Consider the following 71,596-nt stretch of genomic DNA (forward strand, 5'->3'; position numbering starts at 1 on the left):
CTCAATGTATGAGTGTGTGGGTGAGTAAAAACAGTAAAACTTCTTGTATAGAGAATAGAAAATACAGATTGTACCTGTTTCTATACATCAGCACCAGAATTTCAGAAAAGCCACCGGTTAAATGTATAGCCTTTAAAGCAACGTCATTTTAAGACAGCAGGGTTTGAATTGAGCTTTAGTCAGGCTAAAATAAAAACATGGAACACACCAAGTATCCTGGAGAGATGACAGCAACAAAATTGAAAGAGAGAGGGGAACACTGGCTGAGAGTTTCGGCGACATGATAGCCTTTCTTACGTGAATGGAAAGAAGACAGATGGCAGATAGGAAAGCTTGGATCAGAGAAGCAATTTGCTATTCACGTTATCTACAGTATAAGTCTTTCTTCCAGCACATTCAGCTGCTAACCTCGCCGCTGTGGTTTGTGGCTGATATTCTATCACTACCCACTCTCACAAATAAACGCTCTCTCAGACAAAAAGTGATGACTTACATATCAGTGGCTTTCACAGACAGAATGGCCCTTAATATTACAGCCTCACAGAGAAGAGATAGCTGGCTTCATTTTAGCTTCTTAGCGTATGCTATGCTGATAGATAATACGCTTTATTTTTAGATGAGTCTTAACAAGCTGTAAGCAGTTAGCTATGGAAGTGGATTTTAATGCACACAGTTACCTGAGGAGGAATACTTGTGGTCTGTTATTTCACCTGGAAACCAGCCTGTCGGAGGAGAAAATGCAATACCACATCCAGCCTTAGGTTCTCACAGAGTTACAAGTGTTTTCACAAAAAAGCAAGTGTTTTCCTATGAATATGATAAGCATGCTGCATTTTGCTATGAAATAAAGGTAATTAGTGGAGGGAAGCAACTATAAATATTGTTATTTTCTCTTTTACTTGTTCAACCAACTCAACTCAGTTTGTTCATATGGCGCCAATTCACAACAAATCTTATCTCAAGGCACTTTACAAACAAATCATTCTAATTCAGTACAAAACATTCCAGTTGATCCCATTTATCAAACTGTACAGTATGCTCAATTAATTATTCAAAGTAGATTAAAAAGCTTCTGTTTATGGAAACCCAGCAGATTGCATTGAGTTGCAGCATTCACTCCTCCTGGACCAGCATGTAGCGCTTGACTTTACACCAATCCCTGATACCAAGCATGCACGTCGCGACAGTGAAGAGGAAAACCTCAGGAAGAAACCTCCAGCAGAACCAGAACCTGGCTCAGTACAAGCGATCATCTGTGACGGCCGACTGGAGGTTAGAGAAGACAGAACAGAGCAGAAGGACTGATGTGGGATTATTTTCAATGTTCATGAAAGAAAACATTAATAGCAGGAGAGGAAGAACGATTAGTTGATGGCAGCATTATGTCAGTCCCTGCTGGTACATTTCTGGTACACAAGCGACATCTGAGACAACAGTAATGGGTGACAAACTTCTCTTGGCGCACTGGGGGTTAATTTCTGCTTCAAAAAATGATCCGATTGGATGCTGGAAAAGTCTGTTGTGTTCAAGTTGTGCTCAAAGGAGCTAACCTGTCAGAGAAAATACACAAGTCTAAAATATAATCTCAATGCTAAACATATACCAACATGCAACTTAAATAACAGATTAAAAACGATAAATATATTTGTTGTTGATCTCATATGTATTTTTATTCAATAATGTAGCAATGAATGGGGTTTGTGAATGAATATGTTGCTTATTTTGTTGATGTATAGTTTAATGAAAATGTGATTCAATGTGAGTAAATTCAAAACAGAAGACTCTCTTCAGACTCACTTCCATCATCCAATCACTGTGTCATGCGCTTCCACTGCAGCCTATCAGCATCAGACCTCACCTCATGACAGCCAATCACCCAGTAGCCCTCCATCCATGGATCCTCTCCAGCTCCAGCCTCGTCCTCCAGTCTTCCCTCCGTCTGGTCTCCACTCCTCCTCCACTGTCCTCCCAGGGGGGAAGACGTCTCTAATCCTCATCCTAAGCTGCTCATCCAAGCACCATTTATTTCATTCATGTCAAATAAAACTCTTAATCGCAGTTTTTTTTCTCTCTAGGTTGAAATGTGGTTAATTAATTACAGACCCTGTAATGAACTTGTCCCACCACTACTTTTATTCATAACTGTTACATTTTCCATGAAAAAATGTAAGTAGAATGTCACACTGTAAAAAGAAGTATTATTTTGCTTTTTTTTTTGCATGTATTTAGTCTTATCACAAACATCATGTGTTTTTTCTGTTACCTCATTGTATTTATTATCATAAAATAAAAAGGAAATATTTCATGTCTTTGTTTACCTGCTTTGTGGAGTCCATGTAGAATCCGGTAAAGTAATTTGAACTACATGGAGCTTTAATGGTTCCTTACACACTATAATGCCTTGAGTTACTGGTGTTCATGATTTTCAGATTATAACAATAAGCTTCCACTGGTTTTATGTCATAATTAGACTGGTTCCGTCACTGTTGCTCCTAGTTGATTTCTGCTCCCTCCATTTTTACAGGGCCTGTTGTTAAATGTGTGAGCAGGTGTCATTTATGGAGAAGCTTTGTCTGTCGGTATCATTACCTTTGAATGCTTTTAACACACTCAACAACAAGCTCATATTTATTATTTTTATGTGTCGGTGGGTCTGCCTACTAGTGATATGATTAATAGGCTTTTAAATGTGCAGAAGTGAATTCACTCTGGGTTGGTGAAACTGAACCTCTCTGTCCGTTCCCATCATGCCGTAACGGTAACAGCTGCATGAAGTGTCTAGTGTGTGACCTTTAACCTCACCGTGTGACTTCAGAAATCTATTGCATTGCTGAATTTGTGCTCACCAATATCACTGTTAGCATCCTGAAACACAGACTGATGACTAGAGCACAAAGAGACACAGAGACACTGTGGCTTCCTGTATGTAAATCAGCTCCATGCCTCCACATATCAGCAGTAGATGTCCCCAGGGAGATAATGGTAAAGTGACAGGTCAGGAGTCTGAGGGATGGGATAAAGAGTTAAGAGGTTCAGTGAGAGGACAGCACTCTGGCTGATTGGTTGTGGTCCCATGGGAGGGGGAGGGCACTGAGACATGACATCATCCCATCCCACAGGAGAGAAACGGACAAACTGAGAAAAAGGGAAGGGTAGAGGTCAGAGTGCAAATGCATGACAGCGACATCACTATCTGAGTAAGGGGAAAAATTGCCTATCATAAATGATCAGACAGAGTTAAATGTAGAATTCACAGCATAGATTCATTTGGTTTGTTACTATCATCAAATAAAAAAATCATGTGTTCAAAGAAAATTGATATTTTGAATTTGTAAAGACTTCGGCTGCAGTAGCTTCAGATAATAATTAGATGATGTGAATTAACTCATGCTGATAAAATAAAACTTGAGAGCCCATGTTAAATGAATTTAAATGCAGCCATAATAAAATCAAAAGTTTTTGTCTGCCTGAACTAAAGTCACCTGAAGGAATTAGACAAGTTGAATTTATTCAGGATCTGCATACAACTCTTTTCAGTTTTTTATTTGTAGAAAATGTTTGGGTTAGGGTATGCTGCAGGTCTTTACTTCGGCTTGGTTCACTTTGGCTCAGTTTAGCTTCAGACACATCAGCTAACACATAGAACAATCAAACAGTGTGATTGACACTCACATGATGTGCTTCATTTCTTCTCTAGACTCTGTCTGACTCGAGGCCTTCTGAACTGACGGACAGAACCAGGTCCTCCTGGTTGAGCATGAGTCAGGGTTTCTCTTGTGAATTTTAGAAACAACTCCTGTGGTTCGTGCTGCTCTAGCCAACGCTAGTTACTCGCTGACACAGATTGATTCAGGAGAGTAATATTTTTGCCTGGCTGTGGCTCAGCACTGTGCAGCTGCAGTCCTCTCTGCTGGACTTCACTGGCCAAACTGAAGGGACAATAATGCCAGGCTGTGTCTTTACTCTGTAGATTTAGTTCAAACCCGTCCACTGAAGGTTTCCCTGGAATGTCAGGACAGTGAGATACTTCAGGTCCGTCACTGAGGGCACCATGAGTGTTGACCGATCTCCCATGTTACTCTTCATCACAAATGCCAGCTCCAGGTGCAGGTTTTTTTTTTTTTTGTTTTTTTTTATGAGACAGTACTTCATGCTTCCTTCTTAGACATGCTGCATGACAGAAATGGCACTAGGTATGACTAGGTTTGTTTTGGTAGGCAGCTCTTCAGTTTGGATTTTGTCACAGTTTAAGCTGCCTTTTTCCCCCTTTGAGCTCTGAGGATGTCAAGAAGTGCCTCTCGACTGCTGCTGTTGTAATTGGACAACCAACTTCACTGACTTTAGGGTCCAGGACTCTTTCTACTGCAGGTAATTTCCACACATTTCTCCATATATTTCTGATCCTCACTCAGACTGTATTCTCCGGGTCCACTACAGAGCACACTGTGGAACATTATGCCTTCATTCCACCTTCGTCTTGCCAGGCTTGCCATTAGCAGGACATCTTCTTGACAATATGTGGTATCCTGTTGTCGGAGATTAAAACCAACAAGTATGATGTTGGTACTCTAACAGTCTGGTACTCTAACTGCCACCAAGCATTTGCAGTAATTAGTAATGAGGATTTCACATAACTTTGGAAGAGATTTGGCTCACTGCTCTTTGTAGAATTGCTTTGGTTCAGCTGTACTGAAGTGGTTTTCAAGCATAAACTGCCTTCCTGAAGTCAGACTAAAAAGAGCAGAAAACAGAGTTCATGATTCCATCGATTAGAAAACGTTGTCTGGGTTCTGAAACAGCAAGGCAGCCCTAGACCAGGGGTGGGCAACTCCAGGCCTCGAGGGCCGGCCTCCTGCAACTTTTAGATGTATCTCTACTTCAACACCCCTGGATCAAATAATGAGGTCATTAGCAGGACTCTGGAGAACTTGACTGCACTGAGGAGGTGATTCAGCTGTTGGATTCAATGTGTTGGACCAGGGAGATGTCTAAGAGTTGCAGGACACCGGCCCTCGAGGACCAGGATTGCCCACCCCTGATCTAGACCATCACTGTACCACTGTTAACTCAGGTAAGTGTGTGAGCTTTTTCTGAGAAACTGTTAGTAAAACACTTTCAAAACCAATCACTTTTGTTAGTTCTCAAAGTATTGAATTCAGGATCTACATAGTGTTGTAGAAACAACCTAAATGGACCACTCTTCAGTCTAAATCTCTAACCTATTTTATGTTGTCATGAAAAATATGCTGACATGTCTGAAAAAGCAGCTGCTTGGTGGAATTTGGCCATTTTAAAATGCAGCTTATTTGAGCAAAACCAACAGAAGGGAACAGAATAGACGGGAGGCAGGTTACACATGCTGGGAAATAATCACAATGATGATCATGACCTACTTATGAAATGTCCTTTATTAGGACACTCAAAGATGTTTCACAATGAAATCAGTCATACCCATTCACACACACATTCCCACGTTGATGAGGTCAAGCTACTGGATTGTAGCCACAGCTGCCCCGGGGCAATCTGACAGGAGTGAGGCGGCCATACCAGCTCCATTTGCCCTCTGAGCTCCACCAGCATGTGGATCTTAGTTAGGATTATTACTACTAACTAAGAACATCTATCATTACTGTTTTATTTAAGTTGTTTCTTACGTTTTACATACAGTGCAGTACATGTCTGACAGTGATCAGGCCTGCTTTGTCAAGTGAAATTAAACTAAAGTTTTGTTGTTGATCAGTCATTGTTGAATTCATGACTTCATGGATTATTTTTTTATATATAAGGCCAGGCTGGTTTGAATAACTTTTTTCCCTCCATAAAGGAAGACTTCTCTTTTTTTTCTCATTTTATCTTTATCTAAAGTCACAAATTGCTTGACAATTCTGAACGTGAACAAAAGCAAAAATTGATTTTCCAACACTTTTTATAGCACTGTATGGCAGCAATGAGAATAGAAAGTAATCCGAATGTCCCTTTCTATTTAAAGTGTCTTTACTCATTCAGTTATCCATCTTCCATCTCTGTCTGGAGTCGTTAAGCAGAAGGACTTTAAACATTGTGAGGTGATGAGGAGAGATAGCTGCCTTTTTCTTCACCGTCTTTTTATATCCCAGTAAATCACGGGGGGATTTCCCTCACGCTGTAGTAAAACTGCAGCAAACATTTCAGCTTTTATGACTAACTGCATGTTGGGGGTGACGTGTCTCATGTTCAGGAGCGCCACACTACCAGTGCTCGGCTTCAGATTTACAGCATAATGTAGGTCATAAACTATCAGACACACTCCTCCACTTCTTTAAGTGTGAGTAAAGTAGTTTTTAGCCTATGCAGAATTACTGATGCAATTACTTTATTGAAGCAAGAGCAATATAAAACTTCGGTGTCCTGTATTTTCACACCTCCCAACACAAGACAGGAGCTTGCTCTTTAATGTACAGCTTAGTTTTGTAGTATGTTGAGTTTGAAATGTTCATTGGTTAATATTTGTAAAGTCATGAGACTCTATGAAACTCTGTGTGTTCCTCTGGCATGTTTTAGATGAATATCAATATCAATTCTCAATGCACTGAAGAGTCAAGCAATAAAAATTAACAATACAAACTAAAGAAACACATTTGAAATGTGTCAATAACATGTTATGATTTTCCAGAGTTAAAACCTGGATCTTAATCTGGCTCAGATTGTTCAATTAGAACCGGCTGCAAGAAACACGTCAAACATCTCACAGCTACACAAGCATCTTACTTTCAGAGGGAAATCATGTTCGTATCTTTGTTGCTTGATTGCATCGTTCACATTCATACACTAAATAACACACTCACATAATAACACACACACGTAATGACACACTCACATCGGCTCCTGTGTTAAGGCAGACCTGGAACTGCATGAGCCTAGAGTTAACTCAGTGCAGGTGATCAAGGAAATAAAGTGTTAAGACTTAATTTAACATGAATTAACTGAAATAACATGCTAGATCCAGAGTGCCGTTAAAGTTGAATTATGGTTAATTTTAGAAGCACTTTACTTGGAAAAATTGCAGTTTACCATGTAGACAGGCTGACCACAGCAATTAAATCTGCAATCTTGAAGCTGATGGACAAGAGTTCTTCTGACTGAGGACATGATAATAATAATAATAATAATAATAATAATAATAATAATAATAATAATAATAATAATAATGAATAAATAAAAAACATCATAAAAATGACCAGCAGGGGTGGTTTGGCCCTCAGAATCAGAGGCAAAAATGCATGAAGGCTTGGCAAGAACTTAAAATATGATAAATGTACATGTGAAATGTTGCTAAAGGATCTTTTTTGGAGCCTTTCTCTGTCATGTGTAGCAGTTTGGCAAAAACCCATACATGCAGCTTGCATACTGGATGTTTCAAATGAAGGCAATGGAAGAGAAATGTTCTGGGTTACAGCCAGAGTAGCAGGACTGTACAGCATCTGGTGTCAGGCTTAATGCCAAGGCACATTATGACAACAGCAGCTCTGCAAATGAATTTGTACCTGAGGCTGTTGATGATATGCAATTAGTTTTTGTGGCATTCACAAGTTTGACTGATTAAAAGAAAAGCTGCAGAATGAGAATAAGGATTTCTACACTGGTGATATGTCCCACAGGCAGTACAAGTAAACTCAGAGATGTTTCTGTGTTTCAAACTGATAAGGCCTTTCATCCGAACCACATTTATCTGCAACTTATTTGAAAATAAAACTTTTTTTGACCAGTTTAGATTTAGAAGGTGTTATCATACCCAAAAAAACACTAAACACCAACTAAAACCTGCAAAGAGCAATAACTTTATTTTTATATAACGTTTCAGATGGAATATTTATTTATTTGATTCAATGTTTCTACTGTGTCACCTTTCCAAAATAATGTCTTAAATATTTTTTTTTGCCAAAAGACGACTTAGGTTAAAAAACAAACAAAAAAATCTCTTTCGGCAACAAATGACTTGGACCATGATTTGGGAAAGTAACGATTTGTAGCTTGGTTATATATTGGACAAAAAGTGAGAATCATTTGTTTCTGATGATCACAAAACTTTGAAGGTTTTAAGAGTCTTCATTTGGTGTCAAATAATTCAGTCCAAAGTAATCAGTGCATTTCAGCTCTAGTTGTTTTGCATAAAGCCCGGTTTGTTTGGGGAGGTGTGAATGTGAACTCTGACGCAGGTCAAAAGAAGACAACAAAACCTGGATCTTGGTTCTGTATAAGTGAACTCTTGTGCAGTTCTAATATACTGTAAATTTCTGGAGAAATTGAAGATCTACTGCACTGAAGCCCATTGAAAACCTCCTGGTTATTCCACTAAATATTCATTTCTGAACTCTTCCTGAGTTCAAACATTAGTATTGTTGTTTCTAAATGAATATAAAATTGTTTTCTTTGCATTATTTGAGGTCTGAAAGCACTGCATCTTTTTTGTTACGTTGACCATTTCTCATTTTCTGCTAATTAATACTAAATTTTTCATTGGAATTTCAGAGACAGTAGTTCATAGAATAAAAGAACAATGTTCATTTTACTCAAACATATATTTATAAAGTGTAAAATCTGAGAAACTGGTCCTTTTAAGTGGTCTATTAATGTTTTCCAGAGTTTCCAGAGAGGGGAAAAAATGTGTTTCAAAGAGTTTGGTTTGTTTGACACAGTGCAGTGTCAAAGATAATCACAGCAGCTGAACATGGAACAGAAGGTGACATTTTGGTCCTGAATCAAACTGAGTCTACTGGACTATCAGGTGTAAAAAACACTCTATATTAAGTGTTTTAAGTATATTAAAAGACTTAATATAGACACTATACAGTGTCTATATTAAGTCTTTCTTTTACATCTGAAAAGCATGAAGTATGAGTATTTAGTGCCATAATTATTTCCTAATCAAATTATTTGCAGGTTTCGCTCAAAAAAAAATTAACAAATGATTCTTATTTCAGTAAATCAACTTTGAAATAAAATTCACCTCACAGAGTGATATAGTATTGTTCCTGTTATTGTTATTGATGGGAACAGCTAAGGGAAACCCCCAAATCCAGATTCATACCAAGAAAAGCATTTTGGTTGCAGAATTGATATTCACAAACATTTATTTAAAAGTTATATTTTCTGTACTTCTTCAGTTTATCTTATGGTTTATGCAACAAGGCCTAATATAGTGCAGGTTTTACTCACAACCTTACATATCCTCTATTGCTGATCCAGTATGAGATCATTGCACAGTTTAAGGGGAACTGATTGTATCTGTTATACTGCACTGCAAGTCAATGGAGCTTAAATGAGCCTAAATGAAAGAGGAGAGAAGGTCTGCATTCAGGGTTTATGCAATCCAACCACTTATTCAACACTTTGTTCATCTTTGCTGCTCCACATTTAAATAATATCACAGGCTTCAAGATTGTGCTGTAGATTTGTGACTTTCTTTTCCCTCGCTCCAGCAATTTCCCCTCACCACTTTTCTGGTAAACTTATTTGCTTCGCGGGCCGTCTGACCAAGCAGCTCTCGAGTACACTCTGACAGTCATACTGCTTGTGAGTGCCAGGGGAAAAAATAACCAGCTCTGATGAGTGCAACAGCCCCAAGCTATGACACAAAACTGAACAGTGAAAGCCACACATCCACGTTCTCTCTCACCATCCTTGTCATGTCTGCATTCTCCTGCTTTATTTCCTCTAAAGCAATGTTTTCTACTCACATGTCTTATACAAGACTTCAAGAGCTGCTGTGGCATTATTTAACATAGAACAAGCTTCCAGATATGTAGTAAATGTATAGTATATATATATATACTACATATACGACATATAAAAAGACTTCTCTACAGAAGATGCAGTCAATGCTCCACTAAAGTCCATTGCTGTTAGTTCAGAATCCTTAGTCATGTTATGATTTTGTGATGATGCTGTCTGCTAAATAAGTTTTACAATCCTCAATAGGGGGCAGCATCCATTAACACATCCAAATTGTCAACCTTCTTCTTCTGCGCATTTGGGTCGCTTTGGGGTCATGAACAGTTCCATGGAAGTCTCCTTGCAGTCTCGTCTAATAAGTAGAACCTAACATTGGATTTTAGCAACTAAAAAGAATCTAAATTGAGCATCATGAGAATGTGTTGGTGTGAACGCTGCTGATCTTGTCTGGTGAACCATTTCATCCAATGGTGAAGCGAAGCAGATTTTACTTGTTTGTGATGATGAGACATAACAGATTATGCCTCCTAAATAGTTTGTTGGCATGTAGTTAGCATGTAGTTAGCACCATGTGTTTTTCATGGGGACTTGGTGATCCCAGTCTTAGCTGGAATCACCAACAGTAATCTTTGGATCTTTTTACATTCATAATTGACCTTCCTGTTGTCTGCTGCACTTGATATGAATTTATTTCATCTTTTTTTTTTTCAGTGATTTTGCTGCTTTAATAATCAATTAATTAATTTGGCTCTGGGTTGTTCTGTGCTTGTTGCAGGTTTGACAGTCTTCTGTTCACCTTCAGTTAGATCTTCAGGTTTTATTTGCAGTGAATGCTGAGCTCCTCCTTGGGCTGCCACCTTATCGTGGTGGAGGGGTTTGAGTGCCCCAATGATCCTAGGAGCTATGCTGTCTGGGGCTTCATGCCCCTGGTAGGGTCAACAAGGCAGACAGGTCCTAGGTGAGGGACCAGACAAAGTGCAGCCCGAAGACCCCAATGATGAAGGAAAACCTTGGACTTGGTGTTCCCTCGCCCGGACGCGGGTCACCGGGGCCCCACTCTGGAGCCAGGCCTGGAGGGGGGGCACGATGGCGAGCGTCTGGTGGCCGGGCTTTTACCCATGGAGCCCGGCCGGGCTCAGCCCGAAGAGAAAACATGGGCCCCCCCTCCCATGGGCCCACCACCCGTGGGAGGGGCCAAAGGGGTCGGGTGCACTGTGTGATGGGTGGCGGCCAAGGGAGGGGACCCTGGCGGTCCAATCCTCGGTTGCAGAAACTGGCTCTTGGGACGTGGAATGTCACCTCTCTGGTGGGGAAGGAGCCGGAGCTAGTGTGTGAGGTCGAGAGGTTCCGGCTAGAAATAGTCGGTCTCACCTCGGCACATGGCTCTGGTTCTGGAACCAGTCTCCTTGAGAGGGGCTGGACATACTTCCACTCTGGAGTTGCCCAGGGTGAGAGACGTCGGGCAGGAGTGGGCATACTTGTTGCTCCCCATCTCGGCGCCTGTACGTTGGGGTTTACCCCGGTGAACGAGAGGGTAGGATCCCTCCGCCTACGGGTGGGGGGACGGGTTCTGACTGTCGTTTGTGCTTACGGGCCGAACGACAGTTCAGATTACCCACCCTTTTTGGAGTCCTTAGAGGGGGTACTGGAGAGTGCTCCTCCTGGGGACTCCCTTGTTCTGCTGGGGGACTTCAACGCTCACGTGGGCAACGACAGTGAGACCTGGAGGGGCGTGGTTGGGAGGAACGGCCCGCCCGACCTGAACTCGAGCGGTGTTCTGTTGCTGGACTTCTGTGCTCGCCATGGCTTGTCCATAACGAACACCATGTTCAAGCATAAGGGTGTCCATATGTGCACTTGGCACCAGGACACCCTAGGCCGCAGTTCGATGATCGACTTTGTCGTCGTTTCATCGGATCTGCGGCCGTATGTCTTGGACACTCGGGTGAAAAGAGGTGCGGAGCTGTCCACTGACCACTACCTGGTGGTGAGTTGGTTCCGGTGGTGGGGGCGAAAGCCGGTCAGACCTGGCAGGCCCAAACGTGTTGTGAGGGTCTGCTGGGAACGTCTGGCGGAATCCCCTGTGAGACGGAGCTTTAACTCCCATCTCCGGCAAAACTTCGAACATGTCCCGGGGGAGGTGGGGGACATGGAGTCTGAGTGGACCATGTTCCGTGCCTCCATTGTCGAGGCGGCCGATCGGAGCTGTGGCCGCAAGGTTGTCGGTGCCTGTCGCGGCGGCAACCCTCGAACCCGTTGGTGGACACCTTCGGTGAGGGATGCCGTCAGGCTGAAGAAGGAGTCCTATCGGGCCTTTTTGGCCTGTGGGACTCCGGAAGCAGCTGATGGGTACCGGCGGGCGAAGCGGCATGCGGCTCGGGCGGTTGCTGAGGCAAAAACTCGGGCGTGGGAGGAGTTTGGAGAGGCCATGGAGAAAGACTTCCGTGCGGCTTCGAGGCGATTCTGGTCCACCATCCGGCGTCTCAGGAGGGGGAAGCAGTGCGGCACCAACACTGTTTATAGTGGGGATGGTGTGCTGCTGACCTCTACTCGGGACGTTGTGGGCTGGTGGGCAGAATACTTTGAAGACCTCCTCAATCCCACCAACATGCCTTCCACTGAGGAAGCGGAGCCTGGGGACTCTGGGTTGGGCTCTCCAATCTCTGGGGGCGAGGTCGCCGAGGTGGTTAAAAAGCTCCTCGGTGGCAAGGCCCCGGGGGTGGATGAGATCCGCCCGGAGTTCCTTAAGGCTCTGGATGTTGTAGGGTTGTGTTGGTTGACGCGACTCTGCAATATCGCATTGACATCGGGGGCAGTTCCCCTGGATTGGCAGACTGGGGTGGTGGTCCCCCTGTTCAAAAAGGGGGACAGGAGGGTGTGCTCCAATTATAGAGGGGTCACACTCTTAAGCCTCCCTGGCAAGGTCTATTCAGGGGTCCTGGAGAGGAGGGTCCGTCGGATAGTCAAACCTCGGATTCAGGAAGAGCAGTGTGGTTTTCGTCCTGGTCGTGGAACACTGGACCAGCTCTACACCCTCGGCAGGGTCCTGGAGGGTGCATGGGAGTTCGCCCAACCAGTCTACATGTGTTTTGTGGACTTGGAGAAGGCGTTCGACCGTGTCCCTCGGGGAGCCCTGTGGGGGGTTCTCCGGGAGTATGGGGTACCGGGCCGTTTGATACGGGCTGTCAGGTCCCTGTATGACCGGTGTCAGAGTCTGGTCCGCATTGCCGGCAGTAAGTCGGGCTTGTTTCCGGTGAGAGTTGGACTCCGCCAGGGCTGCCCTTTGTCACCGATTCTGTTCATCACTTTCATGGACAGAATTTCTAGGCGCAGCCAAGGTGTTGAGGGGATCCGATTTGGTGGCCTTAGGATCTCATCTCTGCTTTTCGCAGACGATGTGGTCCTTTTGGCTTCATCAGATCGTGATCTGCAGCTCTCGCTGGAGCGGTTCGCAGCCGAGTGTGAAGCGGCCGGGATGGGGATCAGTGCCTCCAAATCCGAGGCCATGGTCTTGAGCAGGAAAAGGGTAGAGTGCCTTCTCCGGGTCAGGGGGGGTGTCCTGCCCCAAGTGGAGGAGTTTAAGTATCTCGGGATCTTGTTCACGAATGGGGGAAGAAGGGAGCGGGAGGTCGACAGGCGGATTGGTGCAGCGTCTGCCGTTAAGCGGGCATTGTACCGGTCCGTCGTGGTGAAGAAAGAGCTGAGCCAAAAAGCGAAGCTCTCGATTTACCGGTCGATCTACGTTCCCACCCTCATCTATGGTCATGAGCTTTGGGTCATGACCGAAAGAACGAGATCGCGGATACAAGCGGTCGAAATGGGTTTTCTCCGTAGGGTGGCTGGGCTCTCCCTTAGAGATAGGGTGAGAAGCTCAGCCATCCGGGAGGGACTCAGAGTAGAGCCGCTGCTCCTTCACAGCGAGAGGAGCCAGTTGAGGTGGCTTGGGCATCTGGTCAGGATGCCTCCTGGACGCCTCCCTGGTGAGGTGTTCCGGGCACGTCCCACCGGGAGGAGGCCCCAGGGAAGACCCAGGACACGCTGGAGAGACTATGTCTCTCGGCTGGCCTGGGAACGCCTCGGGATTCCCCCGGAGGAGCTGGAAGAAGTGGCTGGGGAGAGGGAAGTCTGGGCCTCCCTTCTGAAGCTGCTACCCCCGCGACCCGACCTCGGATAAGCGGAAGAAGATGGATGGATGGATGGATAATTAATTTTAGGGCTTTTAGCAAATCTTTGTCATTGAGACGGCAGAACGTAAAAACGTTTCTACATCCATGGCTCTGGGTTGTTCTGTGCTTGTTGCAGGTTTGACAGTCTTCTGTTCACCTTCAGTTAGATCTTCAGGTTTTATTTGCAGTGAATGCTGAGCGCTGACTCTGTCTCTGGGGTCTATTAGTACTGATTCTATTTCGGAAATGTTGTGCAGTGATTGATGACATTAATTCCTTTTACAATGACCAGTGCAGGTGTTTTTCCTGACCACAATAATTATCACTTTTGAAATCACTTCCTAGTTTACTGTAACTGTGCCTCACTTGCATACAATTAAAGCACAGCATAAATAAATTGTTTCTGTTACTCTGGGTAATGAGTCCAAATTACAAAAAAAAAGAAGTCATTTCTCATCTTCAACTCTCTGGCGCCCCCACTGGTGAGGCTTTTATCTCTCCAGTCCACTTCAGATGGAGCTTCAGTTAAAAAAGTCAGTCCAGAACAAACGTGAGTCAAATGAATTTAGATCTGTGCTTTAAAGCTGCAAGTAAAACAGAAAGAGGCATTAATAAGCAGGCAGCAGACTCGTTCAGTATGGTGTATGTTTTAGCATTTCTGACCTTGTAAGATCCATTTGTCCAACAGTATTATGATGTCAGAACCCACTACTCCTTATGAAGAAATGCTGATTCAGGGGAAACATAGTTCATTTCTGTTCCTGCCTCCCTGCTCCGATCCCACAGCTCATATTGGGTCTTGTAAAATAGTAAATACATGTATTTATAGTATGTATATAGTTGTTCAATTTTATAGAGGTATTTATATGTTTTGTATTATGAATTTCAGGCTAGCGGTCATCAAAAGGGTCAAAAGGTGAAGGGCTCAGGGAGACTTTAGGGTTAGGAATCAGGAGGTCAGGGCAAGACGATAAAATAGCAGAACCCCCCATAAAATATTTAATTAAGAATGAAATAAAGTTTAGAAGGTAAACTGAATGAAATGTAAATGTAGATGTAGAACACAACATAAGAGCAGTGAGAGCTTTAAAAAGATTTTTCTTCCAGTCCCTTTGGGTGTCTGGTCTCCAGTTTGTCTCGGCCCTGTTCTCCTGAAGTTGACTGAATGACAGCTTCCCATCCATGGGATATGAAAGGGTTAACAAGGTGTCTCTGTGTATTTCTTTCCTTTATGTCTGTGTTGAGTAAATATTTCCTGTCTCCCCCACATACTGCAGTCCACATGTTTTACAGGTTGGAGTATGGATTGCCCTTACATTGCGACAAGAAAACAAAAAAGCGGAACCTCTTAGGGTGCTGAAATAAAATGCCCATGACTTCTGGCCTTAGGCTGAATCAAGAGTGAATCAAGTAATCCCTGAGGTTTTTGTTTCTCTAATAATCCTGTAATCCCTGCATTTAGGGTTTTTCAGTCAGTGTCTGTTAGTTTTTTTGATGAATAATTATTTTGATTGTAGATGGAGAAAATGTGGTGACAAATCGGAAGAGGGGAGACATTAATGGGCTTAGTTTCCAAGAATGATGAAACATTTTCTTAGGACAGAGCAACAGCACCCTCTGCTGGTCAGAGCACAGCGTTTTAGTGGCTTCTCTAAAGGCTGCCTGCAGACTACAGATTCTGTGGAAACACAATAATTGCAATTTGATCAGTCCAGCGAAAGTTTGTTTATGATTGAAACTTATTTTAAGTGTTAGAGATTCAGAACATTTCATTCTCTGTCTATGGCAACAGAGTTTTCCATGCAGAGGAGCCCCCCTGGGCTGCCCTACCTCACATTGAGGCACCCAGGTGTCAGGGTGTTAGTCTTTTTCTTCTTGACCATTTTTCCACCAGACAAAACATTGAGAACATTTTCTCTCTGTTTCCTTATATCAAAAAGGACCTGGGTTAGAACTTGGTTCTTTTTGCACAGTCTGCCTGTTCTCCCTGTTTTCCCCGGTTGCTGCTGGAGACGGGTCTCAGCACTCCTACCACCCTGCACAGACTAAAAAGGTGTGTAGAAAAAAAAACTGTGGATGGGTGCATTCTTCTGTGATTTACTGAAGGACCCAGTTCAGAACTTTCATTATCAACTATATCAAGTTTATTTGCAGGGTCAATATTTATGATGTTGTACCTCCTTCACAATCTTTGCAATGGACTCTGATGAGATAGTTAACTTCAGCACCCATGGTGACCCATTCTTGTTTTCCTACTGGTTGGGACTAACACCAGCTTATTGCCTTCTTTGTTTGTGTAAAAAGGTTCAGGTTCAGTTCTTTTAAAGTGTGTCATTTATTGATGACTATATTCTATTGACTCTGTTCTTTCTTATTGTAGTGTGGCTTGGTTTGGTTTCCTTACTCTAGGTTGATGAGGCTCGCTAATGTGGCCAGGTAATTAGAGTGACGTAAGTCCAGCTCCAACATACAGTTTATATTCAAAGTGTGTGAAACACTAAACTGATTCTCAGTTCTCCTGAACATCCACTCTGCATTGCGTTTGATCTTCCAACTGGCGGCCGCTTCAGGATGCCTAAGATCAGAACCCAGCGTGGTCAGGGGTCTTTCATTCCTGCAGCCATTGAACTTAGTCTCCCTGGCTTAGACCGCAATACTCAGAGCACTTTTAAGGTTTCTGAAATACATACTTTATATTCTTATTATCTTGAGAGCTCAATGCACTTAATGCACTAGGGCATGAGTTATTTCTCCTAGTATATGGAGTTGTGTGGAACTGACAGAATAAAGATGTTGTCTTTTTTCAATGTTTTCTGTTTTTTGTATTTCTGATACTTGCTGCAAACAAATTTCCCCTTGGAATAAGAATAAAAACTGAACTGAACTGAATTTGAATTAAAGTTAGAGTTTTTAGCATTAGCTTCTGGTAACTATCATGTTGGTATCACACTTTATCATTAGAGGAACCAATGTTAGAGCTAGATGTAACATAACCTTTTAGTTAGCAGTACCAGTGTTGGTAACCTAACCTCATACCTGCTCTTCCTCCTGAACCACAGCTCTCCCAAAGCTGTCACCACGGAAACGTGTCAAGATCAACGTTTACTGTGTAACTTACCAACTTTGGAAGGTGTAAAAAGCTGGGATAATTATGCATAAGGTTTCCATTAAAAACATCTCAGTGACTTATTTTCAGGGGAAATGTCTGGATCCTACACAGACCTTTAGGTTGTGCTGGTTGGAACTGAATCCCAGAGCAGATCACCACTCCAGCTGAAACCTGATGCTCGTGAGCTCATTTAGCAGTCAGCGCTGCAGCAATGTGCCGCATCCTGAGCTGAAAGTTCTTTTAGTGACACTAAAGGCTGCCAGAAACTGCTCTACAAAAGGATTCTCACTGTGCAGCCCTAAGACAAACATTTAAAGCAAAAAAGGTGTAACACTGTCTAATTGTTTTTATTTAAAACAGCTTGTCCACCATTTCATCACTTACCAACTACTGTTTAAAAACATTGACACCTTAATAAACTTAACTTTTTGTGTCTTTTGTGAATAGAAATATTTCTAAGCCACCACAATCCCCCTCTTTCAGCCAGCTGACCTGTATTGTGCAGCTGCAGGTGGACGGGTGGCAGTGCTGTGTTAGTCTGCAGGAGGAGAAAGTTATTTTGGCATCTCCATAAAAAGAAAGACTGAACAGTGGAATATTTTACAGAGGTGTGTCAAACTTTCTTTTTTCTCTATTTCTACAAAAGAAAGTTTCAAACATTACTGCAACATTAGGTTGAACTGTAGTATTTTTGCACATGAATGGATAAAAGAAAACATAATTTAATGTCTGAGTTCTTCACCAAAGCATATGTCTATGTTATTGAAGACAATTTATTTATTTTGTCATTCTTCAATCAGAGTTGATGCTTTTATTTTGAAAGGAACCAATCCTTACTGTAACCTGGTTTGCTCTCCATGACAACCAGTTTGATAACAGATACTCAGTGTGCAGAGCCTGGTTTAGTACCCCAGAAGATGGATTGATTTTCCACAGCCACAGGTAAATAATTACATCTATATTAGTAAGAGTGTACACTCTGCTTATTTATCTATATATTTATCTATCTATATATATCTATGTTTTACACTCTATGTGTAAGTGAGGTGTTTGTTGGTGTTTGCAGTGAGTAAGGATGAAGCCGGCTCACAGGAAGAGTGATATGGAGCGTTTGGGTGTGTTTATGGAGATGAGCTACATCTCTGCAGGAGACACTTCAGCAAACAGCCGTGAGCATGACATAAACTTTACTAACCTCTTTTAAATGTAGACAGCTCCTTTAAATGATCCCACAGCTGACAGCATGGCGATAACAGACAACTACAGGAGCCTGCTGGAAAAAGGAGGTCAACGAGAATCACTTCATGATAACATTAGGCTGGCTTTTTACAGAAACAGGAAACTGGATGAAGAAAATTGCAAAAATATGTTTAGTAACAGTCAAATACATGGCAATTCCAAAACTACAGAATCCAACAAACAAAATAGTGTTCTTTTCTTAGTCTTGGATTAACAGGAACTGCAAAGTCATGTTTAGACGTCATTCACACAAGGTCACAATTTAACTAGGGTAAAAATCAGTCCCTTGTTCTGCACTATTTGCTTCATCCAGAGGGTCTGGGTTCTTGGCTGCTGACAAATGTTTGCTTCCTGTAGGTGTGGACTGTATAGAGGTTTTAATTTTACCTACTTGCTAACATTGCCCATGATGTGTGTAATGCACTAGTATGAGTGCATTACAGTAGCTATGAGGCTTACTAAAAATTGCTTGCACTATAAACAGCCATCTTCCACTGCGAAGAGAGAAGTGACCATCTGAATTCAATATTTGGAATGTGACCAACTCAGACTGAATGGCTTTGTTCACTTCCTCCACTGCCACTATTAAAACTCAGTTCTTAAACAGAGCTAAAAGTCATTGTCATTGTTCACAACATCTCCTTGTGTTTGCTAATTGGCCCAGAGACAATCCAAGTCAATGGGAGAAAGCCCAGACTGGAAGAGAGAATGTGTCTGCATGTGTCACTGAACAATGGACTGACTCATCATTTGTTTAGTGGTTAGTAAAAACCAAAGATCATCACCTAAAATAATAAACTCAAGAATTTAAGTAGGAGAAAATATACATTTCAATTATCTGCTAACAGTTCAGGTTAAGGTTTTGGGAAGTAGGTTAGAAGTTGCCTCTGCCTGAACAGTTGTGTTGAATCCAGGAGGAATGAACACAACCCAAGCTACTTGGTGAAGGTCATTGGACTAAGCGGAAATGTGAGATTCTGATGGTGCTTATTGGCCAGCAGCACTTTCAAATGAAATGGAAAATGTGATTTAAAGTGCATGTACGTGACGTTTCCATTTTTAATCCAGGTCCATTCAATGAGTCAGCATATCGAAGCTGCCAGATGCAGGCGGGTGTCACTAAACAGCTGTGTGCTCTCCAAAGTGGCTTTTTCGACAAGTCCTTTAAAAGGATTTTTGAGAAAGAAGCACTGAGTGAACCTCTGAGACTGTCTCGGAGGAACCGGATGCAGCAGGCCAAGAAGAACCTGGGCAAAGCCTTCCTGCCCTGCAGCGGGACCAAGCAGCCGTGAGGCAGCACACAAAGACATATTTACTAAGAGCTTTAAATATCTCTGCTTAGTTGAAAAATATTCATGATTTATTATTACAATAATGTATCCAAGTGATTTCAAATGAAATTTTAACAGATGTTTGTTACATGATTTGTTTGTGCCTTCAGCTCTGGTTCTGGTAGTTACTATGGCACCTTGTCTGGACCAATGGAAGCCACAAGTCCTCTGTCAGTTCCCAAGAAAGCTCAGCGTTCACCTGGCCGCAACATTCTCACCTCACCGCCCAAGAAAGGCAGTGGTTACAGGTTTATGGCAAGCAAACGTAGTTCCTAAGCTCTGAGAACAGCTTCCTTCTTCCCCCGAGGGCCAATGGCCCAGAAGCCGAGTTACTGGCTGCATTTCCATTGACAGTTTGCAGCAAATCACCAAATAGCTGCAAATTGGAATTAAGAAAATAATTCATATTATGGACACACAGCAATTTAAAAAACAAACAAAAAAAACAGGTTTTCTGATAAAAACGTTATTGCACTAGGATGAGGTGGATTTTCAGCTTTTTAGAAATGAGTGTTTTTTTTTTGCAAAACTGCAGTGGAAACACTTTTTTACGTCACACATCATGTGATCAACGACCAGATTTTACTGCTGGAGGAAAAGATGCAGGAGACGATAGGATATGGCAGGAGGATGATCACGTAGACATAATAAAGAGTAGTATAAAAATGGTTTATTAATATCTATATAGACATATTTTACAAACATATAATAATACAAATATAAACAATAATGATTGATGCCTAATATGTACTTATAAAAACGGGCATATATGGTGCTGCATGTTTTTAATGACAAACTTCTTGATGTGTGATTTTAATTGCGTTTCTCATTTAATGCAAACACTACAATTACAAATTGTGCTTTTTCGACATGAGCAGAATATGAACAAAGTTTTGCTCACATTTATAATGGAAACGCAGCTATTGTTGGAGGGCTTGTTGGTAATATGAGTAAAGTGTGACTCAGTCATGAAATACATGACTTGATTTAAGGAGGTTTCTAGTAAGAAGCACAAAATAAGAAATAAAATAACTCCTGATAAACTGTGCTTTTGACCAGTGGTTCTCCGAAGGGTTTTCAAAGTTTGCCTGTGTTCTTCCTTTTCCCCAGTTATCCTAATGTGACTCTGTCCAAAATGGACCTGTATGTTTCTGACCCATACGACAGAGCCAAAGAAGCCCTTAAGGTAACAAACATAGCTGATTATTTTTGTGTTTTCTTGATATTAACACTTTCAGTTTAAATTATGGGAATTAACATGTGAAACATATATTCCTCTGATACAACAGTACAATCATAAAGAAGAAGCACAGGTTAACTACAGTAATAGTAGCAGGTTTGTTGCATGAGCATTTTCTATATGCATGAATGCAGCTATGAACCAGGAGTCAGAGTTCCTGCCCCAGGTTTGGTCCCTGTAGTTAAACTACAACCTATTTGTTCCTTTAGTCACTGATGTGGTTGAGCCACAAAGAATAGCTGCCCATATTCAACTTAGAAAACTAATCAGATGATCATTGTCTTTGTGGTTAAAAAATTTAGAGGCAAAGCCTAAACTTAAGAACACTGTGGTGGTGAGACAATGGCATTATATATGTTGAAATTTGTGTGTACACAGAGGGAGGGAGCAATCCATCGCTCCAAACTAAGAGATGGGCCCTTCAAAATAAATCTTCACCCACAGGATTATTTCCAAGGCAATCCGTATCGCAGCCACAAGGCTCTCCCAGCTGCTCAAAAGCCCCTCCAGCCCCAAAAGAACGTCTCCATGGTTCCCTTCATGCCCTCCTCCCCCAGCAAACGGGTGAATCATTGCTTGGTTCAATGAAGAGAAACTGTGGATATCAGATATGATGTTTGTGGGCATAATAGATTTGTTAGTATGTTTGTTCATATGTCTTAGATTGGAGGAATGAAAGCTGGAACATTTGATGTATATCCCTCACATTCTGCTGATCCATACGTCATCCGCCGCTCCAAACCAGCCAATCAAGAGCCAGTGTTTCGTCCTGCTCCTGGTCCCAAAAGCACGCCAGTCAAAAGCATCATCTCTGTTAATGTTAACAGGTTAGCTCCATAAATCTGCTTCAGCTTATGGAGGGCATTTAGCTGACACCTTAGGTTACCTCTGCTGGAGAGATACATCCTTGAAACAAACGGTTTGAGCAGCCCACCATGCAGCACCCTATGACCTTTTTTTTTTACAGCAAAATTAACTTAAGAAAAGAAATTTTAGGGCATGCCGTGGTGGCGTAGGGGTTAGCGCGACCCGTATTTGGAGGCCTTGAGTCCTCGATGCGGCCGTCGCGGGTTCGACTCCCGGACTCCATGATATTTTCCGCATGTCTTCCCCCCTCTCCTTCCCAGTTTCCTGTCAGCCTACTGTCATATAAGGGACACTAGAGCCCACAAAAAGACCCCCTGGAGGGGTAAAAAAGAAATTTTAGGCTGCCAGTCATTTGTTTTTTAACAGGCTTTACTGGAGTTGACACATGAATAGACTGTTTTGTTGGAGTCTGCCGTTTTCTGAAGAGGATGGCATCCCATGCAAAGGGTCAATAGATTTGACTTTCAGGTCACAGAACAAGCTTCTACATATGGTCACTAAATCTCCAATCATTTAGGAGAGTAAAATTAATATTTATTAATGATACAAGTCTAATCAGGTCACATATCTTTATCTGTTCTGTGTTTCCTTCTATTTAAGTTTTAGCATTAGCTTCCTTTGAAAAGGTCTCAAGACTACCCTACCTTACCACCTTGAATCTTATGTAGCTGGTTAGCTAACCTCAATTATTATCCTAGTTATATAAATGAAGGACATGAACTGTTGGATGGCAACACTTTTATTGTGTAACCTCACTTTGTTTCCTTGTTTTCCATTTTGTTTCAGAAGAATCAACTCTGCAAACTATCGGTACACTACCATCCCAGCCGTGATGAAAACCTGAACACACTGTTGGAGCTGTTGTTTTTTGTTCCAATAAATTAGCACCTTTACAAAACTAAAAGAAGAAATACTGAGTGATTTCATTTTTCAAGTAATATGTATTTCAAGTAATATTCTTACTCATTATTCTATTATTCTTCTGAAGTTGGAGTTATATTCATCTCTGTCACAAAACTAATTATGAACTAAAATAGACATAATAACTAGAATTTAATAATCACCGGCCTTATTCTTATCATAAAATTTGTATTTTATTTTGAAAGACAGGTTGGGTTTCCTTTTATTAGGATATGATGCTTTCAACAAGCAAACATACTACATGTTGCCAGACAACCCTAATTTCTTACTCAATATGTATTAAAGGAACATTAATTCTAAGGATGCTGAGGAAATTTCTTTTATATTTGTCAACAAACTGGGTTTTCTCTCCATTAGCTCTTCAAATGCTGATGTATTTTTTTTTTTTATCAGAAATCATGATTACAATCAACTAAATCTATTATCTATTACTGTCTTACTTTATAATTTCTTAATAATTTGTACACTCCAACATTTTTGGAAAGTCACAGACTTTAAGTGCAAAGAAAACATGTAAATAAGACATGAATTTTGGGATTGTAGTTATAAAGAATAAAGACAATTTAAAAAAAAATTTTCTGTTATTTGCACATTTTCCTTTCTTCCTTTGATTTTTCATTGTATGTGTGTGTGTGTGTGTGCGTGTGTGTGTGTGTGTGTGTGTGTGTGTGTGTGAGCCAGTGTCTCTGCTGTACACACATTCATGCACTATGGAACACTACAGAGGTAATGTGGTGTATTTTCCCAATTAGTGTTACCTGGGAACTCAGATATATTATACTGGTATTCATATTTTAAATGACATTTGAACCTCCACTGCCTTCGTCGTGATTCAAACTACAGTACAGGATGAGTTTGTCAAGGTTCATTGTAAAAAATAGGCGAGTAAAACATCTTTCGTAAAGACGATCTTTGAAAGAGCTTCCTTTTTCCCACAATCCCCAGCGGTGAGCAGTTTATAAGTATCCGCTCGGCATCCGCTCTGTCTCTCTGCGGGCTGCTACCATGCGGTGTTTTGTGGAATATGCTAGTTGTGGTGAAGTGTAAGTGCTTCTTATTGTTCTTCCATTGATAAAACGAGAGTGTTATGTGGATATAATAGTTTAATACCTGAAAAGGCGTCCATCTTGTATGAAAACGATTCTGTGGTATTTTAATGTTTCCCAATTTTACAACAAATCCGTTTTTTCCTCAGCAGAAAAACACAAATCCTGTGTTCTGCTGATTGATGCTAAAATAACGTCAGTAGTTTTCAGAAATGAATGAATGAAAACTTAAATATTTCTTTAATAGACCTCTGGAAACATGAAGTTGGCTTCCGACTGTTTATTCCTTTTTGTGAAACGCTTTAAGGACAATTCCAACAATATTTTACTGCCTTGAGCATTTTTAAACTGCTCTAGTTTTAAAACTAGAACACTTAAGTTTTTGAACCTTCAATAGAGTATTTGAAACACATAATGTGACTTGTTAAACTTTTATTTATTTGTAAAAGTTTAATAAAGGGTAATTCAGTGCTTCGAGTTAATGCACAAGTTAATTTAGTCGAAAAGAGTTAATAATCCAGCTGAACCTAGTTCAGTATGAACAGCCATGACTGACCGACTGAGGGTCAGTCAGTCATTGAACTATTCAATCAGTCCTGGATTGAATAGTTTAAAGTGTAATTTTTAAACTGGATCAGTTTTAATGTCTCAACCAGAAATAAAAAAAGCATCAAACTGTTTGAAATTCTCTAGAGTAGTCTAGTGTGTATTTAAAGTGACATTCTTCTTTCTCCAAGTTTTAAACTTGAGCAGAAAGCAGAAAAACAGACAAACTAACCTTTTAGCCTCGTCTTCAATTGGGAACCAACTTCAGCTTTGTTCAGGAAAGCTTTCCTACCATCTTTTCTATAACACCACCCACTACTTCAGCTAAATGAGTCCATTTGTGAAGCTGCTGGAAAAGAGAATGTCTGATTTTAGCTCCTGACCATAAATGCTGCTAAAGTGACCGTCTTCCTTTCATATCAGAGGTGCTGAACCGACCTGATGGAGGAGCTGTAAGACAACTCCACCCCCACCATGCTTGCCCTCTGGGACTACAGGTATACACACACACACACACACACACCCAGCTCTAAGTCAGCTGGCCAGGCCCTGACTGCCTGGTTCAGTGTTACAGGGCTGGCAGAGAAAGCCTCTGTTCTCCGCCTCAGCAGCGCCCCCTCTGTTCTGGAGGCTGATGCTGCTGAGCTGCAGCAGAGCGTGGCCCAAAGAGAGTGGCCGGTCCTGGTGGGACTGCAGGGCGGGCCTAGTGGAGGGCTTCACACTTCCTGATTGGTTGATAATGATGGATGACAATAATCTTCTCAGTCTTCCTATGGGATTTTTCTCAAATGTTTCTCCATGTGGGGTCAGGAGGGGTTTGGGTCACATGCTGAATGAAGCACTGCAGCACCCCACAAACAACACTGTCATTTATCTTCAATGCAAAATGTATAGATTTAATGGCTTAGTTACTGCTCTGAATATGTTTCAGCAAATGGCCATTTTGAGTCTGGATATTCTAGTTAATGATTAATCAATTGGTAAGTTAGTAATTATTTCACAAATGGATTTCATCCTGGTCACATTCTACAGTCTGTCAGGTTTGTAAAGGAGAGGTAGTTACCGGTCACCTGAGCTGGGTGAAGGTGAAATGATAAGGCAGGGCCCCTGCAGGGCCCCCAGAGGTAAAACTTCCTTCACTTGAATTTTTTGTCTAGAACCTTAAATGTCTGAATGCAGCCAGTACGGTTGGTTAAGCAAGCAGGAAGTCATGAAACATGTAGAAGGTGTTCAGGAGCTCCTGAAGAGCTGCAGCTCATGATTGAGTTAAATTCATGGTCGTAGAGAAGTCATTTTGAAAATGAATTCAATTTTTCTGTTGCAGGCGGACCTTGTAGAGCGCCCTCTGCTGACGGTCCTGCTGCTGCTTCCTGCAGACAGAAGGTGAGTGAACTCCTGCTGTGGTTCAGGTAGAGCTGGCTGTGTGCTGTGATGTCTCATAACACATTATACTGACCAAAGCCATGGTGAAGAAAAACCCTGAGCACAGCAGCCACAACACATCCTGGCTACAAACCACCGATTAAATCCTCTGACTGCTTTCCGTTCTCTCAGCAGCATGGAGAGCAGCTGGCCAGCAGGGGGCAGCAGTTGCACCTGCAGTGTGGCAGGTGGGTCAGGTGTGTGAGGAAGCAGGAATAGGTGTTGACCCAATCGGTACTGCCATGGCAGAGACTCCTCTCTGCTGTGGAATCATAATATTGGGAGAGAAAGTCAGGACTTGGCACAGGTTCAAGTAAAACCAGTTTACTAGAACCTGACTGAAGACCTGAAACAACAAACTAACTTCATTGTTAGAAATCCACTGAAATACTGACTGTCTGTTTTGTGATCAGGTGAAAGGAGGCTGACTGCAGGAGGATGCATCCGGACCGTCTTTACTCAACCTGAGCCACCGTCTCACTTTACTGCCGTCAGGACAGTCACTATGTCCTAGTTATGAACGATCATTTATTTTACTGATGTTTTTACTTCAGACATGACTTGCTGTTGAGACTGTATGTTTCAAGCTGAAATGGATCAAGCCAATAAAAAAAACTTGAATTGAATGTGTGTGTGCTTTATTTTCCTGCTGGTAAAGGTGTCTAGTTTGCTTACATTCTGTCAGCGGGGATCCAGTGGCAGTTTGTACGATTTGTTTGAATCCCCATTAGCTGTTGCCAGGGATGCTGTGAAGAGGGGAAAAATTGGGACAATTCCAAGGGCCCCTGACCGGCAGGGGGGCCTCCACAAAATAGTTTTGTTTTTGTTTTTGTTTGTTTCTTCATAGAAATGGAAAAGAAATTGGGGCCTTGTCAATTATAAAATAAATTGTATTGTGATTTTAAATTTGTTTCTATCAGTAAAAAATAAATGTTACCGCTCCCAGACAAGTGTGTCAATTTGTAGCCCAGTTTTTCTCTAAGATGGTGGGGTTAACTTTGAGATCATCAACCATTTAGGATAGTTATCTAAGCTACAGACTGTTTGCCCCCATTTCACTGGTATTTAAAGAACAAAGGAAGTAAAATACCAAGATATTCATATATTTAACTTGTCCAGGTACCTTTTACCACACTTAATAGATGAGTCAGTCAGCAGCAGCTCTAACCTCCATATCAGAATAATCCCTCCTTCCTGTCCCAGTGAGAACTGAGCATCACTGTGTTCAGTGACAAACTAGTTAGCATCATTCCAGGGTGTCTAGATTTTTCCTCTCACTGTTTTTTACAATTACACAACAAAATAACATATTTATTAGTGACAGAAATTAAAACAATATAAAATTGTAATAAAAACAGTCTCTTGTCAGTCCTGATAGTCCTGCTTTAGCTTGCATTTAAATTACAGCTATCTGTTGCCACGTCCGGAACGTTAGCTGGAGACAGACACCAGCACCTCCTGACCCCACTGGGGACAAGGTGTTAGAAAATGGATGGATGGATCTTAAACCTGTTAGCCGTCATGACATAAGTCGCACTTTATCGCCATCTAGAGGTCAAAGTGTGAACGACGTGAGGTGTTTGGATGTCAAACTCATTTCTGGTCATATTAAAATCAAGAATTTCCTCAAAGTGCCTCTTGTGGCAGAATGTTCTGCTAAAAGTAGCCATTAATAACCTGTTAAAATGATAAATATCTATCATCTATCAATAAGTTGAGTATTTCTAAGTAAAATTGAGCATCTTTTCACAGTGATAATTTGGCACTAAACAAATAAAACCCGCTTTGATATGATTAAAATAATGTTTAAGCACAAAGGTGTTATCTCGGAGGTTCTGTTGATTTGGCCCCAGATTCCAGAGGGCCACATAAACGCAGCAGAGCACAACACTGGATGACAGAAGTTTGATTTCTCTGGAGCTGTTTAAAGTGAGAGGAGCAGCAGAGACCTGCCCAGAATCCTCCTCCTCCTCTTCCTCCTCCTCGGTCCCTCACAGACACAGCTTCCGCTCCACTGAGCCGAGCCGCCGCTGGTCGCTGCTCCTGTCAGTAATGCTGGCTCTGCAGAATCAGAGCCACACGGTTGTTTTGATCACGAGTTGCAGCCTCCTGCCAGCAGCGGCTGAGCTTCCCTCGGCGGACAGCGGAACAACAACTGATTCCTGCAAAGACATCAGGTAAGAAGTCTTCCCGTTTTTCCTCAGTGCTGCTATCACATGTGGCCGCTTTTCTCTCCTTACATCCTGGGGGGGAAAATCTTCTCAAAGCGTCTGCAGGTTTCCAGGACTTGGAGGAGAAAGTATTTGTGCGTTTTTTTCTTTGCTCATTTAAATCTCGCTTTAGAAATAACTTTGATTTCTGACAGAGTTTCAGATTCTTTTAACTGAAAAGTAAAACTACTTGGGAACTTGGTGGGTTTTTTTTTTTTTTTCCCAACAGCACAGACATGTTTATGAACTTTACTGAAAGCTCTTCAGTAAACCTGTTTATTAAAGCCTGTGGCTGTTTGCACAGGGCGCCAATACAATCTTTGGGTTGGGGGCGGGGAGACTGTGGTGAGAAGTGGGAAATATAAGCATCAGATACAAATAACAGAAACATATTCTGTATATGACTTAGTTGTGGACTTTAATTGGTGTCATGAATTAGTTTTCAGTTGCATATTTGTAAATGCAGGGGTAGGGCACACCGGGCTTTGAATAGGCCCACCCCACTGCCTGCTGCTTTATGTGGGACTGAAGAAGATTCTGGCCTATTACTTCCTACACCTGAGAGATTGTTTGTCAATGAATTCAGACCTGAAAGAAGAAATAGCTTTGATAGGGAGATGGAAAGAGAGGCTGACCAATTAAAATCAATAATTTATTCATCACAAAGGGAAATTGCATGTTGTTGCAACTCATATAATCAAAATATCTCCAAATGGTGAAGGTTATTCATCTCATGTTGCATTCTGCAGGGAGTTGCTGTGGACGGTGAAGCTGTTTCTGGTTCTGCTCTGCATCCATGAAGTCTCCTTTTCAAGTCTATTTGATCTTTTGAGACGTGAACTAGCTGCTAACAATTACAAAAGCGGTACATTGTAAAAGTAAAAAAGTGAGAGCCAAAAAGTGAGCGCATCCAGAACCGGACAGCAACACTTCAACCGAAAAATATTCTGAAGGAAAAGAGAAAATCAGAGCTAACATATCGGAGCTGCTAAACTCGCTGCCATTATCAGTTTTCCAGAATAAATTGTAGAACGTGTAGCACGAAATGAAAATGCTGTTTCCTGGAGCTGTGCAGGTTCCTTCTGTTTTCTTCCAACATCAGAGTGAAATAGTGAAGTTGATTCATCTTATGTTGCAATCTGAAGGAAAGCAGAACTGAACTCTGATTGTCTAATGTGAAGAAATGTTTCCATAATGTGAAAAGGACCAGAACAGATCACCAGTTTTAAACTCTTGCTTTTAGTCCACAGAGAAACTCTGTAAGCTGCACATTTCAACATCATCTGAAGAGTTTCTGAAATATTCAAATGAAAATGATTCATTAGATTTTCTTTTTTTTCTTTGTCCCCCACAGCGGAGCTGAGGTGGGCCGTCGTGTTGTGTGTGACCTTCTGCCATGTCTCGGTACCTGAGGCATTTCACGGCCGTGGGCGATGTGCACCCTGGCCAGTGGGTGGAGGAGGAGCTGCATGTAGACAGCGAGGAGCTGAGTCCAGCGACCGGCCAGTACCCAGCAGCTCCCACCTTCAGGGCTTCACTGAAGAGGCTCTACACCTCAGACCGCTTCCAGGTAGACCCCACCTGCTGCACAACGCTTCTAACACACACCTCTACTGGGCAACATAGACGTTTATATTGAGATGCATATACACTCTTCATCATATAAAACATGCCAATGAACTGTACAAACCTGTTAGTTTGATGGAAGAACATTTCTCTCTGCTGTCTTTGCCTGTAGATCGCTGTGGTGTGTTTGGTTGTCCTGGACGCCATCTTCGTCATGGCGGAGCTGCTAATAGACCTGTCTGTCATTAAGCTGGAACACGGTCATCTTGCTCCTGAGGTGACACACGGTTTCACATCCGGACACTTCCCCAGGCTTCTTTTCGGAAACTGCATATCCCCGTGACTGCTGTACGTGTTTCTCTGGCAGGTGTTCCACTACCTCAGCCTGGCCCTTCTCACCTTCTTCATGGTGGAGCTAGCTGGAAAGCTGTTTGTGTTCCGCCTTGAGTTCTTCCATCACAAGTTTGAGGTGTTTGATGGTTTGGTGGTGGTTGTATCATTTGTGCTGGACATCGTTTTCATCTTCCATGAGGATGCCTTTGATGGAGTGGGTCTCCTCATCCTGCTGCGACTTTGGAGGGTAGCCAGAATTGTCAACGGTCAGTGACACTCCGATATCTATTTAGTTGATACACAGTATATAGATGGACAGTGGGTGTTCTAAGAATAGAGTTGACCATGTTTGAATGCGCTGCAGGGATCTTGGTGTCGGTGAAAACTCGTGCAGACCAGAAGATCCACAAGCTGAAGGAGAGCTACGATCACCTCGTCGAAAGAGCAACAGAGCTACAGAAGCGCAATGATGAGCTGGTGAGCTTCTGAACCTTAATCTGATCAGTGTGGAGGTCTTAAATGCCCATTCTCCATGGACGGTGCTTTGATTGCTTCTTCAATCAGTCAGCCGCGGCCAGATTTATGTCCACTTTCAGAGATTACGTGGCTCCAATCTGTTTTTTGTAACCATCTCGGGGTGGTAAAGCAGGACTTAGCCAATTTGATTGGCAGTAGACTGCATTCATTGTATTCCATGGATGAAACCGTTGTAGTTGGCGAGATGTTCACCTGTAAATTGATTATTTCACTGTGAAACCTTGAAGTCCAGACTTTTTAATTAATTGGGGGGGAAGAGTGCTTACAATTGGACTGGGCAACAACTAAAAAATACAGAGACTTTGGAGAAACTGGAAGCCCAAGAGTACACACGCAAAATGACATCATTGTACAACCTGCCTGCATTCCTGTCCATGTTCACACCCACTTAGTGAAGAACGCACTGTCAATGTAGACACATACAATCTGGGTGGAACCAAACCAGACAGTACATTCAGTGTTAGTGGTGATCCTGTATTGTAACAAATGATGACAGTATGTCATGTTAGTTCATTCTATTAAGGAGTAGGAAACCAGGATTTCTAAACTCATTTGATCTGTTCAAGTCAGCTTTTTTATACAGTGCTAATTACAGCAAATATCTCAAAACATGTTGTAAAAAAGATCAAATTTACCTCCCGAAACCTACAAGCTAATCCATTTACTCTATATGGACAGATCCAAAGTTTGTTAAATATGATCCTAGTTAGTTACATAGTACAATCATATTTAGTGTACAGTGAACACTTCTGCTAATCTGCTAATAATGGAGGTAATTTTTCATTTAACGCTTTTGCTAACTTTGAAGATAGTCTTGCTTATATCGACATAGGCACTTTATTGTCATTCAACAATAAAGTGAATGACAATAAAACTGTACATTTTATTTTGAAGTGGGTGAAGACTGTCTACACAGCAGTTCTGTATGACAGTGGAGGAAATAAAACCTTTTTCTGTGGCTTCTTTGAACTTTCTATTGCAAAGAAGAAACTCAGAAACAAAATAACACTGACTGTAGAGAAAAATATATAAGCTCAAAGTCTATCATTAAGGGTATTATAGGTATTATAATGTCAAGATTAAATTGGTGTTAAAGGGTTGCAGGTTTTCTGGGGCAGATATAATTAGAATTGAAGTTAGCAACTAACTAAAGATTTATTTGTGCTAACCCTGTTAGTTAAAAAGTGTAAATTTGTCTAGGAGAGAGGCCGGGTTAAACACAGAGAGGCGGCAGTAGCTCAGTGCTTCCCGTTCCAGGAAGCGAGGAAGTTCTAACAACATACCATTTGTTTTCCGTGACAGACACAAGAAAACCAGAAGCTGCAGGCTCTGCTGAAGAAACATGGCATCGGATTCTAACACTATGAACTCCGTGGTAACCTTCTTAAAAAGACCTGATCTTTGTATGACTTATTGTTTACCAGTCTCATTTAATAGTACGCCCCCTACAGGACCTTTCTGTTAAATGTCTATTAAAACTCAAAGCTGTTGCGTTTCATGGGCTTGTAAACAGGTTCAGACTACTTCAAGCTGATAACTTGTACAGAAATCTATATACCATCAAGTATTATATTCTGTGAAAAGCAGCTTTAAATAAGTTGATTTTTGTATTTGATAGTAAAAATAAAATACTTTATTTTAAAATTGTCACACAGAAACATTTCTATACAGCATTTACACAATAAAGACCTGCCAGCGTTTGTAGAGAGAAGTGCCACATTCATATTGAATGGTTCAGACAAAAGGAAAGAAAAAATCAAAGGGTATTTTGGCATTAATGCTGGGTGAGGCTCGGTAACCAGGAACAGCTGCTGCAGATACAGGGATGAAGGTCACTGAGCTTCTGACTGGTACAATGCTGCTGCCACCAGACAGTAGAACCTGTGGGAGAGGACAAACACACACTCAACACAAATGACTTCCTCCTGGTCCCTTTGGGTCTGATTCCCCTATAGACAAAGTGGAAGCATCCACTTATTATCACTCAGTCTCTCTGAATGCTGACTTTCCTTTTTGGCTATTTGTAATATGTTATGGTGAAGATCGTCAGTGGTCTTCAAACCTGTGCCTCACTGCATTATGGCATCCTGTGGAAGTATTGGTGAGTCTTACCAAACTGCTCTGGTTGGTCTCAATCATTTCTCTTATGCTCACAATCTGAGCCTGGGGGTTCACCAGGGATCCGTACTTGGTCCATTCTATTTCTAAATGAAGTGACAGTGGGATGTTGCAACTTTGGGCTTCCTGCAAAAGATAGAAACAAAATGTGTCACCATCAAGCATCAAACAACTTCATGGCTTGAAATAAAATACAAAAATACACTTTCTCTTTCCAAAGTCCGAGGAGCAGCGGAGGAGGCAATGAGCCAGCTGGCTCACCTGCTGCCCTGGGGGAGCGCGTTCCACCGAGCCTGTGAAAGGCTTCCTGAACATACACTTAACGTTCCTTTAATGGACATTGACACATAGACAATGCATAAAGTATGTGGAGTTTCGGTAAAACTTTATTTGACGGGTTGTGAATAAGACTGTCATGACACTGTAATAAACATGACATAACACCTGTCATGAACATGAGTAAGTCTTCATGAATATTTATGACTGTTGTCATAAAGTGTCATTTGGCAAATCATGACACTTTTAATACAAAGTTGACATTATTCAAAATGTCTTTGTTATGACAACTTGACATTAACCAAGAAATCATAATCTGACATAAATTTGTTGTAAACGTATTAGTGATTAAACTTTAAAAATGATGTAGCTTTATGTTATTAAAGCTAAAGTTTAATCAGTAATACTTACCGAATGACACTTTATGACAACAGTCATAAATATTCATGAAGACTTATTCATGTTTACGACGGTGTCATGTCAGCCTTATTCACAACCCGTCAAATAAAGTGTTACTGAAACTTCACATACTTTACTGTTTCACATGTGATAACTGCACAATGTCATGCGTAATTAACAACAGAAAGTACACCTTTTGTTAAGGCGCCTAAAGGAAAAAGGCATAGATGTATTTTACGTGTTGTGGACATGCTGTTTACACATAGCGTACACGTTGATTACATTTTGCAGTATGAACATCACATACTTTATGCTTTTCTTGCTCGTATACAAGAAATGCATAAAGTAACATTACTGTCAATAACGTATGTGATTTGTACGTAATCAAATTTCCTGTCAACTTTGAACATTTTTAAAAATAAAAGCACAGTGGGCCCCTGGTGCTCAGCTCCTCTACCACTGAGGTGAGCTAGTCTAGCTAACCCTGGAAAAGACTTCTAAGTTTGTGTTGCACCTTGTGATCTTTACACAGATTACTGGAACATCTGCACCATAATATGTGCGTTTCAAACTGTTCTCACCATGGGATTCATGTTGATTGGCACCCAGTCCAGGACATTTTCTAACCGGGAGTTTCCAAAAGAAGCCACATACTGTGGGGGACTTGGTCCTCTCAGAACATTCAAGAGCGACTGGGAGACGAGGGAGCAGTTGGTTATATCCTCCAGTCTGGAGTGGCAAGAGGACAGTAGGGTAAGACGTGACAAGAGAACACCTTGCTGGGAACAGATGTGTTTGCTAGCAGAGTGCTTTGCCTTAGTGTGCAGCCTGACATGTAGTCCTGACCAAACAGGACAGGAGAGCGCTGGTGAGGACCCTTCAGACAGTCCTGGTCTTTGGTACTTTGCAGCAGAGACAGAGTATCTCTGAGGTTCATACTTCTACTGATACCAGTGGAGGGGATAGATAAGGATACATCCCAGATCAAATCGAGTCAGCAAGTTTGTCCCTAACAAGAACTTTATATTTAAATTTCCAGATACTTTCACTGTCATCCATGGCTTAGAAACCCATAAGAACAAGGATATTCTGTTGCTCTGTCTCCTGACATGAGAGGCATTCCAACCACATAACCCGGGTTTCCACTGTAATGGACTGCAGGCTCCCCACCATCCGCCTTTATACAAAGCACAGGAAAAAACAAAACCACTTTGATTTAGTGTCAGAAAAACATGTGCAGTTCATTATCAATTTATAGAGAATTGAGCACAATTGTCACCAATTGTTTTCACTAGTCAACTCAACACCCACTTGGTAGGTTTTACACAAGCAGCAAAAACATAGAGTTTTATTACAGAATTCAAATAATTAATGAGTGACGCACCAATAAATCTGACCTGATTTCCTTCACTTTGGGAGATCTGCAATCAACCGATCTCATCTCCTTCTGCAAAGGTCTGAAATTCAACTACTGTCTCCTTTGCTCTGCTGTGAGAGAGGACTGACCGACAGGCCTGCCCACCAGGACGTCTGAACGTGTTCAGTTAACAACAGCCACCCCAGTAACTGTGTTTTTGCCTTTTTCATATTCTACTAATGTCAAAAAACACTATTTTGAAATTGCGGTGTTTCCATCACATAATAAATGCAATTCAATTCCCACATGAAATCCCACAAGAATATGTTTCATGTATTCATGTGGGAATACATGAAACATATTGCATGTCTTTTAATGACATGCAATATGTCATTAAAAGTGATGGCAGCGATGGATGTAAACAGTTACATGAGATGTTTTCATATTTCAGCCATGACACTAGAGCTCATCCTCAGCCATCAGAGAAGATGTCAGCATCTTATTGAGGTGCTGCAACAACAAGTCCCTCATTATTGTAGCCGGTAGTTTTACAGAAGAGCTTCGGATTGGACAGTTTGGAAGGACAAACTCAACTTTTGATGAACTGTGAGAGCTCTGGAGGAGGCAGCTGTGCCTTGTCCCTGGAGGCCAGTGGCTACAAATAATTGTAGCCAAGTGGCTTATTTGTAGCCACTGGAGGCTACAAATAGCCATGAATATCAAATATTTGTAGCTATGAGTCATGAATAACTCATAACTCATGTTATTCAATGAAAAACCTTTCATTGACTAACAAAGAGTTATTTTTTTAAATCACACCGTCTCCATGAACCAAACTTTTTTATTTTTTATAATTCCAATTTGTGCAATTGTATGGCCAGTGGAAACACAGCTATTGTTACCAACTTAGCAACTTTGTTGTCATATTTGACAACTTTTCAGCCAAAAATCAGTGATTGGCCAGAAAACTGCAACTGGTGCATCCCTACACCTACTGTGAAACAAAAGTCTCTGATGTTATGTAATCAATGTGCGTATCAAATCATGACACTTGCCATGAAAGCAGGTGTGTTAGTGAGAAACTGCTGTATCTATGGAGAAGTGATGCTACAATGTTCTGCAGTATAAAAAGATGAATTATTACCTGGAGGTACATGACCAGAAACTCCTGCTGCAGTGAGTTGTGAGTCCTGCTGGTGTTGACAAATCCAAGCACCAGAGACACGCTGGCATTTACTAGCTCACCACTCGAGTTATACTTAATCACATAAACAGCCTGAGGAGATTAAAAGAAACTGCAATTGGTCCATGTGTTAAAAACATTCATGTGTTTTAATATAAATATATAGATTATGTTCTTTTTAGCGATTCAAGAATGTATTCTAATCTTTAACATTTCAGCAGTAGCTTTAAAAAAACCCCTCAACAATCAAGTGGTCTTTGGGTCTGCTGCTATGATTTACAGGATTATGTTGATACTGTCAGAATTTCAGCAAAGCCATGGTTAGAGAAAGATTCTCTGCTAGACTTCTGAATCTAGCAGAAGTTTAGCAAATGTGCTAGCAGAAGAAAAGCAAATCAGTAAAACCTTATTCAGGTTTTACTGATCCTGAGTAAGGTAATAAGGAAAACCTTATTACTCCAACGGGGATATTAGATGGAGCAGCTCTGAATGAGTTCTGAGTCTTTATAGCTAGTTACTGCTGGAAGGCGCTACTGTAGAGGTCTGTGTTGCAGCAGATCCAAAGAAACACCTGACTGAAGACACTCTGTTGTCGAGTCGGTTTGTAAATAAATGATATTCTCGAAAGACTTCACTCGTCTAGCTTCACACAGATGAACTTGAGCCAACCTCTAACCAGCCATCAGAAATATACTGAACTGGGCTGACTCACCTTCAGCACCACGTTAGCACAGCCGCTGGAGGTGGTGAGAACAGAAAGGAGGTTTTCTCCATTGCTGACAGTCAGCTCAGTTTGAGCGCCCTCTATGGACTGTAAGATGACTGAAGCCACATCCACAGGAACAACCTGAGGGAAAACACCAGATTAACAATTTCATCTGGTATTAGCAGCAGATGGTTGATTTACATCTTCTCTGAACCTGAAGGATGTTGTCAACATTTGTACTTCACTGTAGCTGCTGCAGCTGCCACTTTAAGGCCCTGTCACATTTTGTTCAAAACTTAAACTACTAAGCTTAGGAAATCCTTTTTGTAGCTAAAACAGAGATGCTGTTTGCTGTTTATCTCTTGATTATGTCAGCATGTGCATGAAATGGAAAGTTATGTATAGCAGAATATGAACTAGGTCGTTTCCACATTGTGTAGTGGATGCATGAAACATTGCTGTGGATCTTCACAGAGGAGGAACTGAATGGTCTTGTGACAAATAGAGAGAGGTGTAGTCGAGCTCTACACTTATTAAGTCTATTGCGCAGAATTTTTAAACAGTGTAGAATTATGTGAAGATCATAATTTATTCTGCCACAACATTTTTTAGTTTTTACTGTCTGAAATCGACTTTTCTCACATAATAAAATAAAAATTTCACAAACAAATAAACCAAAATATTTCAACAAACAGTAAATATACTTACTGCTGAGTCTGCATTCCTCCCCTGTCAAAGACAAAAGATTTTTTTTATAATTTGTTTTTATATTGCACTTCTCTCTTTTTCAAACAACCACATTGTGACTTTAGCAGCTTCCTGCTGAGGGGCTAGCTGACTTCAGAATGTTCTTCTCTGAGAGGAATCTCTGCTCAGATCTCAGATCCTAAATCCAGATATGATCTAACTCAGTCTACCAACCTCCTCAGTGAAGGTTGTAGTGAAATAATTGGAGCCTTTAGCAAGATGTGGGGAGGAATCAGATCTGTGTGCAGCTATGTGTAGCTTCAGTTAGCTTCACAGCAGACCAGAAACGACACTCTAAGACGTTTAAATCAAATCAGACTCACCTTTTAATTAACATAAGGCATAGCATTATGACCAGTTAAGTTAATAACTGATGTCCATGATGGGATATTTTAGCGGGTGGAAGATTTCAGGCAGGAAGTGAACATTCCTGTCTTCAAGGTCATTGCTTTAGAAGTAGAGGTGCACCGACTGCAGTTTTCTAGTCAATCACCAATCTTTAAAAAGCCTGACTTGCTAATTCTGATTTTGGCAGATGTTTTTTTCATCTGAAAAGTCACCAAATACATAAAGTTAACGGCGCTCCTGCAGGCGTGACCTGGTGGACAGTGGTTGATTTTCAGGCTTTGTGGAAGTAGATACGATTGACGGATAAAATCGGTTTCACATCTAAGTATCGGCTGATTGTCCAAAATTAAGAAAATTGAGGCCGATATATTGGGGTGCATATATTGATGCACCCCTAGTTAGAAGCCGGAAGAATAAACAAGAATTTGACCAAAGTGTGATGGCTGGATGACCAGGTCAGTGCATCTCCAACTCTGCTGCTCTTGTGTGTTTTCCTGCTCTACAGTGGTTAGTAGCAAAGGTTTCTTGATGCACATGTGGTCTGATCCTACAGGTGAGTTCCCTTAGCTGTGATTGTAGAAAGGCTTAAGAATACATGCACAGCCAAAGACCCATCAGGGTACATGAAGCAATGCCAGAGGCAGTATGATGCTAAGGGATGGAAAACCTTTGGTCATGCTCCTTAGGTGGAGACATCTACGTAAGATCTGGTGGCTCAAAGCAAAGTGGTTCAGGGAGGTTTGAGATGTTCACTTGGACTCCAAGTTCACCACGTCAATTTAACTCTGATCCATGGAGGAGTTACAGAACCTAAAGGAGCTCCTGCTAACGTCTCAGTGACAGAGACCCCAGCACATTGTCAGAGTCTGGACCAGGGGTGGGCAATCCTGGTCCTCGAAGGCCGGTGTCCTGCAACTCTTAGACATCTCCCTGGTCCAACACATTGAATCCAACAGCTGAATCACCTCCTAAGTGCAGTCAAGTTCTTCAGAGTCCTGCTAATGACCTCATTATTTGACTCAGGTGTGTTGAAATAGAGACACATCTAAAAGTTGCAGGAGACTGACCCTCTAGGCCTGGAGTTGCCCACCCCTGGTCTGGACCAACACACTATTTTAATAATGTTATGTCTGATCGATGAACTTTTCTTCAGTGTACTTCAAGAAAAAGAAGCAGGAAACTCCAGAGTTGTGGTGTGTGAATCACCCAGACAGAAGGTAACTAGTGGAGAAGTGCTTTGTTACTTAACAAGACCTGAATACAGAAGGATGTTTCACAAAGCAGAACTTTGCAAAACATATTCCACTGTAAATAATACTCACCACAATTGCATGAGTATGAACTTAGGGAACTTACAAAAGCTTGTGAATATGTAGGAGTTTTTCTTCACACCAGTGTTGAAATTTCCATAACTAAATGGATTTGTTAGCATGCAGGAGTGGAGCTTTGTGCATTGTGTCCTGAGATGAGCAGAATGGGAGACAAGACCCCTGAACTCACAGCTAACAGCTGGACGTTAGTGTAGGTGTCCATCCTGAGTGCCTGCAGGGAGCTACAGTCCCCGTCCAGAGCCAAACGCTGGGAACATCGACTGCTTTGGTCCTTCAGGAACGCTGGGGACGGAACCAAGACAGAAAGAATTAACTTTTTATCTGCCTGAAACGAAATGGCAAAATGTGAAAACAAGTTTCAGACCCACAGAAGCAGAACCGGTTCATATACAGCTGCTGCTTGTTGCACAAGATTCAGTCGTCTTGTAAACAGCCAGTTATTTATTATTGTGCAAAGTTGACTGTTTTTATTTTAGCCTATTTTAATCATAATAACAATTACAGTTTTTAACGCATGTCTCTATTTCTTTAACTCCTTTTCTGATGTTCATTGAAAATTTGTCCTCTGAAGGACAAAATAAAGGACCATTCTGTTCTATTCTATCCATCATCTTGAGCAGCAGCAGGAACCTGAAGGTTTACAGCTGCAACTGTGTTTCCTTTTGGACTTTGGCTACTTTTTGCAGCCCACTGTGTACTGTACTTTATATCACCACAGTAACGTGACTCAGCAATGAGTAACCTCTCAGGGCATTAACCTAAATATAGTAACATGGCGGTTTTTGTTGCTGCTCAGCTGAAATGTTATTGGGTAACAAATAGTTAGGAAGTCAAAGAAACACTTTAGTTTCATCAAGTCTGTATCTCTGTTTTCTTATTTACCAAAATCAAAGTTTTGAAAAGTCAAAGTTTTCTGGTTCATTTTGATGAGATTACATACCCAGTGTGTGTGTGTGTCAGAGTTAAATGGATGGGTTACCTGCAGGGCTGCTGTTCACACAGTCAGCAGTGACACCAGGAGCTGGAAGACAGAAAATCCCTTTCTGTCCGTTCAGTTCGGCCGTAGCCAAAACATCCCCGAACTGAAACAACAAACCACCAGAACAGAATCAGAACATGCTAACACGTGGAGAACATGTTCTCCCTGGAACCCCGATGAAAACGTTGAAACTGTGAAGGAGCTAGCACGTGTGGTGAGCATGTGTTAGCTGCAGGCGCTTCGCTTTTACCGCTTTGTTTTGATCCAAGCGATCTCTCTGGAGAACTTCCACAACAGATCAGAAACCAACACAACCAACATTTTCAACATTTTGTCATAAAAAGTCCCTCAGACTACAATATCTTATTGGACTTTGGTGTGTGACACTATAACTGTGAAGCAGAAGAAAACTGACAGTTTTTTTTATAAAGCTGCTCTCTGCCAGCTGTCAACAAATACAGGCTGTAAGCAAAACAATCCAGGTTGAGTCAGACAGCATGGAGAGCCTCTGTCAATATCAATGTTTAAGTCTGGCTACAGGCTGTTAATTGGATTTAGATCTGGGTTTTGAGTGAATATGCTTTAATCTAAATCATTCCATCCAGTTCCCTGGTCTTCATGATGCTGTTTGTTCAACATTCTCTAACAAACCTCTGAGGCCTTCAGAGAACATTTGCTTTTATTTACACTTATAAGGTGACTTCTGTTGCACTCCTTCTATATTCTGGAGAACCAGTGATGGGGCTGAACATGTGCTAAATTAACCTGCATCAGGTGTATCATTTTAAGTACGCACTGAATTGTACTGTTTTATCCTATAAAATCCATTACAGTTTGTGGTTTTAATGTGGCAAAAAGGGTAAAAGTTCAATGCTTTCAATCAGAGGTGCAACGACTGCAGGTTTCTGGCTGATCACTGATCTTTAAAAAGTCTGACCTGTCAATTCTTGACCAATACCAACGTTTTCAGTCTGAAAATATGGCAACAGTGAGGTGACTATTGTTAACTGCAGACCGCCAGATTTAACCTGGTGGGCGGTCTGCAGTCAAAAGGAGACAGTGGCTGATTCTCACATCTTACAGGTGAGATTGGTGGATAAGATCAGGTTCACATGTAAGCATTGGACAATCTCCCAAGATTAAGGAAATCGGAGCCAATTTATCGGCGCACCCCTATTCTAAATATTTTTGCAAGTATTCAAAGTGAATACTTTTGAAAGTATTCACTGTAAGAAGATATTATCAGGTAATTGAAGCAGAAGAAATGCTTTTACCTAGCAGTCAATTGTTTTCTACAAGACTCAAATTTCTTTGCCCATGCTGCGAACAATTGTTTTTAAAAAGTAATTTACCAATAAAATGCGTTATTATTGTTATCATTAAAACGACTCCTTGCCTAAACAGACACTTAAACAACCAGACTAAACTTCAGGTGAATCCAAATTAATAAGAATTAATTGAGCCTTACTGATGTCTCCTTTTGAACTTTTTGATTCTGATCATAGTGAATAAAGCATAACAGAGCATAACACTCCGTACAGTGAAGAACAATAAGCATTAGACAAGCTTTGTTCTACAGGGTTTAACTTTTCTTTGCAAAAAGTCTTGAAAAGTAAAGAAACTCTTTCGTAAAGTTAAACATGTTCATCTTATCAAGCTTTAAAACAAAACTAACCTGGTATCCGGATGAGGCCTGGACTTCTGCAGGCAGCCCCTCACCGACGCCCTCAGAGTCAAATGTAAAGCCGACAAACTGACTGAAGAGGGAATCAAAGTTGTCGGCTGTTGGAAGAGACTGTGAGGGATGAGACAGTCCATCGAAACCTAAACACAACAGTGGAGATGGATGCAAATGGATGGTGGTTATAAACTCTAAAGTTCTTCATATTGTGAGCTACACACTGCCCCCCTGTGGCACGGATCAGCCCTGCAGCACAACCAGTTATAAATGTCAGCCTTAATATGCATGTCACACTGTGTAGCTTATTAAAGAGATTCAGATTCATTTACTTTACAAAAAAGAAAACTAAATATAATTCTATTTTACGAAAAAATTAACAGGCTGAAGTCAAGGTTTATACTTCCCTACCCTATTAATAGACCCAGCAGCTTACAGTAATGGAAGATATCTATTGTCCATAGATATGCATACATAACTACACAAACACTTATTTAAATATGTATGTATATACATACATACAAATACTCACAATTCCTACATACATCTACATAACAGTATATGTAATTTGACATTTTATGTAATTTAACATTTTAAGGTTCTTTTAAATTTTAGATCATCATTCAGTTCATTCCACAGTTTCCACTGCTGCCAACAAGGCACAGCAGTGTGTGAAAACCCAGCTCTACAGCCTGTATGTTCGACAGCTGGGATGAAGCACAGAAACAGCTGGAACATGCAGAACAACATGCAGGTGCAGACACTCGTCTGGGGGAATTTGATGAAAAATATTCTGATTATTCTCATTTACATACAAATCTCCTTTATCAATGCAGAACACAGGAAATGGACTTAAAATCATCAAAAAATAAGCTGCAGCCAAACTAATTCTCCAAAGCTCTGCCTTTTTGCAAAAGCAAATATTGACTATGGTTTAATATGTTTTCTCTTAATCTACTCTATTTACCAAAATATTTCATGTGATATTTAGGAGTCATCATGTTTATTGTGTCCTCATAACAAAAGGAAAACCAAAAGTGTGGGTTTAGTGAGCACTTGAAAGTGAGCTGAAACCCATGAACTCGTCGTCTAAAGGAACCATGGTTCCCGTTTCTTCATAGCAACCTGAATGTAAACAGCTGCTTACGGTTCTGGGACCAGATGCAGAGGATGTCGTAGTTGGTCTCTCTCTGAACAGACGACTGCAGCTCTAAGTAGCCGTATACATCAGTTGTTATACTGTAGACAGCTACATCCTGGCTGCACAGCTGCTTGCTGCCACTGCAAGGGATGGAAAGATGACAGGATGAAATATGTGTGGGTGTGGGTGTGTGTAGGGCGAAGGCAGGGTCTAGACTTAAATTTAAACAATTTTAACCATTTTAGTCCATTTGTAAAAGGCAAATAAAAATCCCACATGAATTAATTTCTACACCAGTCAGTTTTGAATTACTGCAAGAAACACAGACTGCAATGGTTGAATGGACAACTTTAAGACATGAGCCAAATAAACTGCAAATACTTTCTTCAATGTCCCATGGAAAACACAAGGAAACTCCATGTCAGTGTATCATGGGTTGGAACCCTGTTATTGCTCATTCCTGGACAGTGAATGACCCTTTGGGTTCTGCCTCCAGGACAGAAACATTCTGGATGATCCTCCCCTCCCTTCCTCTCTCACCTTCTCACGGTAGTGACCGTGCAGCTGGTGAACAGAGCCACGTCATCCTTATTACACTCTCGGTCACAGCAGCAGTTCATGTCACACACAGCCGTGTTCTCGTCACAGGGACACAACCTGTCAGCTGATAGACACACCGAGGCAGATATCAGGTCACAATGGCGTTGTTAGCAGATTATTACAGCATTAATTAGAGTGTTAGCTAGTCCAGCTGAGTTGTGTCGGTGACCATGTACGAACAGCTTACCACCGGCCATCGAGAGGAGGGTAGAGGAGTCAGGCAGGAGCTGAGGGGCCTCAGGAAGCGGCTCTGTGGGGGCCACTGACGGCTCTGTACAGTTATCCTGATTGTGTCTGTATGTTGAGTTCTCTTTCTCGCACGCGGTGCTGTTGCTCGTTGCACTTGCAGCGGAAGTAACCAAAATAACTGAGATAAATAAACCGAAGATGGTCAAATTAGACCAAACTGTACAAACTGAGACGGCCATCTTTGTTTACCGTTGCTATGGTTCTTCTTCTTCTCCCTCTAAGTTGGTTTGGAAGTGGGTTTCTGTCTGCAATAAAATGTTGTTACTGCCGCCAATGGGCAGTTAGCAGAACTGCAGTTCAGCAACTGAAGTAAAGGAGGAATATGACGGATTCAGACTGAAAATGTGTGCTGGCGAATTATGGCAGAAAAATTCTCCCCATAAAAAGGAACCGTAAATGTTCGACAACCAGCCTTCACTGTCATATCGAATTCCAAAGCTGAAATGACGTACGTTTATTACTAGATCATTCTGCACATACATGTGTAATATTAATATCACATTTTTATAACAATTACAGCTATAATTGTAAATACTCATCGTCTCACCTGGATGAATAAAAGTTAATTAAAATGATAAATACATACATACAGGTTCTCCTCTTTGGTCGCTATGACACGCTCCATCCTTAATCAGCTTCACATGAAAGAAAAACAGGTTGAGTTCTCAACAACACAGTACTGGGTTCAAATCTCAACCAGAGTAGATTCCATGATCTCTTTGTGCCTGTGTGAGTTTAATCGGGCTAGTCTGGTTTCCCCCTTTTCTTCAAAATGTGTGCACTGTCCACTCTAGAGCGATGGCTCGGGATATTTAGATGCAGTCCCTTTTAGGGCAGCCGACTTCACAAAGGATACAGAAAAAAACTCGGTTTCATGAGCAATGAATAAGTGATTAATTAATACGCCTAACATAAAATGAAGTTTGCATCATATTTCAGCTATGACAGCAGCTCAAACAGACACTTTCCCAGACACTTTCCCTCTGGATCCTTTACTTTCTTAAAATATAATTATTTCGTCCACAAGATGGCGATACAGGACATCTAGTTAAAACAAGTCGCCTGGCTTTCCTGGCTTTTCTAAAGACAAAATCCTTCCCATCACTGGTCGTGCTGGGAAAGATTCACAACAACGAACAGATAACAAATTTAGCAGCAGATCAAACAATCTCACTACATTTCATTTTGTTCATTTTGGTCTCAGCTCAGAACAGTGAAACATGCTACCTGGAATCTGTCAATTATGTTTTTTAAAATAACGTATAATTTTGACATTTTAAAAAATCTGAAGGGCTACTTAAACTAAAAATGTAAATATCTTTACTGTGGAAAAGTTGTTTTCATCCACCATGGGCTTTAGATTTGGAATAACCTTTTTATCAAAAAATTTTAGTATGAAAATTGTTTAAGAGAAATTAAGCTTTTTCATTGTTTCTTTTTTCTAAAGAGCTTTTAGAGGAACTTAATAAATTTGGTCATTTAAACAGGAACACTGTCTGAAAAAATACAGCAAAATGTTGAACGTTCCAGCACTCTCTAGAATGTTCGACATTCTATTTCTATTTTTTTTTCTCTTTTTTTTTGCCAGTTGTTTGTTGATTCTTGCGGTGTGTGTGAATTGTGAGACAGTTATTTTTTGTTTTTGGGCATGTGCACCGACTGATGGCACCCTTTGAATTTCGTTGTCCTTGTGACAATGACAATAAAGATTTATCTTATCTTATCTTATCTTATGAAGAGAGAGAATTTAAAGTTGAATTTGGAGGAAAAGAAAGAAACAGCATGAACAGTACTGACTGATGCTCAGTACTGACTGATGCTCAGTACTGACTGATGCTCATGTGTTGTCATGCTCTCACTGTTTCTAGAAGCAGTAGAGACCCAAATTGAAGTACAAAATCGTACAAAAAGTGAATTTTGCATAATATGTCCCTTTAAAACATTTGTACAGATTTTATTGTTTATCATGATGGGGTAAAAGCATGAAGATGTGCGAGGACACTTCACTCTGACTGTTATAAATCAATCAACAGAACCAATATCTATGAACTATAAGTCCTTCTGTTGCCGTGGGGAACCTGGGTATCTGGTGCTGATGATAGGCTGTAAATGAACTTGTGTGCCAATTGGGCAGACACTGAGCAATTATTTCATTTTGATAGAGGTACGCCCTCTCAAAGATCACATCTTAACTTGCTGCATCAAAAGTGACCCCCAGTTGAATGAGTCACATTTTCACCCTGGGCCTCACTATGCCTGATGACAGCCCTGTGCAGGTGAACTCTTTATCTGCCGCTCATCATCTCTCACACTCATTCATTAATTCAGAATGGCCATTAAGGCGGGGTGGGCTGTGTCGCTGATAAATATATAAAATCTTAATGTGTGGGGATAAGGCCGGGCCAACAGGGGGAGGCAGACTGGTGAGGACGGTAATGGTCAGCGGGTGTGTGTGTTTGGTCATGATCACTGAACAACGAACACACAGGTTATTACAAGGTCAGACCCTCACTTGTGTCGTGTGAGAGAGGCTGTGTGGCTCTGAGGGGAAAGAACTCTAATTAGAGCATTAATTAGGAAGCAAACAGCTTATTGAATAAATCCTGAGCTCATTAAGGGAACACACAGCAGGCAGGCCTCCTCTTCTCTGGGTTTCCTCTCCTAAGGAACAGATTTCATTTCACACCACCGCCACCACACCACAGGTTATTTCCAAAGGAAAGAGCTGAGAGAACTGAATTTGTATTCCTCTACCTGCTGCTGTGTTTATTTAAGGAAGCATTCAAATGGGAAACAACCAAATATTGTCAAAGTTTTCACACCCCTTAAACTTTTCTGCATTTTGTGACGTGACAAACACAAACTTTAATGTATTTATTGGGATTTTAAGAGAGAGGCTGAGTCAAAGTAGGCTTTAGAATATTTGAGAAGTGGAAGAAAGTTTGTGTTTGTTCCATCAAAGCTGGACTACTGTAATTCTTTACTAGTTGAGGGCCGAACAAAATCCGTCTGGGAGCCAAAAAGGGCACCGCAGGCCACACGTTGGACACCCCAACGATCAGGGTTCTGTGTTTCATCACTACATCCCAGTGATAACAGACAGAAGAGAGAGCTGAGTCTCAAAGGCCCACCCCAGTGTTGTATAGCTGAATGGTTGCCATGGAGATTAAAGGATTTCTCAGACAAGTATGGAAGAATCAAAGCAATGTTTTTAATGAGAAAATAACATTATTACATGATGTAAAGCTAAAAGAAAGTCGATTTTACATAATACTGCCCCTTTACTGAGTCTAATATGTCCACCTAGTGGATGTTTGAAGAACTACAGAGTTAAAGATCAGGAGAAACTGTTGACCACAGAGGGTGAAAACTAAAACCTGTTTCAGACACATTGTCAATTCTTCCCTCTTCTTGAACAAAACGTGATCCAGCTGTGAATTTGTTGCATTTTTCACGTTGTTCTGGCCTTTCTAAGCCCATAAGTTAACAAAGTGTGTATAAGTGCAGTGTATCATGTGGCAGTGCTACAGAGCAGCACCTCTGCTCCTCTAATCCTCTCATCCTGCACATTTCTGAGTCTCTGGCTCCATCTATCTGCTGCCTAATCTCTCCATCTCTCATCAAGTCGTTGTCTCTGCTGTCTCCCACCCGGCTCATATCAGTGTCCTTCACAGGTACACAGGGATGCAGCCAAAACCAGGAGCCTTACTGTATCTCATGGGGCTTCATTTTTGTCAAACACCTGTTGCTCAGTGCAGTAAACAACTTCCTGTTTTTTTAGTGATGAACAACAAAAGCTAAACTTTTTCACAAATATATACAATAAAATAATATGCAGCATAACAAAGCACAAGCAAAGATTTGAATATTGATGTTTTCTGGAGATCTTTCCATCCTCCTCTCCCCACCTTCATTGCTCAGTCTATCATCTCTCTGTCTTGATAACATCATGTTATCTTCTCTTCAAATTAAAACACCTGTCACATGCCCTTCACTCACACATACCTGCATTGGGTGTGTGTGGGTGTGTGTGTGTGGGTCATAGTGCATTGTCCCACTGTCTATTTTCAAGGGTCACAGCAGGTTGTCCCAATCAAACAATATTGAGAATAACATACTGTGCAGTAAGTCCAAAATTACAACATAAAATAATAATATTACATTAAATGATATACAAATAGCTATATACTGCAGTCCAAAGTCTGCGCAGCTGAATAGGATAATTAAAAAATGTACAACATGTGAATCTGTGCATTCAAACAACAGATGAGTGACAATCAACCTGCATGAACAGAAATGTGCAAATACCAGCGGAAATAAAATAGTGTAAAACTGTAAAAAAAATACCAGTTCAATGCAATTAAAAAATAGTAACATTTATCCAGAAAAGCATTAGCATTATGCTAACTAGAGCAGAAGCGTCATATAAACCACAGCAGTGGTAAGAACTGATTATCAATAAATAAAAATAAAAATAAAGATAGCAGCTGTTGAACAGAAGAAGTAAACAATAAAAAGGACTAGAGCAGTATTGTTGCTAAAACTAACAAAACACAAGCAAGGCAACAGAAGCTGTAGCTTCTGTAAGCAAGGTGGAGAATCCAGTCTAAGTTTCCCCCCCAAATGTCCCAAAATGTGTCACTGTAGCAACCCAAAGCTTTCCAGCATTTTCAGTAGTGAGGTCAAAATTCTTAGCAACCCAAAGCTGATTGGACAAATATTTAATATTTCCCCCTAGGAACCATTAGCTGGGGCACCATTCAGCGGCACACCAGAAGAAAAATGACAGGATTCTGTCAGGGAAAATTGACTGTTGAATAAGTCAGTTGGTGGAAATGTGGACCAATATTTTACTGTATTGTTTTTACATCTGAAATCACAATCTCTCAAATAAACTCATCATGGATCTTTGGTCCTGTTTTAGGTGTTAGTTGCACAATTCTAAACTTTTGATTACTTGAATTGCCTGTTGGACTTTATATAATTTTTTCCGAACACATGGCCAACTCTTTGTTGTGTCTCTTGCTGCTGCTTTTGGTTTTGAACTTTGAAACTAAACTTTCAAAGTGCAAAGTTGGTTAACGGTAATTGGTTGGACTACAACCATTTGTAACTGTTCCCTCACTTAATTTAATACTCTCTTTAAAAAATTAACTGTTTGAGGAGAGAAAAGTTATTTATCTCACTAATTGTTCTAAGATATTTTGAAATTTGCGATACATACTTTTTTTAATAACCTGTTTAGTAAAATTCTAAATCTTACTATGACTTTTTCATAAACACAAATCACTGAACTGTCTTTTTAGAACCAGCTGTCTCTCACTCACACATACACACACACGCGCGCATACCCCCCACCCCACACACACAATTTGTTATGTATTGATAATTTCAATAAGTACCTAATCAGTCACACAACATTGCGTTGATCAATTTAGAGGTGACTGGCGCACATCGCTGATTATTATCCAAACAAAATCAACTCAAAGTCCTCGTCTACCTTTAACATGCATATGGTGTAGAAACAGAAATTTATTCCATCTTTGCTCTATCCAGTGTGAATGATCCATCACAACAAAGACCTTGGCTTTGCCAGATTCCCTCTCGGTTATTACAGGTTATTACTGCGGATGAAAATATGAAAACTCGACCTCTGATTTATCCTGAGCAACTGTGTGTGCAGAGCTCAGCTCATTTCAATCACAAAAGGCAGCATCTTGATTTACACTGGCCACTGTTTAATAGAGCTAGCCATGGCCAAATTTAAACTAGCCAGATTAATCAACTTAACATTCAATACTCTCCATTCAGCTGGGAAGCGGAAAGCACAAACAGCTTCTCAATATGAATTTTCCGGGAGATTTCTTTATTGATCGACAGACAGATGATTTGTGAGATACATTGTGTGGGGATCAATAGGCGGCCGGTCAATAGCTCATAGGAAGAAATTAAGTGTGGTGATGTGAAGGCCAGAAAGTCAAGTTTGCATTTAGTCTGGCATAACACGCGTCAACATGAAGATATACAAGCTGTGTCTGGCAGGCCGGCGGATTTGCACCAGCAGCCTTTCAGTAATGTTTCCATAAAGCAGCAGGGTTACCAGCAGCCAATGGGCTTTATTAAGCTACAGAGGCAGAGAGCCTGAGGAGACAAGAGGGTGGCCAGTGACTTTTACAGCAATCAAGCTCAAGTTTCTCTTCTACACACACACTCACCCCCCACACACACTTCTATTTTACTGGAGTTCCAGATTACTGCTCTGCAAGACCTCTGTCTGCAATGTGCCGGTGTGTGTGTGTGTAGGCGGGTGTGTGCAGGGGTGTGTGTGTGTGTGTGTGCGTGTACTTGTGTGTATACTACAAGTAGAGGACCAATTTAACCATTTTCACCAATAATTTTAGGTGATTTGTGGAAAATGCGGACATTTTCTTACAATTCCACTGAGCTGTACTCCTTAGGTTTAGAGATATGACGTGAATTAAGTTTAGGTTAATGTTGGGGTTAGGAGCAGACCAGTACCGGTTAGGGTTAAGGGAAAAATGTTTGGGTTTGACATAAATGCACTTGCTAAAATGAATGCAAGTCCATACAAAGTCCTCAGTTGGATGGAAGTACAAGGTCTGTGTGTGTGCGTGTGTGTACAGTATCCTTGCTGTGTATGTGTTTCTCTTTCCTGGTGAGCACCATCTCTATAAATGGCTGTGTGAAAGACCAACGAGGTTAGAGGAGTGTCAAAGCCAAGCGGATGATGAATGGCATTAGTTTAGTCTGTCATTACAGAGCAGTGTTTTATGTAGGGGCCAACCCTAATGGAGGAGAGGAGACGCTGATTCTATTCAGCTCTAACTGTAGGGCCTGCTAGTGGCCCTCAGGGACCACCTGGCTTATTATGTCCCCCAATCAGAATGCAGAGAATTATTTACATTATTTACAGATGCCTGTCCTCCAGCATTTATATGTTTGGATTTCTTAATGCAAACTTTCACCAGATACATTTTCATACATCTCTAAGTTATTGTAGTTGTTCATTCTCAACACATAGTGAAGTGCCGCCATTTGCTTTTCTGTCACATTCAGAAAATGTCCAAAACATTCAAGTGGACCAAGGAAGGCATTAAAGCATCAGGGCAGAGAAATGTAAAGCAATTGTCCTTGATATTATATCTCACACAAAATATAACATGCAAAGGCTAGGCGTTAGGTTCACACATTTCTTGTTCTTTTTTGTTTTAACGCGCTCAATAATGAACTAAACATGCAAGATTTTATTGAAATGATCAATATAGAGAGAGTTTTACAGAAAGGGGATCTGCTTTCTTTTTATGTGCTAGAAGAATTCAGAGTTCAGCAACAGGATCAGTTCATGGGTCAGTCCCTCCAGGATTTCACGACAGGTTTCGAGATTTTTTGCAATAAAAATCACTGATTTGATGGTGCCACTTTAGAAATATTTGCAAAGAATTTTGTAATTTCTTTTCCTATTAAACCCCTCCTAAAATCTACATATGGAAACAAAACAAGGTGATAGAACTGGTATAATTTCATTTTCTTTAAAGAACTTAAAAACTTAAAGCTAGATTTGTATTTCTGGCCATAAGTAAGGCTGAAACAGGAGCAGTAGAATTAAAAAATACTGCCCTCTGGAGGTAGGAGTATGCAGTCATTTACACCCAATGTTTTAGACCATTTTCGCAGAAAACTTGGGATCAATGCACAATCGCACTAGAGAGAAAAATATGCTGGGATCTTTTGATTTTGCAGAAATTTCTGCAATTGTGTTATTGCAAAAACCTGGAGAGACTGATAGGTGATCCCTTGTTGCAGTGTGCTTTCTGCACTCAAAAAAATAACTAGTTTAATTTACTTGATATAATTATGTCAGAATTTTCATAGAACTGAGTGATGTTCAGTACATAAATTACCTTGACTGTATTTAATAAAACTAATTAAAATACTTTGCATTACAACTTAACTGACTTAAGTTAGGGTGGCAATCACTGAATATTGCTTTACTTTACTCATTTTAATCTTAGTTTGACTAAGTTTACTCAGTCAAACTAGTAATCTTAGTTTGACATCAATTTCCATACAGTGTAAATGAGTCAATTCAAATGGTATCACCTTTGTTTTATAGAACAATCGTTTATTATCCATACAACACAACATCACATATTACTAAGTACTGCAGAAAGTCACTTTATAGCTAAAGATGAAGAAAGTGCAGCAATTGTTATACCTCAACAATCCATCATCAGATGACATATTTTAAAAATCACATTTGTGTGAAACCCAGACGTGTTCATGATGACTCCTTCTCTCACTTCTGGTTACTGTCCTGGATGGTTTAACACAAACTAAAACATAATGAACACATAGAGTAGAGTAACATGAATACACCAATCACAAAAAGAACAATGCTGAACAATTCACTGAAATGATCAACAACTAACATAAATCCTACCCATAATCCCTCACTGAGGCCACATAAACAGCCAAACACAGCAGAATAATGCAAATATATGAACTGTGGTTTCAACATTTTCCGTCATCTTCATTGATCTTCACAACATTAAGCAATGTTCACTAAAGTGCCAATCTGTAGGAAAATTGTGTCTCTTCACTCACATCAATACTGCAGTTAGCTCCTTATGACATAAGGACATGACAGGTGACTTTTGGGATTTGACAACACAGACAGAGCAAACCAAGAACAAATATTCATAAGTTATTTTGTTCTGACACAAGTATGTGGTTTTGTTTAGGATCATTAAGCGTAAGATCTCTTCAAAATGTGACTCAAAGAATACAATTTGTCTTTTGTCCTTAGGAAGTTGAAGAACTGTAACTGCTGTTTTGTATTTGTGAAGGAGTGTAAAATTTCAAAACTAGGATTTTTTTCTCTACAAATTCAACTTCTCAGTTACAAGCTGCAAACACTTCTGCACCAAAAATTCCTTCATAAAAACGTTTTATTATAGATAACCAGTTAAGTTATTTCACAGGGTAAGCTTCTGAGCATGTGCAATGTCTTCTTAAAGGACAAACTCTCTTTGGTCACTTTGGGTGATTGGGCATGACTGACCCTGACTGCATACACACCCATATCCTGTCAGCAGGGCACTGCTGGGACAGCCAGGATGTTTTAGTAATCTCCACCAATCTGCTGCCTGCTAGTGTGTGTAATAAAGAGAGAGAGTGTGAGACAAACAGAGAGGGAGGGATTTGCTCTGGTTGCTTTAAATTACAGCCTGCTCGCTTAAGGTGAGCAACCCCTCACCCGCACACTGTAGCCACTGTCACACACACACACACGCACACACACACCAACAATAGCCAATGAATGCTATGTCACCCACCTAGAACAGGGACACTCACTCGCGTGTACCCAGCATCCTTGACTGGTCTCTTTGAGGCAGAAATATGGAAGGCGGCAGGGTCCTGCTGGCTGACCAACCTTGTTATTAAGTCAGGAAGGCAAACACAAGCAGTCACATGAGTTAAAGTGGCCACTGCCGCAGTCTGTCACCAGGCCGGTTGTTTCACTCAAGGACCACACATTGTGACACTTCAGTGTGTTGCAGCACCAAAACGGGTTGAGCCAGTGGTTTCCAGCAGTACCCTGAGGGTTCAGGGCTGCATGCAACCATGAGACCTGGCAACCCGGAGCAGCTGCTGAGGGAAACACCAACAAGAACCAGGAGCATGAAAGAAATGACTCACACGCGCAACAGTTAGAGTCTCAGCTCTGCTGAAGTGAACTCTGGTGGAGATTGAATTCATACGAATTCAATGCCAAGCTGACCAGAGAAAGAAGGAAGGTACAAAGCAAGGCATTCTGGGTAAATATGACCAAAACAATCGCACATATGTGCCATCAGAATCTGAATAAAAAATGCCTCTGAAATTTGAATCTTGTATATTAGTGCTTACTTTTTCAGTGTTAAAATAAATTCAGAATATATTTTTAACCTAAAATAAATTCAGTATCATTATTTGTACATGAAAAAAAAATTCAGTGTCATTATTTGTACATGGTTGCAATTTTCCTTTATTAAAAAAATTCACATTCCTATTTCAAAGTGATCAAATTTTCAATATACATATTTTTCACAGTTTAAATTTTCAGTGTTAAAAAATTCAGCATATAAAAAAATTCAACTTTTCAAAATTTGAATGCAATAATTTCAGTGTCCTCCAATTCAACTTGCTCAAATTCGCTGTCTCAAATTCAGCGTCTAAAAATTCGCTGTAAACATGGCGAGGTTACTGCAGGTCACAGACATTAGCAATGGATGTCAGATTCCAGCTCCCAGCTAATCACGTGACACAACCGTCATATTGAAGAAATACCAGCGTCACCGAGGCTGGCGACCATGGAGGCGACCGCAAACCCAACGGTGAGTTTAATGCTTTCATATTTCTGTAGTACATTTTATTTTGCGCATGAAGTTTGATATATTATCTTAAATCTTGATTTAAAACACGGTTTGGGCCGTTGTTAATCTTACACCATGTAGTGCTAGCATATTACCTCTCGCTACCTACTAGCCCCCCCAGCCCCTCCCCGCTGCCCCTCACCCAATTTACCCCATTTTATTTCTAAAAGAAATACCACTTGCCCCAAGTCTAGAATCTTGAAAGAGAACTGATGGGTGGCGACTTTCTGGGTTGTTTGATGTTGTCTTAGGTGAGACTGAGACAGGCAGTCTTAGTAAAGCAGGCATTTCCAAAGTCCGGCCCGGGGGCCAATCACGGCCCGCGGTCAGATTTCATACGGCCCGCAGCTTCGGTCTTATAATGTATTATTTATGGCCCGCCTCCACTGTCAAACAGAATAAATAAATCATAAAACTTGAAACTGTAATTCCTCCTTTCACCAAATGGTGGCAGCACCACTTTAATACTATCAGTCTCTGCCTCCGTGCAGCGAACCGCTCTCCACTCATTTCTGCCATGGCCACTGCAAAGAAAACAAGTTTACAGTGAGGGCCGCCGCTTTCAAGAGAGATGGGAATTATAACACTTCTTCACTGAAAATCAAGGCAATTGTGCTTGTCTAATTTGTAATGAGACGGTTGCCTTGTTTAAGGATTTCAACGTAAAAGGACACTACCAGAGTAAACATGCTAACACATACAACAAGCTAACAGGAAGTGACCGTGCTGAAAAACTGAAGCAGCTCCAAGCTGCACTGGCATCACAACAGCGATTCTTCACGCAGGCCTGTGAGTCAAAAGAAAATACCACCAAAGCAGCTACGAAGTTAATGTTAATAGCTAAACATGGCAAACCTTTTACTGAAGATACATTTATCAAAGACTGTGTTATGAAAATGGTGGAGAACATTTTGCCCTGAGAAGAAGCAAGAATTTGCGAATGTTTGCCTGGCAGTAACAGTGTGGCACTGAGAGTTGAGGACATGAAACTGAGTATTTTGAACGGTAACATCTGTCACTATCAGCAGTGAAAAGCCAAAAGAACATTTATGCACCTGGATTTATGGCACTTATTTTTATTAAACTCTTGAGTAAGATTTGGTTATTACTGTTGATGTTATGAACCTGTAGATGTGACACAAACTATACTTTCTGAAAGATATTGTAAATGACAAGAGCAAAATTCACTTGTTTTAAGATTTAATAATAACAGACATCTTTGCATTACTTATAACTCCTGTTTAAAATGTTCTTGAGGCAAAGATATTTTTAAACTCATGTAAATTTAAGGTATTTCATACAGTTTGTTCAATGTTATCTGACTCTCCAGATATGAAAGAAAGGCAGAATTTGGGTTTTTAGAGTTGCCTGAGTGGCTTATATTTGGTTATTTTGTCATTTGAAAAATAAAGATAATTGTGACAATGAAAACAGTTTTATAACAGTGTGTATTTGCATGAAACTTTTGTAGTTAAAAAATGTCCGAACAAACTATTGGCCCCCAGGCATCTTCACTTTATGAAATCTGGCCCTCTTTGCAAAAAGTTTGGACACCCCTGTAGTAAAGTGTAATTTTTCAGGAGATGCTACCGCTAATGTACTAAGCTAATATGGCTGCCTTGTGTGCTTCAAGGAGGGGCTGTGAACCCCATTCTGTTCAGCTACTGTATTGTTCAGGTGACTTCATTTATGAATTAATTAAGAAATTTATTGTCATTACAACATCATCCAAAATACTGCTTCTCTTATCTGACAAATGTTGATATACAATATTAATTTACATTCTTTTTACTTTGCGGTATAAAACCTCGTTCTGTTACCTAGCAACACTATAAACAACTCCCTTTGTTTTTTCAATTGATCTTAACTCATTTTCAAGAAAAATATATGCTTGTAAGTACATCTGTTAACTTATTTTAGATTAAATATCATAATTTAATTTATATTACTGTGATTTCTCAATACTGACCTACTGATTTCAAAATACTTTTTTATTTTACTGACAATTTTTTTGACATGTTTTTTTTTTTCTCTTTTCAAGGAACTTTTGCTGGATCATATTTTTGATAGACTCTGTGATCGTTCGGAGCATGTTCTTGAACGTATGCCCCTGGATCTGGATTTCCTGGACTTTATCTGCACTCTAGAACTAATTTTTTTGTTCCTTCAAATATTTTGGATGCGTCAGCTCATTTGCACAGACTAATTAATTTAGAAAAACAAAGTGAAGAACAACAAACAACTGTTGTGCATATTGAGCAAGGACCAGCTGGGCGACAACGGATGGTCGTATCCTCAGACTACCTTTGCAGTCTTTTAGAACTCCATCTCCCTGTCCCATGCATCACCAAATTCTTGGGTATATCTAGTCGGACTGTATATCGACGGATGGCAGAATCTGGTCTTTCAGTGAGGGCATTATACACCACCATGTCAGATGATGACTTAGACCAATGTGTGAGAGAGACATTAAATCCAGGCAGCCTCACTCTGGGTACCGAATGGTAAAGGCCCTTCTGCAAGCCAGAGGACTGAGGAGCTACAATCGAAAGCCAACTTCAGCTTCGATCCAGAATCAGTTAGGATCGCCGCCACAGCTAGAGGATCGGACTGACGTTTCCTTCTGTGCAGTCCCGTTCTGTTTAGGATCCTGCTCAGAGTGTGCATGCTATTATTGGTTTCAACCACAGTGCAAAGCAGCATCTGTATCTCCGTGTTTTAGACTAAACATGAAGGGAAACTTGACCAAGTCCTGTTAGCCACTGTACTAGCCTAGCATAATACCACCACTTCCTGGACATAAAATGATCATGTTTATACAAATGCGTATCATGTTTTAACAAGATAACTATCACGTTTTAATAAGATACATATGACGTTATAACGTGATGGCGCTCGATTTTTTTCCCTGGATTATAGCAATAAGCTTCCGTACCAGTTTCAAAATTCACCATTTATGAAATGTAAAGCAAAATGCTGATCATGTTACCACTAAGGTAAATTTTAGTGTCCTTATGGTAGACATGTTTAAGAACTAAAATGTTCTAAATTTGTAATTTGTTTTTTCTTTACTCAAAAGGAACCTAGTAGGCACATTTGTACATTGTTCTAGGACTTTAAATTTCTTGCATTATAAGAATCAGAAAAAAGTTTTGTTTGTCTTATGTAATTTATTTTCTAATACTTCAAGCATATATGAACTCATCTAAGTACAGTCAATAAAATTTTGCATAAAAAACAATTTCAGTTTCATTTTTAAAACTGCCTGTATAAACAGTACTAACTCAGAGAAATGAAATACCTACTCTGAACATTGTGTCATTCTAGTTCCTCTAGTTTTGAATTTGACAAAACTAGAGGAACTAAAGTAACACGTTACTCTAATGAGTAATACATATGATTACTATGTATCATATGTATTGAATTCATATTCAATACATATCAATAAGTTCATATGAATACGTTCACATGAATTCAATACATGAATGTATTGAATTTATATTCAATGAATATGAATTCAATACATTCATATGTATTGAATCACTTGTTCAATACATATGATTATATGTAATCATCTGACAAAATCAGAAAATTGAAATTGATTCTACATTTCAACAAAACTTTCATTTGAACAAAGCTGCTTCACAAAGAACTGCTACAGCTTAAATGTAGATTTTTTTTTTTTACAGGTCGATCATTCAAAGCAAGCCAAAGCCAGTTTGCGTAGAGGAAATGCATGCTAAAAACTCATCACTGAAAGATTTGTAACTCCTGTAGTGACAAGGAATTCTTAGCGTTTCGTAGCATGTGGCAGCTGTTGGGTAGTTTCCATGAACAATCTCCACAGACAGACTTGATGGCAGATTTTCCCATCCGGTCCAGAATTTCATCATTTTTTTCCAGTTCAGGTGGTGTGGCTATGGAAGAGAACAAAGCCACAATCACATTTTCAAATCTAATTTACCATATATCCGCAACTTATGGATAACTTAGTATGTTTGTAAGACTAAAGTAACTGGAAATATTCAAGACAGTTTTACTTTTTATTAAAATCCACATCAGTTCTGGAACCACATGTTGAAATAGAGCTAGACTACACAGAGAAAATACACAAACATGCATGCAATTCAACTGTTTCAATTTTGAGCTAAGATTAAAACTGAATTGTGAGGTATCACAGCCCCTCCTTGAAGCATACAAGGCAGCCATATTAGCTTAGTACATTAGCGGTAGCATCTCCTGAAAAATTACGACTTTACTAAGACTGCCTGTCTCAGTCTCACCTAAGACAACATCAAACAACCCAGAAAGTCGCCACCCATCAGTTCTCTTTCAAGATTCTAGACTTGGGGCAAGTGGTATTTCTTTTAGAAATAAAATGGGGTAAATTGGGTGAGGGGCAGCGGGGAGGGGCTGGGGGGGCTAGTAGGTAGCGAGAGGTAATATGCTAGCACTACATGGTGTAAGATTAACAACGGCCCAAACCGTGTTTTAAATCAAGATTTAAGATAATATATCAAACTTCATGCGCAAAATAAAATGTACTACAGAAATATGAAAGCATTAAACTCACCGTTGGGTTTGCGGTCGCCTCCATGGTCGCCAGCCTCGGTGACGCTGGTATTTCTTCAATATGACGGTTGTGTCACGTGATTAGCTGGGAGCTGGAATCTGACATCCATTGCTAATGTCTGTGACCTGCAGTAACCTCGCCATGTTTACAGCGAATTTTTAGACGCTGAATTTGAGACAGCAAATTTGAGCAAGTTGAATTGGAGGACACTGAAATTATTGCATTCAAATTTTGAAAAGTTGAATTTTTTTATATGCTGAATTTTTTAACACTGAAAATTTAAACTGTGAAAAATATGTATATTGAAAATTTGATCACTTTGAAATAGGAATGTGAATTTTTTTAATAAAGGAAAATTGCAACCATGTACAAATAATGACACTGAATTTATTTTAGGTTAAAAATATATTCTGAATTTATTTTAACACTGAAAAAGTAAGCACTAATATACAAGATTCAAATTTCAGAGGCATTTTTTATTCAGATTCTGATGGCACATATTTACTTCCATACATGGTCTTTTCCCAAAGATAACAGAGAACTCGCACAATCGCCAAAATCTCACTCCAGCGGTAGGTAAATATTTCTTAGAATTAACTCAGTGCTGCATATATATAATATATATATAATATAATATTCCAATCAGTTATGGATCCTATAACAATCACATTGAAGTTGGAGGAGAAAGTTAACATATTTATTGATGTTTTCTTAGAAAACAGAGTTGATTGCTCAATTGATTTCCTAGTCTGTATAAACTGCTTGACTGAAGTCACTCATTTCTCATCTTGTGCACATTTTTAATCATTGATATTCATTCAACACAAACTATTCATTGAAATGTTTGTCGGCATGTCCATATTTATAATGTACAAATACGTATCTGCTGATTATGATTATTATACCACACTGTGTGAAGCCACCCATTCCACACACATATCAAACAATCAATAAAATTTTATTTGTATAGCACATTTCAGCAACAAGCCATTTGAAAGTGCTTTACATCATAAAAACAAAAAAAATACAAAGTCATAGAACACACAGTGAACAATTGAAGCATTACATTTTGTCAAGTGCTGTCATCACCCCTCAGATTATTGATGAATGTTTCATTTGTTATGTTTCAGAAGCAGCTTTAACCAGCTGGGTTTTCAGTCTAGACTTAAAGGAACTCGGTGTTTCAGCTGTTTTGCAGTTTTCTGGAAGTTTATTGCAGATCTGTGGTGCATAGAAGCTGAATGCTGCTTTTCCATGTTTGGTTCTGGTTCAGAATTCAGAGCAGAACCAGAACCAGAAGACCTGAGACCAGTAAAAACACTGCTGCAGTAATCGATACGACTAAAGTCGGCCTTCTATCACCCGAAGAACATTTCCAGGATTAAAGGACTAATGTCTCAGCCAGATCTAGAGAAACTCATCCATGCATTCATCTTCAGTCGTATTGATTATTGCAACAGCGTCTTCACAGGTCTGTCCAACAAATCAATTAAACAGCTGCAGCTGATCCAGAATGCTGCTGCTGGCGTTCTCACTAAAACCAGGAAGATAGAGCACATAACACCAGTTTTAAAGTCCCTCCACTGGCTCCCTGTAGCTCAAAGAATAGACTTTAAAATACTGTTGTTAGTTTATAAATCACTGAACGGCTTAGCACCACAATACATTAAAGATCTGCTGTTGTTGTATCAACCTTCCAGGCCTCTCAGGTCTTCCGGTTCTGGTTCTGCTCTGCATCCCCAGAACCAGAACCAAACGAGGAGAAGCAGCTTTCAGCATCTATGCACCACAAATTTGGAACAAACTTCCAGAAAACTGTAAAACAGCTGAAACACTGACTTCTTTTAAATCTCAACTAAAAACCCACCTGTTTAGAATTGCATTTGAAATGTAATCAATTACAAATTTATTGATGTAACTTGACTTAATGATTGATTCTATATTGCATTGTGTTTCTGTGTTTGTAATGATGTAAAGCACTTTGAAATGTCTTGCTGCTGAAATGTGCTATACAAATAAAATTTGATTGATTGATTGATTGATAAAGATAAACACATGCATGAGTTTCTCTAGATCTGGCTGAGACATTAGTCCTTTAATCCTAGAAATGTTCTTCAGGTGATAGAAGCTCGACTTTGTAACTGTCTTTATGTGGCTCTGGAGGTTCAGGTCAGAGGTCATCACTACACCCAGGTTTCGGGCTGATCGCTGGTTTTTAGTTGTAATAACTGAAGCTGTGCATTGACTCTAGATCGTTCCTCTTTGGATCCAAAAATAATAACTTCAGTTTTGTTTCTTTTCAGCTGGAGAAAGTTTTGGCACATCCACACATTTATCTGCTCTAAGCATCTGTTCAGTGATTGGATGGGTTCAGGTCACCTAGTGACAACCTGTTTAGGATTGTATTTGAAACGTAATCAATTACAAATTTATTGATGGAACTTGACTTAATGTCGTGTTTTGATTGTTGATTCTATGTTGCTTTGAGTTTCTCTGTTTGTAATGATGTAAAGCACTTTGAAATGCCTTGCTGCTGAAATGTGCTATACAAATAAAATTTGATTTGATTTTGATATAACATAGTAATGTCTCTACATTGTATCATCTGCGTAGATATGGTAACTAATTTTATTTTATCTTTCATACAAAAAAGATTAAAACAATTTTGGGAGAAAACAGCAGTTATTGAAGGAATCTTATCTTTAGTGCAGGTTTAGAATTGTATGCAAATGACTCCCAATAGATTGTCGTGTTCACTTTGTTGCTCTATTCTAGTTTAAGTGATCATCTTCACCTTTTGTGTGTTGCCCTCCAACATGGCAACAGCAGGGTGCATCACCTGAGAACCTTCTTGATTGGCCCAATGTATTTCCCCCCAGTGCTTGGTGTGTGTGGTTTCAGTGGCTGCTTTGTGTCCAGGTTCACTGTGGGTCAGTGTAATGTTGTGGGTTCAAGTGCAGCACTCAGCTCTCAGCTGGATGTCATCCCCACTCCGCCTGCCGGGCTTCAGCACAGCTAACCTCTGCCTACGGAGGGGCTGCAGGGTCAATATGGTGTTTTACCAACAGGAAAGTGATTCTCCGCAGCTGTCAACATCCATCAGCCTCAATCACGCACAGCACACGCAAACACACATGGGTCAGCAGCCAACGCGTACACACACAGCCCCAAGAACACAGACACGGCGGGTTTGGCTACTCATAAAGCCGTAAACAACAGAAAATGGTATGTGGCTGGAAAAGTGTCAGCTCAATTGGATTCTGCAAACACTCCTCTGTTTTTCCACAGCTCCTTTATTTTCTCTGTCCATGTTGATATGTCTTCTATCTTCTCTGCACGCCTCGAGGTTTTTATTCCATCTAAAGGCTATCTGTGTGGTCGATGCTTATGGCTCTGTGTTTTTCCCCTTTTACTCACCAGTTTTCTCCCTCAGACTCTAATCATTATCTGTCCTTTCTCTGTCGAGAATGTAAAAGGTTAGTGCAGGCCCAGATTTAGTAAAGTATTTCAATTAATACTATGTGAAATGGACATCACTTTCTGAATTTTACACATAGGCAGCAATAATTCAAATGCTTTAGCAAATAACAGACAGTTCAATGCAAGCCTACATTTATTAAAACATAAAGAAATTGAGTTGAGAAGAAATTAAATAGAACAATAGATACCTGCAATAAGGAAAATATCAATTTAAATTGTTAGCGTAATAAAATCAGTAATGGAAGAACAATTACTAAAAAATTACTAAGAATGAGCTTCCAGACACACTTTACATCCAGTGTGGTGGGCTCTCACTCACATATAAGTGGAATAGGCGCAATGTGATCAAATCACAAGTAAAAAAACAGGAAAATGAATGACTAAACTCAATTTTTATGTTCACTCAAAGACCGCTGAGTAAAAGCAATTCACACTGACATTGTAAATTTGAATTCAAGAAGTCACTGACAGAAAAAGTCGAAGTCTAAATACCAGCATTTCCCAGAAAACCAACAAATCCTGATGGAGCAAACAATATTAGACCACCATCTGGTGACTTTTCATGCAGGTTAATAATACTAGGCCTGCTGATCCATCAAAATGGAGACTTTAAGATGGACCCCCACCTATTCAAAGTTCAGCATTTGTGAACCTATTTGTAGGTCTTTCTGTCAAACGTAATGCTATATTCGCTGAAAATTTCCAGATTTTTATGTTGAGCATATTCAAAATACTGGATAGGAAATGCAGAATAGGAAGCTGAAATACCTTGTCTGGATGCTACTAGACAAACTAGTGTGGATTCAGCGATCATTTGAAGCATTTAATACAATTTTAACTAAAACGATTTTTCTAATACACTGCTTTTAAAGGAATGTGTAGCCACTTATCGGTAAGGCACACATGAAGTCATTGAAAATGGCGGCTCCAAACCAAGACAAAAAGCAGTCTCATGTCTGTTCATGCAGCCATCCAGGAACATGTAGCGTCAGAAAGATGAGCTTTTATCTGACTGAGGCCATGGTTTAAATGGACAGCATTATGTAAAATCAACTTTTTTGAGCTTTCCATCGTGTTATAATGTTATTCCCTCATCAAACCTTACCTGGAGTGTTGTCTTGATTCTTTCATGGATGCGTGAGAAAACGTTTAATCTCCCATGGGAAAGCATTCGGCTGTGCAAAACACCTGGGTGGATCTAGCACCGCCTTTGAAGATGAAACTCCTCCTCTGAGCTGCAGTTTCCAAGCTTCCGCCTCACCACTCCCCTGTGACTCCCCCAGCTCCTTCAGACTAGCCAGCAGCAATCAGCAAACCCCTGGTGGAACTGAGAATCTGCTGAGCTCATTATAGGAGCTATTTCTCAGTGAAATGCTGGTAAAAACATTAAAGGGCTAATAGGAGAGCCATGTTGTTTTGACTACCTGAAGGCATAGTTTCAGAAAGAGGAGGAGTTTTTTTTAAAGAGACAGGGGCCCAATTTAAAGGCGTTAAATTACAAAATCAAATTTCTTTTCAGGCATGTTTGATGTATAAAGAATTTAATGACAACTGAAGGTAACACGTTACTTGATTGTGCTATAAGATGATTCTATGTGGCTGGAAAACATATGACGCTGGCCCTTTAAGATGGCTATGCAGAAGTCACCAGTGTCTTCCCATTTGTGACTGTCAAACAAGAACTACACTGTATGTGGTTGAATAGAACTATAAATGACTGATGGTATATTTCTCCATCCTGAATTCCTCAGGATGTATTAGTCGTGTGACCAATGCTGAAAAGTTTTCTGTGTGTTTGAGCTTGTGTTTGAGCTTGTGTCGTGTTCCTTCAGACCTCACTTTATTCTCTGTTATCAGGGCAGCTCCTGTTGTGACATATGGATCAGACTTCTCATTGACTTTGCATTTAACGCATTTTTATAGTACTGCTGTGTGGGTGAGATCTATGTTGTCTAATAAGATGAGTTGGAGTTTGTGTGTGTTTGTGATTTAGATGTTGAGCCCTATATTCTCTCTGCCATCTTCATTGCTTTATCTCCTGCACACATGTACGCACACCTGACACTTCTATGCAGGTTAATAGATAGTATTTTAAATCATATTACCTCTATTACAAACTGTTTTATTGTCCCACTACATCTGTCAACCCACCGAGAGGCTATGATGTGTGTGAGTGCGTGTGTGAAGCAGAGACATGGAGCTTTTTCCCCTGCTCCGATGCTATCTGCTTATGGGGAATTGAAGCACGGCTGGAGGAGAGTGTTGGAGCTAAAAGATTGAGCAGCAGGACATAGATCAAAGAGCGGGAAGAAAGGGCCAAAGGCCTAACAACATATCGTGAGACATAAAGAGGGACAGAAAGTGAGCGAATGAGGGACATGAAGTGGTGCTGTGATCAGTAGGACTGACCCCACTTTGTCAGAGCTGTGTGTGCCACGAAGATAATGAGAGAGAATGATAGCATGTTTGGCACCATCTGAATCAACCATCACATGAGGGTTAGAGGTGGGTAAGTGTGGATGAAAACACACATATAATATGGGGTTGTGGAAAGTGTCATTTGGCTTAAAGGGATAGTTTGGCCTTTTATTGGAAGTGAGGATCTGTTCAACGGAGAGAGCGTTATCTTTTCTTTTTTTTATAGAGACACAGAGAAATTGCCTCTTCAATAGTGGGCCATACAGCAGTATATTGTGAGTTAATAAAAACAATGAAGATATAACTTAAGTACATATAGCAGATTATATAACCCACAGTGAAATGTAAATAGTTGAATATCATCACCTTCATAAAATAATGGGCTAAGTAATTTTTTGCTAAGAGTGATTTTTTTTTTTTGCATAAATCATCTTGTGGCAAAAAATTACTTAGGCCATTATTTTAGGAAGGTGATGGTACACTGTTGTAGATATTTGTATATATTCTGTGCTGCAGCTGCAGACAAGAGGTGGCACTGAAACCTTTTAGTGTTTTCTGCAAAAAAATACCTGTCTGGCCACTTAAGGTAGATATTTGAGTAGAGTACTAGACATGCAGGGTTTATGTTTCCCTGTGTTGTTGATGAAATGATTGCACAGTGGGTGGCAGGGTTCACACACAGTATGGTTCGATGCTAACGTAGATATATGTCTCGTAGTACCTCATAATAATGAGTCATTTAATTTTGTGTGTACAGGACACAAGATGTGTTCTTGGTATAGAGCCACAAACTAGCCCTGTTCCCATCAATGGTTTCTTAAGTGCACTTTGAAATATAGCATTAGAAAACATTGATGGAAACAACAACATTCAAAATAACTTTCTCAATTTTGAAAATGTTTTTCTGTTCGTTTGAGGTGGTTTTTAGCTTTTCTGAAAAGGAGTTAATGCGCTAAGGGAGAGATGGAAACACATTTGGTGAACATGTTCTGACATAGCATAACCTTTACTTCAAACTGATCAGCTGTTTCACTTTAAGAATCAACAGAATCTTTCCCTACGTTTCCACCAATACTACTGGAGATGACAGATCAACTTGTCTGATAGAGACACATTCCTAATACTGAGATGTGTGGTCCATGTTTGGAACCTCTACTTCCTTTTTATTTCAGCCATTCATGGCATCAGCATCTGGCAAATTTCTGCTTTGCATAGCTTGGTTGATTTGCTCCAAACCAGTCGATGGAAACACACCTGGTTTGAATTTTCTTTTCCTTTTCTCTATTTTGCAACATTTTAAAATACTATTATACTGTCCTGTAAGCTGTGGAACTGTAGTTTTAAAAGGACTGGTATAGCAAAAGACCTCCCACCTGGTGAAGAAAGCACAACAAAGGCTCTTCTTCCTCAGGAAACTGAGACGGGCTGGACTTTCCTCACGGCTGCTCGTGAACTTTTACAGGGCGATGATCGAGAGCATCCTCTGCCTCAACATGACTGTGTGGTATGGTAGCTGCACAGCATTGGAGAGGAAACAACTGACACGGGTGGTGAGAACAGCACAAGGCATTGTGGGATGCCCCCTCCCAGACCTGGACTCCATTTACACAGACCGGGTCAAGAAGAGAGCTGGATCCATAGCGATGGATTCCAGCCACCCGGGCCACAGACTGTTTGTGCCGCTGCCATCAGGCAAGCGGTACAGGAATATATGGACTACAACAAATAGACTGAGAAACAGTTTCTTCCCCACAGCCGTCAGAGCCATTACTCCCTGCCGCCCCCCCCCTCCCACACCTATCATAACCTCGCAGTCACACATACATATCCCCCACCCCCACACAGCCATATTGTTCTGCACTTTGCACTGTCACATCATCTGTACTTTGCCATAATTGGACCTGCTGCTACTTCTTTGGTGTGGTTGAGTGCCTTTAGTTAATTTAGTTGTATATATTGTTATTATTATTATTGTGTGTTTGCTTATTTATACTGTATATATTTGACCTTTTGCACGGGAGCTGCAATGGAAATTTCGTTGAATTCTGTTCAATGACAATAAATGCTATCTATCTATCTATCTATAAAGACAATGAGTTGAATTTCATCAGGTACTCTGATCGCTTAAACAAGCCTTGATCTGGATCTTAACCCATTACCTGGGACTGGACGTGGACATCTGTAGCCAGACTGAATTATTCACCTTATTTGTTGTGAGTTTATGTCATCTAATGCCTGGTTCACAGGGCAAGATTTTAATACTGTACTTTCACACAGCAGGAGCAACACACCACACACACCACCTGATTTCATCTCACCAACATTCAGGTGTCAGACGGGAAATCTTGTAAAACCTCTGGAGACCAAACGTGAGTTCATAGCAAACAAAAATGGCCGACTGGGAAGAAGCAGTGGTGATAGCTTGTGGACTATCAACAGAAAAAACAAGACAAAAACATCTCCAACGTCCACCAGACTTTCTGATGTGTTGTACTTTTTGTTTTGTCGTCTTTATTTAGAAATCCCCTCCATGTTTCCTTCACCTTGTTTTCTGATTGGAGTTACTCCACATTCAACATTCAACAGATTCTTGTTTGTCCTTGGGAAACACACACACCGTCATATTGAGCCAAGACAGTCCACCATGTTGTTTTAGATCAGAGCTGTCCCGACATCCTTCTGAGCTGGCCAGGTCACTCTGACCACACCAGGCACGGAAGGAATATCTCTTAAGACCGTCTTAAAAACCGTCATAATAATCCAGACATTCTCAATTAAACTGGGACAAAAATCTGCATAAAAATCTTGCTACCTGAACGAAGCATGAAGTATCAACTGGTGATACTTCATACTAACCACAAGTATGACAAGGAATTCCTTGTCATACTTGTGGTTAGTATATTTTGACGATTACAAGTTCATCTTTGTGTTTCCTGACATTAAAAAATTTTGCATAATTCAGAAAAAGGAGATTTTTCATGTATTTTTTCCTTTTCCAAAGAAGGTAGGCAATAAAAAAAAGTGTCTGTCATACAGTCAAACTCTCTGCTGTTTGTGGGACCAGAAACAGGCAAGAGACACCTGTTCACCCTTGGTGACACAGAGCAAACATACAAAATGAATAATCCTCGGGATAAAAAGCGAGTCGTGTGGATTCCCTGGAGGTCAGAGTTCTGTTTGACTCTTGAGAATTTCTAGAATCTTAAACAGCAGTGTGTTTATTTTTCTGTAAATTGTGTGCATGCTCAAGAGTGTGTGTTGTTTCTATTATGAAACACACTGCAAGGTCATAGTAAATGACTTTCTAATGTGTGTGTGAGTGTGTTAGTGTTGGAGATTACAGAGCATTGATTTAACCTGTGCATCCAGCACGTTGGAATGGGAACGGCCCCCTCAGCACAGATGAGGAGATGGTAAATGCATCGGTGTGTTGATGCATAAGCCTCCATGCAGAACACACTCTTAAGGGACATACAAATGACCACACACACACACACACCCCAATGCTCTGGTGCACACATTCGCGTTTGGCGCACTTCATCCAGAACGTTCTCTGATGGCTTTATCATTCTCCCTGCTCCCAAACACCCTTCTGATCCATGTGTGTGCGTGTGCGATTGTGTGTGTGTGTGTGTGTGTGTGTGTGGGCGTGCATTTGTGTGTGTAATCTGGAATAATATTCATGTCGAATATTCAGATTTATAGTTGGGTTATTAATTGCAGCACCGCTTTAAGTTATTCCTATTTTATGGGGCGGAAAGATAATAACCTAATAAGTTTCCTCTTGTGTCTGTGTGAATGGGAATGTGAGTGTGTGTGTGGGTGCGTACCGGGGTGTGTGAGATGGAGCTTGCATGACAGGTCAGTGGGGTCAGAGTGTGTTTGTATTGTTTCCAGTCTGAATATGCAGTATGAGCTCTAGGCAGAACGTATAGCTCATCCTGGAGTCCTGAGCTGTTTGACTTATTCTGTCTGTGAAGCCGACCATTAGTGCAGCGGAGAGGGCTCTAAAGGGACATTCCACTTATTTTAAGGGTGAGTAATTGCCGATCCTGACACAGAGGGCGGTCCTATCACAGTGTGTTCGGCGGTCCGCTATAAGTCGCCATGTAGAGGCAGGAACATCAGCATGCTGACACTAAGGGGAGGTGAGATGTGTTATGGCAGGTTTCTAAATGGTTCACAAAACTAAAGCCCTTCCATGAAATGAGCAGACTCCAGTCCTCATTTCATGAAATATTGTTACATTTTAAAACAAGCGCAGATAGTAGCTGTTTTATTTTCCAACCCACTCACTGGCCGAGTGGCTTTAGACTCTCTGGAACACTGAAAAGGTTAGAGGGATATAAACCATTGCAGATTATTGTTATTTCCCCTTTATATAGAGAATTAAAGTATAATAAGGTATGTGTTTTTTACAAGTTTGCTCAACATATAAATGTTTTTTGGCGTTAAGTGTATTCCGGTTTGTAGCAAGAGAAAATGAACTTGACTGTTACAGGTTTGACACATGGGGATCTACAGGCGAAGGTTTCCACGGAGGTGAATCCAACACACGGGACACAAAACGACAGCAGCAGCAGTGAAAAAAAGTTTGACAATTTTCAACTTTCTTATGTCGCACCGCTCGCCCTCATGTGCACATCTTATTTCATGGAAACAACTGCAATTGCAAAATTCCAGAATATTGACAAAGGTTTCTGTACATCTGTAATGGAAGTGCAGCTAATGATGCTGCTTAGTAAAAGAGGCCAACAGCTGAAGCATGCAGCCCTGGGGTGGCCCAGGCCCTCTAGTGGTTGGTTTGTGTCCTGTGCTGACCCAAGCTCTACTGAAGACTGGACCAATTAGCAGTTGATGTTTTTTCATGCAGGAAAATGCCTACATCTAAGCCTTGCTCTTTTATTATAACTCCTGCCAGCCTCCATCCAGACAGCACCTCATCCAGCTGCCTCAGTAACTTAAACTGTCTTCTTAAACTGTCTTTTCCAAATGGACTTGCAAATGTGTGTGTGTGTGGGCGGGGGGGTCAAATGCCCTTCTCACCTTTCCACTTTGTTTGGATCTTGATGGCTTCATTAAATTGCTCTGACCCTCCCCATCCCATCGCTGTCCACCCCCCTCTGCTCCCAAAACCCCCAAAACACACACACTGAGGTGTGTGAGGCTTACTTTAAAAACTGCTAATTTGATCAATACTTAATTTTTCCCCCTCAATGCTTTTTTTCCTCTGTTAAGTTGTGATAAGAGGAGGGAGGGGGCAGGGAGGTGTGCTTCAGTGTGTGTGGGGGCGGGGGTGGGTGTGTGTGTGTGTGTTTGCAAGATACCTGCAACATGGTGTATGTTATCAGTGTGTGTGTGTGTGTTGCATTGTGTGCCTGTGTGTTCCCATTATAGCTCAGTGTGTATCACTACTGAGAACTGGCTGTAATTTCTTCATGGCCTTCTATTACCTGTGTGTTAGTGTGTGTGAATGTGTGTTCGTCTCCAGACACTATCGGGCCATCTGGTAAATGGATAGGTTGGTGAGGTGTCGTCATGGCAGCCAGTTAGCCAGGGGGATCCAAATGATCTCATCCCTCACCGCAGCAACACTTAAAGAGATAAGTTCTTTAAAGAGGTGCCCATTTATCAGCAGCCAATACACTGATACACACCCCAACACACACACATGGGGTGACGCATATAAATTGTAACAACAGAAACACACAGGATAGTCAAAGCATTTCACTGGTCCGGTTCCTGTTGGCCAAATGTAATCAGCCTGTCAACGTAGATACTGGGGCTGGACGGGGGAACTGGTCACTGCAGTGTGTGTGTGTGTGTGTTTGACTTCTTCTAATAAAGACATCTACTACACTGTGTGTTTGTCAAACAAGTATTCAATGAGTGAACTTAGCATGTCTGGGAGACTGAACTTAAGTCATATTTTCCTCTTAAAGGGGTGGTGTCGTGTTTTCCAGGCACATTGTGCCATTTTATAGTTACCTCCACTTGACATATGAATGCTATATTTATCAAATATAACGTAAAAGAAATTTTACTTCCTGACTTAAAGCCTTGAAATTGGGTCACCAGTAGCCTTTCAACAATGTTTTAGTGTTTTAGCAGCATTTCAGAAGCAGCTCCTATAAGGAGCCCAGCAGCTACGCAGCTCCACCAGGTGTTTGCTGATTGCTGCTGGCTAGCCTGAAGGAGCTGAGTGGGAGAGCCGCTGAAGACAGCTGCAGAAATCAGAACTCAGTTAAAATCATTCTGTTTCATAATTTTTGCAAAATCCAGATAAAACTTTCAAAGCAGACTTTAAAAGTCAAAATATGTAATGCAGAAACAGAGATGCAGACTCGGCTGTGCCTGTGTTGTAAAACAGCTGACTTACTGTACATTTGTCTTTTTACTTTTTGCTTGTTTTATGATATTCTTTTGTTTTCTGCTGTATGATTTTCTGTTGCATGATGTTGTGATCCTTCCTCGTTGTTGAAAAGGAGAATTTGTTCTTCTCCAGCTATAATAAAGGTAAAATAAAAACAATAAAGCAGGCTTTAGTAATCCAGAGAGGAGCGCTGGGCTCCACCAGGCCTTGTCAGATCATCCTGTCTTAAACAGCCGGGCAGAGATAAGCAGGCTTCAGGCTCACCAACACCAACATCTTTCTCCCCAAAAAACGGATTTATAGAACTTGTTACACACTTTTGAAGTGAAGGTTTGTTAATGTTCTCAGTAATACCTGGCCCACAATAATTTTGCATACATACATGAGAGATGTTAAAATGAGGAAAGCTATCTGCAGTCTCAGTTGGAACATGAGATGAAGCAGATCAGAGAGGTTAAAGGTCCAAACGGGCCTGATGTTCACATCTACCACACATCAGCTGGAGCCAAATGAGAATACAACATTCTGTAAGTTTTGTTTTTTTACTGCTGTGTTGACATCCAGCCTGCTCTATTTTTCCAGCACCCACTGAGGTGTGTGAGCTGTTCTGGAGTCAGGCAGAAACGTGAACAAAGCCGAAGCAAACAGAGGAAAAGCAAGAGACAGATGGAGAAATGGCAGTCAGAGATGGAATCGTTCACCTTGTTTCTGACTTTCTGTCCTTTCAGAACACAAACTGGAAGAATTCAAACCAGTTTAACCCAGTTTGGGAATCTAAGCCTGAATTTAGCCAGGAGAGGGCGCTGTAACTGTAGTCAGTGCTAAATGATGGTTAATGAGAAAATTATACAAACCTGCTGCTTATTATTTAGCTTCGCTGACATACATCACTTCCTATTTGAAAAGAACATTTTTATGATGGCAACTGTGTACAGAATCTGTGTTATAGTTACATTTAAT

At 40.6% G+C, this 71,596-nt stretch overlaps 3 protein-coding genes, 1 long non-coding RNA gene and 1 other non-coding gene across 9 annotated transcripts; 4 read left to right on the forward strand and 1 right to left on the reverse strand.

The window, feature by feature from the left end:
• Positions 1 to 17,497: 17,497 nt before the first annotated feature.
• Positions 17,498 to 23,144, forward strand: cfap96 (cilia and flagella associated protein 96). Its single transcript, XM_028030556.1, has 8 exons — positions 17,498 to 17,928; positions 18,053 to 18,155; positions 19,294 to 19,513; positions 19,667 to 19,804; positions 20,667 to 20,742; positions 21,175 to 21,360; positions 21,460 to 21,623; positions 22,450 to 23,144. Exons 2-8 carry the CDS (start codon positions 18,062 to 18,064, stop codon positions 22,505 to 22,507), a joined length of 936 nt encoding a protein of 311 aa, XP_027886357.1. The 5' UTR covers positions 17,498 to 17,928; positions 18,053 to 18,061; the 3' UTR covers positions 22,508 to 23,144.
• A 365-nt stretch (positions 23,145 to 23,509) lies between these two features.
• LOC114153818 (uncharacterized) lies at positions 23,510 to 26,224 on the forward strand. 4 transcript variants are annotated; one of them, XR_003597418.1, is made up of 5 exons: positions 23,510 to 23,627; positions 24,600 to 24,673; positions 25,501 to 25,559; positions 25,731 to 25,795; positions 26,012 to 26,224. It is a non-coding gene; the product is annotated as an uncharacterized LOC114153818 (long non-coding RNA). The 4 variants fall into 4 exon arrangements; XR_003597416.1 differs by having other exon boundaries at positions 25,731 to 25,786; XR_003597417.1 differs by having other exon boundaries at positions 25,734 to 26,224.
• On the forward strand, positions 24,699 to 24,899 carry LOC114153846 (small nucleolar RNA SNORA74). Its single transcript, XR_003597432.1, has one exon. It is a non-coding gene; the product is annotated as a small nucleolar RNA SNORA74 (small nucleolar RNA).
• Positions 26,225 to 27,591: 1,367 nt separating the features above from the next.
• On the forward strand, positions 27,592 to 31,888 carry hvcn1 (hydrogen voltage-gated channel 1). The gene is made up of 6 exons (XM_028032269.1): positions 27,592 to 27,775; positions 29,163 to 29,378; positions 29,547 to 29,651; positions 29,742 to 29,973; positions 30,072 to 30,184; positions 31,547 to 31,888. Exons 2-6 carry the CDS (start codon positions 29,205 to 29,207, stop codon positions 31,601 to 31,603), a joined length of 681 nt encoding a protein of 226 aa, XP_027888070.1. The 5' UTR covers positions 27,592 to 27,775; positions 29,163 to 29,204; the 3' UTR covers positions 31,604 to 31,888.
• Positions 31,855 to 43,573, reverse strand: tctn1 (tectonic family member 1). 2 transcript variants are annotated; one of them, XM_028032267.1, is made up of 14 exons: positions 43,295 to 43,573; positions 43,048 to 43,171; positions 42,514 to 42,647; positions 41,364 to 41,512; positions 39,689 to 39,791; positions 38,879 to 38,991; positions 36,992 to 37,012; positions 36,290 to 36,424; positions 35,539 to 35,670; positions 34,126 to 34,214; positions 33,853 to 33,990; positions 33,619 to 33,766; positions 32,357 to 32,488; positions 31,855 to 32,125 (listed from the first exon to the last, which is right to left on the reverse strand). In XM_028032267.1, exons 1-14 carry the CDS (start codon positions 43,533 to 43,535, stop codon positions 31,979 to 31,981), a joined length of 1,806 nt encoding a protein of 601 aa, XP_027888068.1. In that variant the 5' UTR covers positions 43,536 to 43,573; the 3' UTR covers positions 31,855 to 31,978. The 2 variants fall into 2 exon arrangements, with proteins under 2 accessions (XP_027888068.1, XP_027888069.1); XM_028032268.1 differs by lacking the exon at positions 36,992 to 37,012.
• Between the last annotated feature and the right edge of the window lie 28,023 nt (positions 43,574 to 71,596).

Source organism: Xiphophorus couchianus, chromosome 11 (assembly GCF_001444195.1).
Source record: "Xiphophorus couchianus chromosome 11, X_couchianus-1.0, whole genome shotgun sequence".
NCBI lineage: Eukaryota > Metazoa > Chordata > Actinopteri > Cyprinodontiformes > Poeciliidae > Xiphophorus > Xiphophorus couchianus.

Coding starts and splice junctions, on each gene's coding strand:
- tctn1 (XM_028032267.1), bottom strand. CDS start 43,535: ATGGCCGTCTCAGTTTGTACAGTTTGGTCTAATTTGACCATCTTCGGT. Junction 43,172..43,294: donor CCTCCTCTCGATGGCCGGTG/GTAAGCTGTTCG, acceptor TGTGTCTATCAG/CTGACAGGTTGTGTCCCTGT. Junction 32,489..33,618: donor CAATCAACATGAATCCCATG/GTGAGAACAGTT, acceptor TATCTTTTGCAG/GAAGCCCAAAGTTGCAACAT.
- hvcn1 (XM_028032269.1), top strand. CDS start 29,205: ATGTCTCGGTACCTGAGGCATTTCACGGCCGTGGGCGATGTGCACCCT. Junction 29,379..29,546: donor ACACCTCAGACCGCTTCCAG/GTAGACCCCACC, acceptor CTTTGCCTGTAG/ATCGCTGTGGTGTGTTTGGT. Junction 30,185..31,546: donor AGAAGCGCAATGATGAGCTG/GTGAGCTTCTGA, acceptor TTTCCGTGACAG/ACACAAGAAAACCAGAAGCT.
- cfap96 (XM_028030556.1), top strand. CDS start 18,062: ATGAAGCCGGCTCACAGGAAGAGTGATATGGAGCGTTTGGGTGTGTTT. Junction 21,361..21,459: donor CCTCCTCCCCCAGCAAACGG/GTGAATCATTGC, acceptor CATATGTCTTAG/ATTGGAGGAATGAAAGCTGG. Junction 21,624..22,449: donor ATCTCTGTTAATGTTAACAG/GTTAGCTCCATA, acceptor ATTTTGTTTCAG/AAGAATCAACTCTGCAAACT.